The sequence below is a fragment of the Nannobrachium achirus genome (genome assembly GCF_963921795.1).
Source record: "Nannobrachium achirus genome assembly, chromosome: 8".
In the NCBI taxonomy this organism is placed as follows: domain Eukaryota; kingdom Metazoa; phylum Chordata; class Actinopteri; order Myctophiformes; family Myctophidae; genus Nannobrachium; species Nannobrachium achirus.
This window is the reverse complement of record NC_137817.1, coordinates 3,838,335-3,895,184: the sequence shown is the minus strand read 5'-3', so window position 1 is coordinate 3,895,184 and position 56,850 is coordinate 3,838,335. Positions and strand designations below refer to the sequence as shown.

Below are 56,850 nucleotides of genomic sequence, written 5' to 3'. Positions count from 1 at the left end.
TCAACACGTTTTTGAGCGGTGGTTACACCGTCTCCTATACGTGGCCGTGTGTGTAAGCGTGTGTGTGTGTGTGCGTGTCTGTATGTAGCCTGAAGTACCTTTTTTAACCACACATGTTAAGGGAGGGGCGCTGTTGTTCAGGCCAGGCCAGACACACACACACACACACACACACACACACACACACACACACGCACACACACACACACACACACACACACACCCCACACACACAGGCACCCCTCCCCCCCCCCCCCCCCCCACGGCCACCGCTCAGTTCACACGGGTGTGATTTTTATCTATTTATTTAGACTACTGCTATCGAGACGCGTGAATGCGAGATCAAAGATTTACAGATTTATTTTCATGGATTTAATTGTGTTGTCTTTTGACGGACACAGTTAAACGTGTTCAGTACATTGATAAATGGATCATTCACATTGTTAATTAGAACAGTGGTTCTCAACCTTTTCAGGCCGTGATCCCTAAAATAATCTTAACACCGGTCCCCCACCCTGAGGAGCACTAAGAGTTGAGGCATTACATTTTGTATAACACGGTTCTATTGTGAAAATAGCAGATTGTTGCGAGGCGTTGTGAGCCTGTTGATCTGCTATTTTCACAATGTCTGCCTCTAATATTTGACAATTTGGCCAATGTTTCATTTGTCATTTTAATCCTATAGATTGTCACTTTAGAAATGTGCAGATACCCTCTATACACTTAAACTGTAAGTTGGTTTGTTTACTGTTGAGAGAGAGAAAACAATGTTGCACATTAAGTTAATAATCTGGGGGCCCCCCCCAAAATAATGTGGGGACCCCCCTGGGGGTCGCGACCCACAGGTTGAGAACCGCTGAATCAGAATGTAACGGTATCTATGTTGGAGAGCATGATGTATGACCCTGTCTGTCTATGACGGTCGGGGTCTTCTTTACTGAGAAAGAAATGAAGTCCCCTGAGCGTCATCTCACTCCCAGATGAACAAGTCTGTCCTTTTAATTTAATGTTGAAACCTGAAATAAAAGGGTTTGAAATACTTTTCCGTGTGTGTGTGTGTGTGTGTGTGTGTGTGTGTGTGTGTGTGTGTGTGTGTGTGTGTGTGTGTGTGTGTGTGTGTGTGTGTGTGTGTGTGTGTGTGTGTGTGTGTGTGTGTGTGTGTGTGTGTGTGTGTGTGTGTGTGTGTGTGTGTGTGTGTGTGTGTGTGTGAGAGATGGCCCATTACATGGAGGCATTAACTTGCCTGGTTAATAAACCAGACCGAACACAACAACACCCCCTGTCGGTAGTGGTGTTGTAGTACGGTCTGGCACCGATCCATTGAGATTCTATTTCCTCAAACAGCTTAAAGGGTTGGCCAATCAGGGTTGTATGCTTGGGTCTGTATTTCCAACGGACCTGTAAGGGTGCATTAGCTCAGTGTTTCTCAACCTTTTTTCTGCATGGGCACACTTTTCATGTCCCAAGAATCCATGGGCACACCAACATAATACGGGGGTGTAAATATCGTCACTGTCGGGAAGAAAACTTGTATCTCCAAGTTTCAAATGTGTAGGTCTACGTTTCTTCGCAAGGTCTGCTTCATCATACAAGGCCGTCGCACAACAGTAGTGAAAACAGCAGATCTACAAGCACACAACTCCTCGCACCACAAGGCGTTGTGAGCTTGTAGATCGGCTGTTTTCACTAGTTTAAATCATTTTTAAAAATGATAAATACAATACTGGCTTTCAAGCAGTTTCAATTACTCACCCCATGGAGACTTGAGTTCAATAATAGGCCTATATGTTTTAGTTTTTGAAGCATTCCTTAGACAATAATTTGATTTTAATAAATGTACCCCCATTGATTCTGGATGTAGATATAATGCATTTGTGTCTACATGCCTAACATTAGAGCATGCCCTGGGCTACATCTATGCAAAATGTGGTGCTTTTAGACTGATTAGCATGAAAAAAGGCCTCAGACTAGTAGGCATTGCCTACTAGTCTGAGGCCTTTTTTCGTGCTAATCAGTCTAAAAGCACCACATTTTGCATAGATGTAGCCCAGGGCATGCTCTAATGTTTTAGCTAGGGTGCCCGAGTCGGCGGCCTTCTGGGTCACCACAGCAGCCAAATGAAGTTGGGCTCCCAACAAAGAGGAGAGGAGAGGAGAGGAGAGGAGAGGAGACTAGGTCGATGGGAGCCCAACTTGATTTGGCTGCTGTTTCGACCCCGAAGGTCGCAAACTCGGGCTGCCTAGCTAAATCATTAGAGCATGCCCTGGGCTACATCTGTGCAAAATGTGGTGCTTTTAGACTGATTAGCGCAAAATTACCATTCTATCTCCCTAAGCCCGTATCATAGTCGGGTCCGCAGTGGAAGGCTTTACACCGCGGTGTAGTCTTTTCGAGTCTTTTTGAGTCATGAAACTACAACATTACATCATTCCACGCGGTGGAGAGCTTTCCACCGTGAGTCCCAACACATCTCTCTGTTTTTACTATCAGACAGACAGGCTCTACACCCCGTTCACTGATTGGTCGACCTGAACCAGTCTAGACGGAGTAAAGGACTTCACCGTGGGCCGTGTCGCCGTGACTATGATGGCCTGCACTTATTTTCTGATTTGAGGTGGAAAGCTTTCCACCTCAAATTTGCGGTGGATAGGTCTCCACCGTACACTCTGATACGGGCTTAAGGCCCCCGACTATACAGTATACCCTATACAGGCCAAGGAGAGAGAGAGAGAGAGGGGGATGAGATTGCCATTTCTTCTCCAAGGGAGTCCTGGCCAAGAAAGCAATCAAGCAGGGATTACATTACAACATTAAAAATAAACACACACACACACACACACACACACACACAGCAAAATGCATGAATACCAGACTGATAATAGGTCTGCATTAATATTAGAGGTTTGCAGTTAATTCTGTTGAAGGGTTAAAATAACGTGGTTTAGACCTATTATATTTGATAATTATATTTGATAATAATATAAAAATAAAATAAATATTATATTTGATTAATATCTGATTCTGAGCTCTTTGTGCGCAAGCGTTCATTTTATTATCACTTTCTCTCTCTCTCTCTCTCTCTCTCTCTCTCTCTCTCTCACACACACACACACACACACACACACACACACACACACACACACACACACAGCTGTTTGCCTCCTCCGTCAACGTGCGCAACACTGAGCAACGGAGCTAGGGCATTTTCATTTCCGGTAAGGCGGAACCACTCCTCCAAAATAAAAGCTTTTTAGCTTCTCCAAACCACCGACATCATTTTAATATTATGATCATCATATCAACTGTAGTATCAACCTATACAAGTTCACCTCAGCGTTAGGAGAATGTACAACGAATGAACCGAGCATTCAGCCACATGAAATAGCAACGAATGAACTCCAAGCTGATTCGGACATAAATAAATAAATAACTAAACAAACGGCTCCAGTCCTGAAACATGATCGACGGTCGCTGATAACATGACTACGACCGTCACGGTCACGGATGAGGATGCACCTGCGTTCATAGAGGCGAATTCAAAAGCCCATACAAACTACACAAACATTCATTTTTCACAAACAAAGTGCTTTATAAAGTTTCAAACCTGTTTAGATACTGGCCGGCATTCTATAATGACCCGTATCCTCCGTGTTCTTTAATAAGAAGCCTTTTTATCAGATATCTTTCTGTTTTCCCATGTATTTCCGGACCCATTTTTGCAAGGCCACGCCCACATCTCAGTGGTCAATAGACGGGGTTGGTGCGCATGCGGAACACCAGGAAATACATGGGAAAACAGAAAACAATCAGATAAAAAGGCTTCTTATTAAAGAACACGGAGGATACGGGTAATTATAGAATGCCGGCCAGTATTTAGACCGATGTGAGACTTTATTAAGCACTTTGTTTGTGAAATCTGAATGCTTGTGTAGTTTGTGTAGGCTTTTGAAGTTGCTTGTACCAACGCAGGTGAATCCTGACCCATGACCGTTGCACATCATGTTATCAGTGACCGTCATGTTATCAGGGCTAATAGGAGGAGAATGGTGAGTTTCTATGACGCTACGGTGAGTCACTTGACGCGCCGCTGGATCCTCCATCCTCCATCAGACACAAAACAACGGAGAGACGCGAAGATGATGATGATGATGATGATGCGTGTGACTGACCAGAGGAATAGCATACAACATGGATGTGCTGCTGCTGATGCTGCTGCTGCTTTAGGATGCCGTTGGATTTGGATTGGAAATGTGAGCTCTAAGAAATAGGCTAACGAGTCGTCGACGCTAATCTCTGCCTGACGAGAGGAGAGGAGAGGAGAGGAGAGGACTGAGGAGGTGAGAGGAGGAGATAAGGAGAGGAGAGAAGGAGAGAGGAGAGGTAGCTGCAGAAGATCACAGGAGAGGGGCATCATCCTATAGACTCATCCTCCTCCGGTATCAGTGCTGCCAGACACTGGGTTATCTTATCTTATAGACTGAGTGGTATCACTGGGGTAAGGGGTATCTTATAGTGGTATCTTATAGACTGGGTACCAGACACTGGGGTTAGGATATATTATAGGGGTATCTTATAGGGTTAGGGTTATCTTATAGGGGTATCTTATAGACTGAGTTGTATCAGTGGTATCAGACACTGGGGTTAGGGGTATCTTATAGTAGTATATTATAGACTGGGTACCAGACACTGGGGTTAGAGGGGTATCTTATAGACTGGGTACCAGACACTGGGGTTGGAGGTATCTTATAGGGGTATATATAGTGGTATCTTATAGACTGACACTGGGGCGTCTGGATGAGCGGCCATGGGGGAGACAAAGATCATCTACCACCTTGACGAGCAGGACACCCCCTACCTGATCAAGGTCCCTGTCCCACCGGAGGCCGTCACCCTGGGGGCCTTCAAGCAGCTCCTCAACAAGCCCAGCTACAAGTTCTTCTTCAAGTCCATCGATGAAGACGTCGGGTAAGAGAACAAGACATTATGAATATGACTTAAACCCAGCATCCATATGCTAGGTGGGTGGGACTGGGGACATTAGTCAAAAGATAAAAGATATTAGTTCAAGTAGGCCTACACAGAGGTCAGGTCCAGTCTGTTTAAGTGTTAAGTTAATTTGACACCTGTAAGGGTCCATTCACTTAGACAAACACACACTGAGCACTATGACTGTAATTGCATGACTGTGATCTTCTATCATGTTATGATTTGTTTTTGTTTTTCTTTAATATTGGGAATCGTGATAGTTGTGCCATTCCTCATGTGAAATAAACTAAATAGGGCAAAAGGCCAGATTTTATACTTCAGATTGCTATCCCTGCAGTGGCAGTGGTTTAACATCTAGAATTCCCCCCTTGGGATAATAAAGGTATCTATCTATCTATCAATATCGAAAATAAGGTCTTTTGATTTTGTGATTTATATTTCTCTGTCGTAGTCCTTATGAATCATAAGTGGTTTCTCATGTTGTCTTTTTGTCTATTTATATATAGAAACACAAACATGGACATCTTTATGAGCACAACCTTGATTCCAGTGTGTTATAGATTTTATAACAACGGTTTTACAAGCATCATTTATTAGTTAACACAATATTAAGGTGATTTTGTTTATTTATCATTTATTTGACAACACAGTATGTTCCACAACTGGACAGGGACTAGACATTTCACCACCATGGTAACAGCCACATGCTGAAACATCACAGACGGGTATTGCACAACTGGACATCAATGGTGACTGTTCTGCCCAACGGGCACCGATCTGTGTTCTCCAACGTTACTTCTGAAACTCCTACATTCAACCCCTCATATACTGTGCACCCCCCCGGGCACAGGACTAGTGAGTATAAATCAATGTTCATATAGCATTGACGAAGGTGCCAGGATCGAAACACAGAGCACTTTATGAGCAACTAAAAGAAAAGAAAACGATTTTCTTAAGTCGCTGTCTAAGGCGTTTTCTTAATAATATATGCAGCCCAACGTCCTTTATGTTTTTGAGACCACCGCACCTGCAGTCATCCTGGAGCTAAGGACCGTTTACCCCGTACTTTAGTATCCATTAGGTTTCCATTTATTGTCACTTACTTACTGCCCTTCATGTAGGGCAGCGACAAAGGATTTCCACTCCAGTCTGTTCTGGGCCAGTGTTTTTGTGTCAGGTGTGATGCAGGTTCTTCAGCTCTCCCTCCACTGTCCCCCGCCAGGCGTTCTTGGGTCGGCCTGTTTTACCTTTACCATCTGGTGTCCAGTCAGTGAGGGGCAGTTCAGTTCAGGTGATGTTGTCCTGCGCTCTACGGATGCATAAGGATTGCATAAGGATGGTAGCCATGTTTTCCTTTTTACACAGGATAAGAAGCAGGGGTCATCACCATGCTGGCTTGTGCCTTGTTTTTTTGCCACAGACATACACAATGAGTGGACACTGGACACTAATATTACCAGAAACACAATGACCATAACAGGGTTGTAACTCTCAGAGTTAAGGGGGTCCTTGGCTGCAAATAAATCATTTGAGAACCACTAGTGTTAGTGGACTCCATAGTGCCATAGTGTCAGTGTATCAGTGTATTCTGAAGAAAACCTGAAGACTTGACATCAAGTAATTGGGTCTTATGGACAAAATAAGACATTATATTACATTATATGGTGTGTAAAAACAAAAACAACATCTAGTATTTGCCACAGACAAGGACATGTCTTGCCAAGGACATTATTTGTCCGCGTACGGACATATTGATGACCCCTGATAAGAAGATGTTGTTTGGAGATAGAAGGTTTTGAGCCTGAGTATTTTTTGTATTTTCTGTTGGTTTTCTGTGTGGAAAGTTCGACAGAAATTTTGGAGATCATTTTCTGTCGTTCTCCAGCATTGTGAACCGTATAGCAGGGTAGACATTTAGACACCCAGAGAAATAAAGAGTCTGATGACTTTCAGACCTTTGTTTGTATATTTATTTTTATTTTCCATCACTCATTAGAATTCACAACATCTAATTCATTATGTGAATTGTATGTTATAAAGCAGTAGTTCGGAAACGCTTTTATTTTACTTGAAGGACCCCTAGTTTGGTATGCATTAAACCAGGGACCAGGGTATTGAAAAAAGGTATTGAACACACCAAGAAAAAGCTGTATACCGGCGGCGACAATTACATTCTCAGTATTTCTATCTCTTTTGTGCACATCAGCATCAGATGGTTTATTGCAAATTGAAAAACATCTCATGATGGGTAAAATCAAAGAGCTCTCTCAAGACATTCACAACCTGAGAGGCAATGCACTCCACCTTGGCAGTGGAGTGCATTGCCTATTGACTATTGTTTTCTCTGCCGCGCATCTTTTTGGAGCTATTTCTGAGAAGGTCTTTCAGAGTGGTCCATGGCTTAATGGAACATTCACTATTCAATATTGATGTTTCACAACATGTCTGTAACCAGGTCCATGTTGATGCTCAGCAACAATCCGGTTGGGAATATGTGGAGAGATAGAGCTCTTACTTTTACTCATCATGAGCGGTTTCTTCTGTGACAGCTTGGTAAAAAGAAAACTAATATAAAATATATATATTTTCTCTAACCCAGCTGATGTTGATTTGCACAGATAGGAGGTAGAACTACTTGTAAATGGATACAGAACCACTGGGCACCTCAACGTTCCAAGAACACCCGCACACCCCCATGACCTCTGAAGTTCATGTTTGAGATTTTGGGGATAATGAACACAGACAAAAAAACAAAGTCATTTTAATGCTACCGTGTTTACCGAAGTACCAACTGAAACTACATATCTGCTAGGTTCTATTAATTCATTGTGACAATAGCAATGCATTGATTTAAATGTACTACTTATAGATACCTTTACTTGTGCTTTAATTGGTTTTAAAAGCATGTACTTTTGAATGCTTTAGTACATTTAAAAGCAAGGACTTTTGAACTTTCACAGGAGTAACATTTTGACGGAGCTACTTTTACTTGCAGTGGAGTAAAGTTGACCGGGAGTAGGCTATCTGTACTTTTACTCTAATACTGGGGTTGAGTACTTGGTCCACTGCTGTACATCGGCTGTATGGTCATAGCCAGAGTGGTCTAATCAGAGAGTTCTATCATTGCGGGGTCAGAAACAGCGCTGGTCACATGGTTCATTGTCACTTTACCCCTCATAGACTTCAGTGCATTCTGTAAACTTCCGGTTCGTGGTTTGTCAAAATACGCCAATAGATGTGTGTGTAGAAGACCTGGCCCCATGACGTGAACAGGAGTGATGCAACTCTCTATAGGTAGAAGGCTCTGGTCAGAAAGGTCCCCTGTTTGCCCTGCCCAGTCTGAGCTATAGTCACTTTACCACACTTTAAAGAGTGGGGTCCCCCAGGGGTCTATACTTTTCCTCACCTCTACACCAAATATCTTTTTCACAATGTGTCACAACACAACACACTGTGAGCTGATATTCGCTGAATGCTTGCATAATTACGATATGTCCACAACATGGGACGGTAGATTTCATGTGGTTAACTGCTCCCCGGACGCTGTTTTTATTTGCACTTCCCCACTGCTCATACTGTGAGGAATACGTTCACATTATGTGCAAATGTGGCCGACTGTTGAAAACAAACTAAACACAACTACAACTAACAACTAAATTCAGACAGTATGTCCACTAAACTGCCATGATGGCCAGTGTGTGTTGGGGCATTCACGAATAGTGATTTTTAGTGTTGGAATTATTCGACCTCAAAGTATTCGAATAGTCGAATATTCGACAGGACTGGCCAAACTATCAAATATTAAGTAAGCAAAAGGCGAACATTTGTGAAAATAGCCGATCTCTGTGGAACCTAGTCACATTAAATGTAATACCTACAATTCCAAGTGCTTGTCAGGGTGGGGGTCCCCAGTTCAAATATGTTTATTTTGGGGGTCACGACCTAACAAGGTTTGAGAACCCCTGGTATAGAGCATTAATAAATGCGTCCACCAGGGGCATTGACCACTCGTTCTTATGACTTCCTATCTAGCCAAGCTTTATAAACTATATATTTTTAAAGATTTCTAAGAGAAAACAATAAAAAAAAAAAAAAAGCGAATATTCGACTTTGGTGAACAGCGTTGAATAGTGACTTTGATATTCGAATATTCAAATATTTGGTGAATGCCCTAGTAGTGTGTGTATGCATGGCTGTGGTTAGCGTGTCCCTCCTCTTATGCACAGTCCTGGGTAACATCTGTGACAGCAGGTTTACTGCTTCCCAGGGGAGCAGTGCTCTATGAAGCTGTCTGTCCATCGCAGATGCTGCTGCTGCTGCTGCTGGCCTTCTGGCCTGCAGATAGAGATGCTGCTCCTCCTCTCTCCCTCGCTCTCCCTCGCTGCTCCTCTTTCCCTGTCTCTCCCCTCTCCTCCTCTCTTTCTCTCTCTCTCCCCCACCAGGGGGGGGGCTGGCCTTCTGGCATATAGGGCAAAAAAGAAAAAAAATCTGTAAAAATATCGGTCAAAATTTGCCAAAGTTCTGACACATTTTGGCACTAATCATGTTCATACTCCGCTTGTTGGTGGTGAGAACTGTACGCTAACTTATACAATTTATGGATTGTGTAGTTATCATTTATGTTGTCTGTAAAAGTTGTGGTATTAAAAGCTTGTGTATTTATATGTGCCGCCCTCGACCCGACGAGTCGGTAGAGTATCTGCGCGCGTGCTGGTTGTGGGGGCTGGTCTGGCCAAGATGCCAGGGCAGAATTTTAGTCCCAGTCCGTCCCTGTCCCCCACTCTCCCCCTTTTGTCCCCCTCTCCCCTACTCTGGGGTGGTTTTCCTCCCTCCTCCAACACAGCAGCCCTCTGAATTTCTCGGTCTCTCTCTCTCTCTCTCTCTCTCTCTCTCTCTCTCTCTCTCTCTCTCTCTCTCTCTCTCTCTCTCTCCCTCCAATGGGTCTTTGTGATTTTTCTAGTTTATTCGTTGAATGCCTGACGAGATGCTCTGTTCTGGTCCTGTTTTGGGATGATGAGTGAGTCGGGTTTGTGAGGACGATTGCCCTCTTTTCCCCTGCGTCCAAAGTGCAACTGCATATCGTACTCCTTGTTCACTCCTTGTTCACTAAGATTAAGGATTGTCTGGATATCCTAACCTAGCCTGGTTAATAAACCAGACCGCACAACACCACCCCCTGGTAGTAAGTGTGTGATAGAGGCTGGCACCGCCAGGCAAATCGTAACCACTTAAACCCTGTATACTTTAGTTGACAAGGGTCCCCCAGGGCTCTATGTTTGGTCTACTCCTCTTTTCCCCCTCTACACCAAATCACTTTGCCGAAAATAGCCAGTCTAACAGGTTCGATGCAACGCATTGTGATCCTGTAGAACAGCTATTTCCGCTGAATGTTTGCGGGGAAATATAGGGACGCTATGGTTCATGTGGTTAAAACGTGCTGCTCTTCAGGTGAAATCAGGGCGGTAGTTTGTGGGTTTTTATCTTTCCCTGCCCTTTAAAGACTCGAATAGCTGATATGGTGACTCCAACCCCCAGTTCTCTCTTCAGACTCCACCACACCCCCAGCACTTCTCTCTCCTTGCATCCCTTCATGTTCCATAGACCAGGGGTTCCCACATTTTTTCGTCTCAGGGCACCCCATGAATATGTTTTTAATCCAAGGCACCCCTACATTATAATTTTCACTCGCAGCACCTTATATTTATAGCATATCGATATCGTCGTTGTCGGGTGGAAACCTTGTATGTCCAAAACCGTTTGTTTTCTATTTATCATCTATAAAATGTACTAAATGTACTAAACTAGTGAAAACAGCTGATCTACAAGCACACAATGCCTCGCATCACGAGGCGTTGTGTGCTTGTAGATCGGCTGTTTTCACTAGTTTTGTGCGACAGTCTTGTATGATGAAGCAGGGCTTTGCTTTACCAAAAGACGTACACATTTGAAACTTGGAGATACGAGGTTTCTGCCCGACAGTGACAAAATTTTAGTGATTATGTTGCAAGGAAAACGTTGAGATAACAGCCATTTTGGTTAGAACTGATTGAAAATAACTTTGTACTTCAAGTTTAAAATGATACTAAATATTTTTTCAAGTGTCCAAATAAATTCCAAATATTATCAAATGATCTCGCGGCACCCCTGGACTGCCGTCGTGGCACCCCAGGGTGCCCCGTCACCCACTTTGAAAACCCCTGCCATAGACTATAGCTTATTATGCAGATATAAAGTATCTTGGTGAATTGTTGTGGAACATGCGTGTACTGTTTCTCTCATTGCTTTGATTAGGTTTTTTTTCTGACCACAAATGTACATAAGGTTATTTAGACAGCATGCTGTTCAGACAGATGTTAGATTTGATGCTTACCTGGTATCCAAGTTTATTTGAGGCAAAAAAGACATTGTTACTTACTTACTTGTGTCAGCAGAGCGCGCAAGTACTGCGTTTGGCTGTGTATGTACTGTAGGTATGTCGTCCAGGGGGCGTCACACCAAATTCTGGGCCCTGGGTAGTGGGTACAAGGATTCACTGCGGGCCCCCCATGAATGTTAACCATTGGAAAAATAGCAGATATACAAGCTCACAGCGCGGCACTGAGTGCCACGCTGCGAGCTTGTAGATCTGCTTTTTTTTTTGAAAAACTGTGAAAATGTGTGCAAGAAACCTATGTTTCCATGTCAGTGATGCTCAAACTTTTTCATGTCAAGGACCCCCAAAATTATATGTATTTGGCCACGGACAGCGTCGGACACCCATCTCAAAATATTTCGTTCCAGGGACCCTAAGGGCTTTTAAAAAATCACACCCGTGTGAACTGAGCGGTGGTTCTCCCCCCCCCACCCCCCCCCCGTGTGTGTGTGTGTGTGTGTGTGTGTGTGTGTGTGTGTGTGTGTGTGTGGCCTGGACAACAGCGCCCCTCCCTTAACATGTGTGGTCAGAAAAGGTACTACACAGGCTTGAGGCTACATACAGACCCACCCACATACAAACAAACATACCTACACACACGGCCACGCTATGGAGACGGTGTGACCACCGCTCAAAAATAGCAGATCTACAAGCTTGCAGTGTGGCACTCGGTGCCGTGCTGTGATCTTGTAGATCTGCTATTTTTCAATAGCTAAAGTTACTAGGGCCCCTCCACCTTGGGCCCTAGTAACTCAGTGCCCCCCCCCCCCCCCCCCCCTTGTGACGCCCCTGTCGTTGTCTGTCTGTGTTTAAGCCCGTAGCCCAAACAGGGACCAGCATTTCTGGCAACATCATCATTAACAGTTGTGCACAAGGCAAAGTTGGCACCTCGACAGAGTGCAGTTCTAGTTCTCTCTGCAACTGAACTCTATTTACAGCATGTGACTGTCACTGTTTTTACCTTTGTTGTTTGTTGACTGTAGGGTTCATCCTTACTGTGCTTAATCCATAAATATTAATTCTGGCTCCTGCTACATTAAATTCCATGAACGCCTGGCTGCTATAACGCTATATGAACCTAGCCTGAAGCTCCAGGTAGCTGCTGATGCACTAGAGCTGCACTTAAAGGTCTTATGACATCAAATTTACATTTGTTTTATTCTTAGACTTTTTTCATGTTTCCTGACCTGAATAATTAGGCTCAGAAAGGTGAGTTCATTTGTCTCTGGACGTACGCATCATCATCCAGGGGAGGGTGTGGTTGTAGGGGAGGGTGTATCACTTTTGATGTTACTTTACATTGTGTTTGCATCGGTCCAATGCACCATTTACCATTTACCACTTTGGTTGTTGAGTTCACCTTCCCCCCTAGTAATTCAAAAAACTATACATTACAGAAAAAACACTGAATGTTGAAAGTTCTGTGTTTTTGGTGTAATTGAGGTCAGGAAACTCCGGAAAAAAAACCTCAAAATAAAAAAATAATGACATTTCATGTCTTAAGACCTTTAAGTTGTCCAGATGATGGATTCATCAAACTCCCTCAAGCTGTCTGTTCTCAGCTGCTATCATGTTAGCATGCATGCTGTGATTACATCGCCCATGCAGCAGCAACATCAGAATATAACGTGGAAACCTCATCATGTCCAAAACTGACTGTTACTTTTCAGGATTCAAAAATAGGCTATCAAAAGTAGCAGATCTACAAGCTCAAAACGTGTCGCTTCGCACAGCATTTCGAGCTTGTATAGAATGTATACCGTATCTGCTACTTCTGATACTTTTGTGTGACTCTATGATCAAGTAGAGCATTTATTTACCCCCAAAACACACAAAGTTAGGATATGGAGATATAGGAGGTTTCTGCCCCGAGAGCATGGATATACTGTATCTGACCCTGACAGACCTGTGACGAACACTGATAAATATATTATTTATAAACAACAACACCTTCTTATTCCCCTATGAGATACATTAATCCATCACACAGAAATAAGACAGGAGAGTGATCAGAGTGAGAATGGAATGTTTTACTATGGAGAGAGAGTATTCAAGACAAAGGTAACAGAGTAATCAATGGTTCGTGCTCTCTCTGTCAAATTATGTTTTGACATGAGTATATGTATGGTCATTTGGTCAGTCAGTGGATGACGTTTCAACAGTTCATAGGATATGTTTCTTGTCCACAAATCACAAGACAAAGAGTCCATATACAGTAGGTTACTGGGGGGAAGAGGTGTCCTTGCTGGTGTCTGGATGACACCAGATGTCCCAAGCTGAGCCTTATAAACCAAAACAATTCTCATTGTTTAGGTACAGGCTCCAGGCAGTTGATAAGGCCTCAGTTCTATCAGACAGAGACCTTGGCACAGTCACGGGCTTTGCCTTAGGGTCTGGTGGTCCTCAATATGTATTGATAAAAAGATGATATGAACCATAACAAAATACCTATCAAACACTGATGCTGTTTTTAAGTTTTTAGCTTTATTTATTTATTTACAGTATCATCATCATCCTTGGACCCCTTCTGGTTCCGCAGGCCGTCAGTTTAGCACCCCTGTGTTCTAGGCACCAACACCCATTCAGACATTTAGCTCATTCTACCACTGAGCAACACAGGGAATTGAACCATCAACAACACCACTGGTAGTATGAGTTCAGGTTAATCTGTAGTGGGATTAGACTGGATTATGATGATGTTTAAGGATTAGTGGCCCTGAGCAGAGAATGAAAAAAAAAAAAAAAAAAAAGATTCCTGTGATTTGACTGGGATGACATACTGTGATGGATGGCTCCTATATTTAGTTCAGTGAGTGTAGAGCAGTGAAGTCATGACGTGACTCGCTCATCCCCCGGTTCACGGAAGTAATGTCTCTATGAAGAATAACATTGAGTCATCTTAAAATTGTCTCATACAAGCATTGTGGTCCAAAAATAAACAAACGGTCTCCACAATATTGTCGGGAGGTGGCTCTGTATGGTTTATGATAGTCAGTCACTCATATTTGATAAAGCCTGTTTCTAGCGAAAATGTAACTCATTGGGTGACAGTAACATTAGCGTTTTTTCACCATCAGTTGATTCTTCAATCTTCATATCCATATGAGTCAAACTGCTGAGATCATTTGTTTATGTTTGGAACACAGTTCTTATATGACGCAATATGAAAAAAAGTCTATGGGGATTCAGAATGGGGAGAAAAAAACATGAACCAGGTAGTAAGGGTAAATGACATTCACTGCTCTATAGGGCAGGGGTCTTCAACCCCTAGGGGGTCCTCAGAGTTACTACAGGGGGTCCTCCAAAAATTATGTGTGATAGGATCATGTTTTTTACATTAACCATTTGAACCTTAGCATCCCTAAGGTTCAAAACACAAACCTTGTTGTTTACACAAAGCTCGCAGCACGAGGCGTTGTACGCTTGTAGATCTGCTATTTTTGGCAAAGAGGTTTGTAGAGGGAAAAGAAGAGCAGACAAAAGTATTTGATGGTTCAAGTGGTTAAATGTCTGAAAATACACATTACTCTAACATGATGACAGTGCTGTCAAACAAGTCTAAGCTGTCTAAGAAATCTACTGTTTTAATCTGCAACACAATGTTATACAATATGTAGTTGGGGGTCCCTGACTCCCTGATTCATCTCTCTCTCAGCAAAGTCTCGGGAGTTTGCTGGAGGCGACTGGAGATTATTTGGACCACACTTCCGGTTTAACAGCAGACATACAAGCTCACGTCGCGTCGCAGATGCAACGTGTTGTGAGCTTGTAAATCACACTCGGCTGCGGCGCCGGAAGCTCGGTACAGCGTCTGCGCAATGCACTATGGGGCGTTGGAAACTCGTGGATAGGGCAAAAGAATGGTCAATAAGATGTGGCCACGGTCACTTCTTCATTGGAATTTATCCACCTGTTTCTGCGATAATTTACTGTAGCATTATTTGCGGGATACTTCCGGTTAACAGCAGACATAGAAGCTCACGTCACGTCGCAGATGCAACCGTTGTGAGCTTGTAGATCACTCTCGGCTGCGGCGCCGGAAGCTGCTTGCACATTCTGCGCAATGCACGATGGGATGTTGGAAAGTTGTGGATAGTCTCACAACATGCTTTCACCTCCTGAATGGGTGGTGGGGCACCCATGGGATACAGCTATAGCTCCACAGGAGATCAATCAATGTTTCTGTGTCTTGCTTTTTGGAGTATTTTGATTGTGTTGGTCTCAACCCTCAGCCTGAGGTCTTGTCAGTCAAACACAGTACAGAAAAATAAAGTGTGTGCGTTTGTGTGTGCGTGTGCGTGTGTGTGTGTGCGTGTGCGTGTGCGCGTGCGCGTGCGTGCGTGCGTGCGTGCGTGCGTGCGTGCGTGCGTGCGTGCGTGCGTGCGTGCGTGCGTGCGTGCGTGCGTGCGTGCGTGTGTGTGTGTGTGTGTGTGTTTAGGGTGGTTAAGGAGGAGATTTCTGATGACAACGCCAGACTGCCATGTGTCAACGGACGAGTGGTCTGCTGGGTGAGTCTGTCTGTCTGTCTGTCTATGAGTCTATCTATATGCATGTGTGCGTCATGGACGGATTAACCCCCGCGAGGGCCCCTGGCCTATAATTCTTTAGGGGCCCCCCACCCCCCACAATAACCCCCCCCCCCCCCCCCCCCCCCCCCCCTCACTCCCGACACGCACTACCCAGCTCGGATTTTAAGCCATGATGATCACCTGCGGGCCAAGAAAGCACCTGTATATAACAGAGGAGTGGCCGACACATTTGATTTTGAATTAACATATACATTTAATTTTAGTAAGTTGTCAATGACCACGCAGTCCAGTTCCCCCAAGGGCCCCTGGCAACGGCCCTACCAGCCCTGGTGTGCGTGCCTGCATGTGTGTGTGTGTGTGTGTGTGTGTGTGTGTGTGTGTGTGTGCGTGCCTGCCTGCCTGCCTGCCTGCCTGCCTGCCTGCCTGCCTGCCTGCCTGCCTGCGTGCGTGCGTGCGTGCGTGTGTGTATATAACATAAGGACTGATCTTGCCCCCCCCCCCCCTCTAGTTGGTTTCAGAGAGCTGTCAATCAGATGGCGGGGGATCGGACTGTCAGTCTGAAGCTCCGCCCCCGGACCAGGCCCCGCCCATTCCCCCGCCCCCTCTAGAGAGGACAGGAGGGATAGGAGACTCCAGACCGCCCTCTTTCCAGTAAGTCCCGCCCACTCTGTGTGTGTGTGTGTCAAGTTATCTTTTATATAATCTTCACTGGTATGTTTTCCACAATATCCTTTCCACTTAAGTGTTATTTTTGCTCATAATGCCGCTGACAATCTGCAAAATGACAGAGACATCGGAATTAACCTGTCAATTCACCCTTCTGATTGGTCCCTGACTGACCAACCGGCAGGCTCTTTCTGCTTTGTCCCGCCCTGGTTCCGCCTTTTTTATGTTGAATTAGCTAACACATCATTTTTGAAGAAATAAAAACATGTGTCTGTGTGTGTGCGTGTGTGTGCGTGTGCCTGTGCGTGCCTGTGCCTGTGTGCTCGTGTGTGTGCGTGTGTTTCAGTGCTAACACACTAGCAGCTCAGGAGGATTCAGAGAATGAACGGAGGGAGAGGAGAGCAGAGCAGACAGACGGTAAGACATTCACATCACAGATATCTGGTGACGGTGGACTTCAACTGTCTAGAACATACATGGGCAACTGGCGGCCCGGGGGCCACATGCGGCCCCACCTTCACTTAATGCGGCCCGGCGCGTTGATATTGGAATAGTGATATAGTATTGATTTCATCTGTTCCAATTCAAAACATGGAAAAATGAACCGCTTTAATTACTTCAGTCTATATTTGTAGCTTAATGACCAGTATTACAATTTTATTGTATTCTTTATGCCCAATGTATTTATATTTAAGTTAATCATGTTAACATAAGAACATAAAAATGCATTCGAATAAGGTCCCACTCCCTGCTTCATCTCTCGCTCAGCTAAAGGTTCCTTGGCCTGAAAACGTTGCAGACCCCTGCTTTGTTGAGCTCTATAAGATGGTGAGACACTCTTTGAGCAGCTCAGACCAAACCCTAACGTTCCTCTCTGCTGCCCCCTGGCAGGTGGCAGGCTGAATGGACACTCCTCTCGACCAATGGAGCAGAGGGGGGTGGAGCAGAGGGCGGAGCTAGCGGGGTACGACAGCGCCTCGACGCTGCTGAGCAGCGAATTGGACATCAGCAGCTTCTACGAGTCAGAGGAGGACGGCACGGGGAGCAGGTGAGGCACGCATGCACGCACATACACACACACACAAATACAATATTGCCAGCCAATCTGCCCTACAGTCACTAACCCTTGAAAGCCTTGGCACACTGGTGCACACACACACACACACACACACACACACACACACACACACACACACACACACACACACACACACACACACACACACACACACACACACACACACATAACACACTCCTCTATACAATATATAAGTAGCTCACACATACACACATGCATATATGCACGCACACATACACACATGCATGCACACACACACATAACACACTCCTCTATACAATATATAAGTAGCTCAAATCTCACGCTCTAGTTAAGCGACACACACACACACACACACACACACACACACACACACACACACACACACACACACACACACACACACACACACACACACACACACACTTCAGCTATTATCTATCTACTATGCAACCTTCCTCATGATTGGCTTAGAGAGGTCATGTGACTTGTATAGCCATCCGTACTAAAGCTGAGAGAGAGACAGTGTAGGAGAGACAGACAGTAGGACAGCTGAGAGACCGACAGTGTAGGAGAGACAGACAGTAGGACAGCTGAGAGGGAGACAGTGTAGGAGAGACAGACAGTAGGACAGCTGAGAGAGAGACAGTGTAGGAGAGACAGACAGTAGGACAGCTGAGAGGGAGACAGTGTAGGAGAGACAGACAGTAGGACAGCTGAGAGGGAGACAGTGTAGGAGAGACAGACAGTAGGACAGCTGAGAGAGAGACAGTGTAGGAGAGACAGACAGTAGGACAGCTGAGAGAGAGACAGTGTAGGAGAGACAGACAGTAGGACAGCTGAGAGAGAGACAGTGTAGGAGAGACAGACAGTAGGACAGCTGAGAGAGAGACAGCGTAGGAGAGACAGACAGTAGGACAGCTGAGAGAGAGACAGCGTAGGAGAGACAGACAGTAGGACAGCTGAGAGAGAGACAGTGTAGGAGAGACATACAGTAGGACAGCTGAGAGAGACAGTGTAGGAGAGACAGACAGTAGGACAGCTGAGAGAGAGACAGCGTAGGAGATACAGACAGTAGGACAGCTGAGAGAGACAGTGTAGGAGAGACAGACAGTAGGACAGCTGAGAGAGAGACAGTGTAGGAGAGACAGACAGTAGGACAGCTGAGAGGGAGACAGTGTAGGAGAGACAGACAGTAGGACAGCTGAGAGGGAGACAGTGTAGGAGAGACAGACAGTAGGACAGCTGAGAGGGAGACAGTGTAGGAGAGACAGACAGTAGGACAGCTGAGAGAGAGACAGTGTAGGAGAGACAGACAGTAGGACAGCTGAGAGAGAGACAGTGTAGGAGAGACAGACAGACAGACAGAAGGACAGTGTAGTAAATCTAAAGTAACAATGTGTTTGCTGATGTCATTGTCCTTCCTGTGATGTCACGGCAGGCTTAGCGAATCAGAGCAGAGCAGCTCGTCGCATCTCATCAGACGGCATCGCAGACGCCGACGGAAACCAAAACCACAACGCATGGAGAAGGTATGCACGCACACACACACGCACACACACACACACACACGCGCACACACACACACGCACACGCACGCACGCAAACGCACACGCATTTTGTAAAATAGTTGAAGTTATGTTTTATGACTTCTGTGTGTATATATATATGTCTTCACTATGAATGATCTGTCCTTCATTCTCCTCCCCTCCCCTCCCCTCTCCTCTCTCTCTCTCTCTCTCTCTCTCTCTCTGTTTCTCTCTCTCTCTCTCTCTCTCTCTCTCTCTCTCTCTCTCTCTCTCTCTCTCTCTCTCTCTCTCTCTCTCTCTCTGGGTGTAGTCTTCATCGTTCAGCAGTGTAACTGACTCCACAATGTCTCTCAACATCATCACTGTCACTTTAAATATGGGTGAGTACTGTGACCCGGCCTACCAATGGCTGTGTCCCATTTCATGTTAATTGACCACTAAAAAGACCAGCATATCCCTCATCGTGTTGTGAAAAAAACAAGTCTACCGGGCGCTTCTGTTCCAATGAACGAGGCTGAAGTTTGTCCCTCGGTTGCACCAGTTGTAGAGCATAGAAATGGAGAAACTAGATCCAGCCATAGAAATGGAGGAGAAAAGTGATCCATTGTTGTTTATGTGCGCTTCAGATTTGAGACTATAGTGTTACGGGAGCTGCTGCTACTGTACACACCCGCGCCCCCCCTCATCTGCTCACAGTGCTCAGACAGGGAAAAGAACGAACGCTCGTTATGGCATGGAGGATTAAAGAACGAGAGTGAACAATGACATTCATGAACATCTCAGTACTCGACACGGATTGAAACTCGAGTTAAAAGTTGTGAGATCGGTTATTTTCACAAGGATATATTGTATGTCATACATTGAAAATAACTACTCAAAAAAAGCTTTTCATGCTATCTTTAAATATTGCACCTGCATTAATTTACACAGCCATGTTTTGTACAATGCAATTTTAATGAAGGTGAGGCTCAAACCAGGGAACTTTGGAGTCAAAGGCACTTTACCATCTGAGCCGTTTGTCCGCCGTCAGTGAACCTTGAGAAAGGTCTACAGAGTGTTTCATGTCAATCACTAAAAAATCCCAGGAGAAAAATGGGTTTAAGTGTTTTTCAAACTGCTCAATCATTGGTTCCCAAACATTTTAGCTCGAGAGAAATTTGTGGGTGTGGGGTCAAGATCTAGTGAAAATATCTATGTCGATCTTCAAGCTCACGACGCGTTGCTATCCAAAAAGTTGTGAGATTGTAGATCGGTTATTTTCACAAGGAAATATGTCTCACATTGAAAATAACTAAAAACTCAAAAAAGCATTTCATGCTATCATTAAGTATTGCACGTATGAAATCAGCACTGTTTACAATGTAAGTAAACAGCAAGAAACAGAAAGTACAGAGAAACGGCTTCTTCCGGCCAAAAAAAAATGCACTTCCGGTTCCGGGTTAGCGGCCTAACAGGGAAGTATGACAAACTGGGCACTACTGGGCCACGGATAAGCGATCCGATTTTGGATTACTTTTTATAAATTTAATTTAATTCTCTAGTTTCTTGGGCGCAGCGGCCTGGACCAACGAAAAAGAAAATATATACACTATATGGAGATAACAGGTTTCTGCCCGACAGGGATGATATAAAGTCTGGTTTATACTCTGTCTGTATGTACAGTATACTGTTGCTGTTCATATTAAATGTATCATACAATCCAACGTTTCTTTCTTTGTACAGTGGATTCTGAAAACACTATCTCTCTCCCTCGTTCTTTCTCTCTGTGTGTGTGTGTGTGTGTGTGTGTGTGTGTGTGTGTGTGTGTGTGTGTGTGTGTGTGTGTGTGTGTGTGTGTGTGTCCACAGAGAGGTACAACTTCCTGGGCATCAGTATCGTAGGCCAGAGCAACGACAGAGGAGATGGAGGGATCTACATCGGATCCATCATGAAAGGAGGAGCCGTGGCCTCGGACGGACGGATAGAACCGGGGGACATGCTGCTGCAGGTGTGTGTGTGTGTGTGTGTGTGTGTGTGTGTGTGTGTGTGTGTGTGTGTGTGTGTGTGTGTGTGTGTGTGTGTGTGTGTGCGCGCGCGCGCGCGCGCGTGCGTGCGTGCGTGCGTGCGTGCGTGCGTGCGTTGCGTGACCAAGGTCATTAAATACCAACCACTTCTACATACCATCTCAGAGCTGGACTATAACAGGTGCAGACTATTTGTCTTTATATTTGGCAGCATAGGACATTACACCCACAGGCTGGTTGTTAGAGGGTTTCAACAACTTGGGATGCCCAAGGCAAAAAGGCTGGCAGAGTATTGTGCCGTCTCCGCTATAATCGGCAGCCGCCACATATGGCGGAGACGCTGCTACTTATACCCGTAGACTGCCTAGAGTACCAAGTGACTTGCTATTGTATCATGATTCATGAGGACATATGCCATGATTTTGTAAATGTAACTCTACTGCACCTATATTATTTGTGTCCTTATGCATCTCCTTTGTGTGGACATAAATAAATGGTTAAAATGTGTGTGTACAGCAGGGGTTCCCAAACTTTTGGGGCTCAAGGCACCCCTAGAAATGTATCTTTCATTCAAGGCACCCCTACATTACATTCATAGTTTTTACTCACAGCACCTTATATTTATAGCATATTTTAGTGATTATGTTGCAAGGAAAACATTGAGATAATACTTAGATATTTTGGTTAGAACTGACTGAAAATAACGTACTTCAAGTTTAAAATGATACTAGATATATTTTTTAAGTGTCCATATAAATTCTAACTATTATCAAATGATGTCGCGGCACCCCTGGACTGCTGTCACAGCACCCCAGGGTGCCCCGTCACCCACTTTGAAAACCCCTGGTGTACAGTATGTTTCATTGTGTGTGTGTCTGCAGGTCAATGACATCAACTTTGAGAACATGAGTAATGATGATGCTGTCAGAGTGCTCAGGGAAATCGTCCACAAACCAGGGTGAGTCATGAACACTGTTCACTGGAACCTTTTCACTGTGGACCAGAACCCCTTTCCTGTGCATTAAAATTCAGGCCGGGAACACATTTTAGTGAATGGGAGGGGCTTACAGTAAATGTACAGTATGTAACAACATATTTGTTTTTGTAGGCTAATTTCTGATTTAGGCCTAACTATAGGTTAGACCTAAATGGGTTAAGACACAAGGCCGATTCTAGAAATGCCTTTTAAAGTCCTAACAGCTATCTGAATAACTTAATTGCTATATCAGTGGTGCTCAAACCTTTCCTTGTCAAACTATATGTATTTGGTTTTGTATTATATTCTCAAAATATGTTGTTTCAAGGACCCCCAGAAGCAAAGATATGAGTTAGAAATGTTCGCTTTAAAAAAATGTATATATTCAAAGATTTGCACAAATCTATTTTGGAATAGCCATTAGCCAAGGTATAAAATAATGGTTAAAATGAATGTGAAGATGGTTTCCATGGTTTTAAGGGGTTAAAATCTGTGCGTGTGCGTACGTTTGTGTGTGTGTTGTAGTCCAGTGACGCTGACGGTGGCTAAGTGTTGGGATCCGAGCCCGCGAGGCTGCTTCACGTTGCCCAGGAGTGAGTATTCTGCATTCACAAACACCTTTCACATTCATTGTATTTAATTATTTAGCATGGCTTTAAAATCTAACAACCAATAAAAGTTACCTGTCTTCACCTGAGGAAGACTAGCTGTGTTTGACCGTTGGCTGTTGCTGTGCTGAACTGCACAGTAGGAAATGTCGTTTTGTGCGATCTCGTTCTTTTCTTTGATGTCTTTGATGTGTTTTTGTCCTGCACCAACGAATACAGGGATGTGCTTAACACTAGCGGTGTTGAATCCCTCCTATATGAGCCTGTTCACCTTCAAACTCCATGTTAACAGTGGTGTACATTTACTTAAAGTAGGACTGTCATCTAAAGGGGTACTGTCACCTTAAGAAGTCATCTTAAAATATTAGTTAATATTTATATGATGTCATTGTGAGATTGCGCAATTGAAGTGTGTGAAAGAGGCTGCAGTTCACACAGTTTCAGAGCGTTTTCAGAGAGACCACGTGACCTACTCTATCATACTATGATAATTTCGGGTAGTAATGTACTTGAGTACAATTTTGAGGTATTTGTAGTTTACTTGAGTATTTCCAATTTCCAATAGGCTACTTCTAATCCAAATATTGTACTTTTACTCCACTACATTTATTTGAAAACTTTAGTTACTGGATACTTTGCAGATATAAATTATAATATTATAAAATGTACATGAATCCACTTTAGACCTATTTTATATTTGAAAATAGCCGATCTACAAGCTCACAATGCACGTTGTGAGCTTGTAGATCTGCCATTTAAAAAAATTGGCACATTTTGATGCCAATACTTTCGTTCTTTTACTCAAGTACATTTTGAATTCCAGACTTTTACTTGTAACAGAGTATTTCTACATTGCAGTATTGATACTTTTACTTAAGTCAAACATTTGAGTACCACTTTTTCCAGGTCTTCTGGTTGCCTTTGGCCGTGGGTGCTCGGCTGACAAGATTTACTCAAGAGGATGAAAGCCACCGAAGTGGATGGAAGAATTGGCACTCCAAAATAAAAGTATGCGAGACACAAGCCAGTCAGTTACTGTACCTGACTCACAGTGTCTTGCAAACCTTTATTTTGGAGTTCCGCTTCCTTCCACCTGGGTGGATTTCATCCATGTTAACCACGTTAAGGTCTTCCTTTCTCTTGACTGATTTTGCCCTTTTATTGTGCACTCTACAGAGTGATGTGTGTTTTAAAGTGAAATTCCACTTTAACTCTTTTACTGCCATTCAGGTTGTTTATAGTCTGCTCACAGCCATCAAAGTACCTTAAAAAAATAGCCATCCATTATTTCCAATCGCAGTCTTGTGTAAAATACAGCTGCACCGCTTAACGAGTCGCCAGTTTTCAGACATAGAAATAGAGGAAGCAGATCCAGGCTGAGAAACCCACCAGAGAAGTGATCCCACGGCCATTATTGTTTATGTGGGTTGAAGATAACAGACTAGCGTTAACTGGTGCGGCTTCTGCTGCAGACACCCGCACCACCCCTCATCTGCTCAGACAGGCTCTGGCGGGGGAAAGATCGAACGCTCGTTATGGCGCAGAGGACACGTGAAAACAAAAACAAGCGCTCGTTCGGCTGCAAAAGAGTTAAGTGGTTAATTTAGAAAGGTGTTAAAGTGTAGGTATCAAAACGAGTCGCTTTGTGCCGTCCTTCGCACCGTCTTTTGAGCTTGTGGATCTGCTACCTGTGTTACTTTGGTGTGACGCTGTAGTACAGTATAGGCGTCTCTCCACTGTAGGGCTGAACCAGAACTAGAATCTGAACTTTCCAGAACCAAGAACTTTTATTTCAAGAACCTGTGAAGTTCCGGGACCAAGTTCTGCTTACGTTTCTATTTAACCATAACTAAAAGGTCCCAAAAAAGAGCAGCAGCGCTGCTGGCCCCGCCCATAGGTTCCCAGAACTCTGGTTTAGTTCTACCTCAGGAGCAGGATCTAAAAAAGGTTCCAGGGACCTTGTCTGGAACCGGGCCGTTTGGAATGGAAACAAAACCAGAACCAAAAAAAATAGGTTCAGGTTCCTGAAAGTTCTGGTTCCACCTTGCGGTGGAAAGGGGGCTTAAGATGATGTAGGGCAGGAAAAAAGAAACACAAACAGTTAGAACATGGAGATAAGAGCTCTCTGGCCGACAGTAACAATATAAATGTTTCAATGTGTAAATGGTGTCTTATTTACACATGTCTTATAATATCGATGTTTAAAGGGATATTCCACTTTCAACAGGGAAACACCTTATGGGATTTTCTCCCCTCACACACCCATTGTAACTTCAAACTCCATTTTAACCATGATAGATTCATTAAAAACACCCATTATTTTTCTGGTGACTCATACTACCCTCCTAATACGTGAGCAGGCCGTGTTTTTTCAATAACTTTTTTCATTTATTTTTTAATAATTATTTGGGAAAATGGAAAAAAATGAAATACAAAAAATTATTATTAAAAATAAATGAAAAAAGTTATCGAGTTATATGAGTCACCAGAAAAAATAATGGGTGTTTTTAATGAATCTATCATGGTTAAAATGGAGTTTGAAGTTACAATGGGTGTGTATGTGGAGAGGCCCTGGGCCTGGAGGGCCTGGTAACATTTACATCAAATATCTAAATATTCAATCATGCAAATTAAAAACTGTTCAGGGTGTTTTTTTTTTAAAGTGAACTATCCCTTTAAATGTGTAAATGGTGTCTTGTTGTTGTGACAGGTGAGCCCGTCCGGCCCATAGATCCCGCTGCCTGGGTGTCCCACACTGTCGCCATGACAACAGGACTCCAACCTCACTATGGTAACCAATCACTATCATCTAAACATCTCCATGACAACCTCACTATGGTAACCAATCACTATCATCTAACATCTCTATCACCACAACAACCTCACTATGGTAACCAATCACTATCATCTAACATCTCCATCACTATGACAACCTCACTATGGCAACCAATCACTATCATCTAAACATCTCTATCACTATGACAACCTCACTATGGTAACCAATCACTATCATCTAAACATCTCCATGACAACCATGTGGGGAGGGGGCACGGTGGCGCAGTCGTTAGCGCTTCTCCTCACAGCTAGAAGGTCCTGGGTTCGATTCCCACCGGGGGACGCTGTGGGCGCTGGGGGCGTGTTCTCTCCTCCACGTCATCAGTGCCCACACCCTATAGGTGGGGTTGGCGATAGGGCCTTTCTGTGTGGAGTTTGCATGTTCTCCCCCTGTCCCCTAGGGTAGGTACCCTTACAAAAAACATGCAGTAATCCTGGTCTCTATACTGCCTCAACTTGTTGGAATAACGTGTTCCTTCCACGTGCTATGTCTAACCGGGGAAACTCCCAGGTGAAAAGAAGCGACTTGGACTCCTCATGCATAGAAGGAAGCATGGGTTCAGTCCGTTGCTCTCCCCAGGATGGCAGAGGGAGTGTAGCGCCCAGGATTACATTAGATAATTGACACCGGGTTACAAAATCATGGGATAAAAATGTATGATTAAAAACAAAATAATAATAATAAAACATTTGGCAACCAATCACTATCATCAAAACACCATGATCACTATGACAACAAAATGTATACGGCTTAAGTGATTATAGCAATATTGTTCGTCTGTCTGTCTGTCTGTGTGTGTGTGTGTGTGTGTGTGTGTGTGTGTGTGTGTGTGTGTGTCTGTGTGTGTGTGTGTGCGTGTCTGTGTGTGCGTGTGTGTGTGTGTGTGTGTGTGTGTGCGTGTGCGTGTGCGTGTCTGTGTGTGTGTGTGTGTGTCTGTGTGCGTGTGTGTGTGTGTGTGTGTGTGTGTGTGTGTGTGTGTGTGTGTGTGTGTGTGTGTCTCAGCTCTGCAGGAGGACTGTCAGCTGTCCATCCACAGTGACATGGCCATGGTTGCCAAGGCGATGGCCAACCCAGAGTCAGGGCTGGAGGTTCGAGACAGGATGTGGCTGAAGATCACCATCCCCAACGCTTTCATTGGTCAGAATTTGATTGGTTTTATTTATTAGATCCCCATTAGTTTAGCATACAGTTACAGCAGATGCTCTTCTTGGGGTCTCGACCCATATCGTCAATAACATATTCTCATACTCATAACACAACAGTACAACACAAACACTCCTAACCGGTCTGATACTTTCGATAGCTCCTTAGTCAAATGTAATCTTCAATGTAATTGATGTCAAAATAAATATTGTAGTGGGATGATATAGCTCAGTGTTTCTTTAACTTTTACATTTCAAGGTCTCCCCTTAACTCTGACAGTGTACAAATGGAACCAAATGGACCCATCAGGGTCACTTCTATGGGTCAATTTAGACCCCCCTAAAGTAGTCTTGCGTGGCCAGACTGTTGCCTCCGCGATTTGGTCAAATGCTCCTGGCATACAGTCTGGCAAACCGGAATAGAAATGATGAGTGCGAGATGAAGCGGAAGTGAAGCCTCCTTGTCACTTCCGTTTCCGTCTCACATCGCACACATTTATCATTATATAAATAATAAGCATGTTTAGCTTGCTGCTTAGCAGAAATGACATTTTAAAATATATTTTCTTGAACGGTAATGCCCGTTTCCATTACTCGCCGTTAGGGAGCTGCTGTTCCAGTCTCTATATAGCATTCAGAGATTGTGGAATAGTTGTCTGGCTACGCGAGACTACCCCTGAAGCAACCAACAGAGTCTCTGGAATGCACTTTGAGAACCACTGATATCTTGGTAGCTCATGTCCCTTTTTTTTTACTTTCTTGTACCCGTATCCTCTGTGTTCTTTAATAAGAAGCCGATCGCTTTCTGTTTTCCCATGTATTTCCGGACCCATTTATGCAAGGCCACGGCCACATCTCAGTGTTCAATAGATGGGGTTGGTGCGCAGAAACACAGAAAACGATAGGATAAAAAGGCTTCTTATTAAAGAACACAGAGGATACGGTTAATTATAGAATGCTGTACCGTATTTAGACAGGTGTGAGACTTTATTAAGCACTTTATTTGTGAAATCTGAATGTTGGTGTAGTTGTAGGGAGATAAATAAGTTGCTCTGCCCGTATAAACACATATAAACACAGGAACATGACGATCGGGGCTTGGTCTCTACGACCATGCGTGAGCTACGATGGGCTAAAATCGCTTTGGGAAACCCGGCCATTGTCCTACTAATGCGTTTCTTTTTTTGATTGAACAAAATGGTCTCTCCTCCCTCCTGCAGGCTCAGACTAGTGGACTGGTTGTAAAATGTCTCTCCTCGTCTCTCCTGCAGGCTCAGACGTAGTGGACTGGCTGTACCGTAACGTGGAAGGGTTCACCGACCGGCGGGAGGCTCGCCGATACTCCAACAACCTCCTGAAGGCCGGATACATCAGACACACCGTCAACAAGATCACCTTCTCTGAACAGTGCTACTACATCTTTGGAGATCTGTGTGGCAGTGAGTCCTCTCTGTCCGTCCGTCTGTATCCCACTGTCTGTCTGTCTGTCTGTCTGTCTGTCTGTATCCCACTGTCTGTCTGTCTGTCTGTCTGTCTGTCTGTCTGTCTGTATCCCACTGTCTGTCTGTCTGTCTGTCTGTCTCTGTTGCTTATTGTTCTGAGATGCACTAATCAGATCCTCCAGGAAGATGCCATTATGCCATCGCATCATTTCCCGCATAATCAGCCAAATGCCGCAGATTATGCAGGGGTCACATATTTTCCAAAAGTCTGCATTAATTGCATTTTTCCGCCCGCATGTTTCGGAACTACCCACATATTTCACAGCATAAAATCACATAAACCCCCGCATATTTCACGTAATTCACAACTTTTAGCATATTTTGCAACTTTCTGCATATTTTGCATGTCACATATTTCACAACGTTTCGCATATTCCGGAACTTTTCCGCAATTTCACCGAAAAATTAACATAAAAACCCTGCATATTTCATCGCATAATCAAGGATTTTTTGCCCTTTCTGGAGTCTAACTCAGTGTTTCTCAACCACTGTGCCTGGGGACCTTTGGTGTGCCTCTGAGAAGGGTCAAGTGTGCCCCTTGAAACAGCTTGAAAGCCAACATTGTATTTATCATTTTAGAAATGATTTAAACTAGTGAAAACAGCCGATATACAACGCCTCGTGGTGCGAGGCGTTGTGTGCTTGTAGATCTGCTGTTTTCACTACTGTTGTGCGACAGCCTTGTATGATGAAGCAGTGCTTTACTTTGTGAAGAAACTTACACATTTGAAACTTGGAGATACAAGGTTTCTTCCCGACAGTGATGATATTTACACCCCCTTATTATGTTGGTGTGACCATGGATTCTTGGGACATGAAAAGTGTGCCCATGCAGAAAAAAGGTTGAGAAACACTGGTCTAACTAATGTATTTCTCTGTCCTCAGGCATGGGGGTTCTGTCTCTGGTAGATCTAATGTATTTCTCTGTCCTCAGGCATGGGCGTTCTGTCTCTGGTAGATCCGTGTGGTGTTTCCAGTCGTGGCGGGGGTGGCTCTGACCAGGACACCTTGGCCTCCCTGCGCCCCCCTCACTGTCCCCCCCACCCCTACAGCAGCACCGCCCCCCACCCCCTCCTCCAACACCTCCCACTCTGGAGAGGAGCTGAGGAGACCCTAACCCACCACAGTGATGGTGAGACCTGTCTGTCTGTCTGTCTGTCTGTCTATGTATCTACACCAGGGGTTTTCAAAGTGGGTGACGGGGCACCCTGGGGTGCCGTGATGGCAGTCCAGGGGTGCCGCGAGATAATTTGATAATATTTGGAATTTATTTGGACACTTGAAAATATATGTAGTATCATTTTAAACTTGAAGTACAAAGTTATTTTCAGTCAGTTCTAACCAAAATGGCTGTTATCTCAACGTTTTCCTCACAATATAAACATTAAAATATCGTCACTGTCGGGCGGCGTTGTGTGCTTGTAGATCTGCTGTTTTCACTAGTTTAGTACATTTTATAGATGATAAATACAAAAGGAACGGTTTTGGACATATAAGGTTTCCACCCGACAACGACGATATGCTATAAATATAATGTACTGGGAGTGAAAATTATAATGTAGGGGTGCCTCGGATTAAAACAATATTTATGGAGTGCCCTGAGACAAAAAAGGTTTGAGAACCCCTGATCTACACTACAGCAGGGGTGGGCAGCTTTGATGATGGAGAGGGCCACTATATTATATCTGGCCCTCACCCATCAATCTCACAATCACAATCTCACAACACGTCACTTCCCGCAGCGTTGTGAGATTGTTCAGCTACTTCTTAAAAAAAACAAATCTTCTAATTTATGGAATGTCTTAGATTTGTCTTTTATTTATTCATGACATTACTTAGAAACATCATTGATTTTTTTTCTTTAATCATGAAAAACTTGTTTTTTTAATTATTTTTGAAATAATTAAAAACAAAATGTAGGAAACCAAAATTTCATGGACCCATAAAAATTTGTCGGCGACCCACAAATGGGTCCCGACCCAGTGTTTGGGCACCAGTGAGCTAACATACATACTGATTAGGTGTGTAACGATATAGTAACTGTATCAAAATATCGTTTTTAACTTAAAAAATCGAAGTATATTGAAATGAAAACAGCTAAAATCGAATCATATCGTTTTATTTTGTATTACCCAGGGGGCAAACCAGCCTTTTTTTAGGAAACCTGCATTTGCCCCGACATAAAAAGTTGTCCACCAGAAATATTATCTATGACCCAGTAGGATCACAACCTATATGGACAACCCGGTCAATAAACCCTTTTGTAAATCCCGCCCCATTCTGCCCTGTTACTATGATGGGACATTAACCCTGGGCAGATTGTTTTTATAGTGGAAGTGGATGGGATTTTTTTCCCCTTCATAGCCTCATTACAGCTATATAAAGTACCAAAGGAAAAACACCTAGGTGATATTAATAAAAAGGGAAGACAAAGGTACAGTAGTTACATTGCAAAACAGGGGGTTTACCCGAAAATATATGTTTTAATGTGTTTAATCCCAGTGGGACAGAATCCTCTTTGCAGATTCTTTTATAGTGGAAGTGGATGGGATTTTTTTCCCCTTCATAGCCTCATTACAGCTATATAAAGTACCACAAAAAACACATCTACGTGATATTAATAAAAAGGGAAGAAAAAGGTACAGTAATTACATAGCAAAACAGTAGTTTTCCCCCGAAAAATAAATGTTTTAATTAGTTTAATCCTCTGGATCAGAGATAGAAAGAGAAGCGCATTGCATCTTGGGTACTAGGAAGAGGACAGAGAGAATGTTTCTCCTCACATAATAGGCTGGCTTTTCGTAATTCTGCCCATTTAAATTATATGTACCCAATCGTGACTCTTAGACCATTGATAAGGTACATGTGAACTAGTTTGTTGAAGCTTATTCGTTATGATGAGCGAGATCGCTTGACGCTTGCCGTCGCTATCACCGTACCGGCCGATCTCCGTGTCGCGCACTGCGGACAGTTTTTGAAAGCCTGAAGCAACATTCTCCACTGCACAAACTCCACCCCCGATAGCAAAAAGTGAATGTTTTTTTCTGGTTGGCCAGTCAGGGAGTCTCAGGGACCAATCAGAAGGCTGACAAACGGTCTATTTGTACAACAAAGTCCAATATGGCCGCCTCAATATTAGCCCCTATTAGTTTTAATGGGGGGTGAATAGAGCAAAATTTTAAACTGAGGGATATTTCCACGAAACTTCACAGGTTGATCAATGGTATACATATGAACATTTTTTGTATTGCAAGTTTCCATGAAATCCAATATGGCCGCCACAATATGGCCGCCATAATGTAAGGACCCAGAAAATAGGTTTTGCCTCTAACTTCTGAACCAGATGAGCTAGAAACGCAAACTTGGTGTCTATTTCATGGTGTCTGACCATGGGAGACTCAATGGAATAGCTAGTTTTATTATTGGGTGTGTCTGGACCTTTATTGTGCATATTTGCAAGATGGTGGATTCCCAAAATAGAGCTTTAACATAATTTCTACCATGATTGTTGACTGCTTTTGCAAATACAAGCAATATGAATCCATTTGCTAAGATTTATGGCACAGAAGGGACTTATACCTGTATTATTCTTGAGTTTGCATGTTGTCAAAATGGCTGTAAATGAGATATTATATTTCCTGTCCGATTCTACTGTATGTAGTTGTAGCAAAGACTTCAGATAAAATCAGAGACCAAAACAATGTAATGTAAAAAAAAAAAAAAAAAAGAGAGAGATTATCTCAATGAAATGAATGCAACTGCCTTTTTGGGTCTTTCACACATAGACTTTCCAACAACTTCAGCTTCAGGGAAATTATAATGAACACATGATTAAAACAGGCTGCATTATAATGCAAATAATTGCTAGTCACTATCACTGTCATGTGTACCTATCCTGCTGCATCTTGTCTCCAGTCCTTGGCAACGACACCCCAAGTAGCATGCAATTCCCTTCTTCGCACATGAACAGTTTTTCTGGCAGCCTTTGATACAGCTACATGATATTGCCTTGTCCATTGATATAGGCCAGGCTGGCTCTGTAGATGGACAGGGGACTGCCTTCCCATGGCGGCAGCATGATATAGGCATCTATATCATGCTGCCACCCACCTCCTAGACCTTCCAGAGCTGTGGGTGAGAACAGAGCAGGATGCATATCTTCCTATCCATCACATGGTCTCAGCCCTTGGACTCGCACAGTGTCGTGCCCTGCCCTTTATTCACAGCCTGAGTGGCAGAGATACCACCAGCTATCCCTTTTTCACTGGAAAGAAGGCATGGTTCAAGACCAGCATGGGTCTAGATCTCCCTGCACTTCAGGAGTTTGGTGAAAATTCCTCTTATTCCCTCTCAGAGGATGTCAAGATTCAGGCTAGAGACCTCACAATAGCTGTATATGCATCAAAAGCTGACGATTCGGAGGACTTTGACCTGGCAAAGCTGAGAGTGTACAAGTTCCTAAATAACCGATCAACCCTGTTGAAGCTGCTGCCACCTACAGAAAATGCCTTTGGCCTGCACCTGAAAAGAGCTGCTCTTGCAGCCATAATAGATAAAACTGCACACATCGCGAAGCCAGACATCCCTTGCTTCACTGAATATGGATGGTCTCTCAGTGATGGGAAGGCAGTCCCCTGTCCATCTACAGAGCCAGCCTGGCCTATATCAATGGACAAGGCAATATCATGTAGCTGTATCAAAGGCTGCCAGAAAAACTGTTCATGTGCCATCCATCCATCCATCCATCTTCAACCGCTTATCCGGAATCGGGTCGCGGGGGTAACAGTTCCAACTGAGACTTCCAGATTTCCTTATCCTGCGCAACTTCCTCCACTCCCTCTGGGAGTATACCGAGGCGTTCCCAGGCCAGTCTGGATATATAATCCTTCCATCTGGTCTTAGGTCTGCCACGGGGTCTCCTCCCAGTGGGACGTGCATCGAGGACCTTCCTAGGAAGGCGCTCGGGGGGCATCCGTACTAGATGCCCGAACCACCTAAGCTGACTCCTTACCAAGTGAAGGAGCAGCGGTTCTACTCCAAGTCTCTCTCGGGTGATTGAACTTCATGTGCGAAGAAGGGAATTGCATGCTACTTGGGGTGTCGTTGCCAAGGACTGGAGACAAGATGCAGCAGGATAGGTACACATGACAGTGATAGTGACTAGCAATTATTTGCATTATAATGCAGCCTGTTTTAATCATGTGTTCATTATAATTTCCCTGAAGCTGAAGTTGTTGGAAAGCATGTGCATGTCTATGTGTGAAAGACCCAAAAAGGCAGTTGCATTCATTTCATTGAGATAATCTCTCTCTTTTTTATTTTATTTTTTAAATAAAAAAATAATTTCTAAGATACATTGTTTTGGTCTCTGATTTTATCTGAAGTCTTTGCTACAACTACATACAGTAGAATCGGACAGGAAATATAATATCTCGTTTACAGCCATTTTGACAACATGCAAACTCAAGAATAATACAGGTATAAGTCCCTTCTGTGCCATAAATCTTAGCAAATGGATTCATATTGCTTGTATTTGCAAAAGCAGTCAACAATAATGGTAGAAATTATGTTAAAGCTCTATTTTGGGAGTCCACCATCTTGCAAATATGCACAATAAAGGTCCAGACACACCCAATAATAAAACTAGACCAGGTCAACCTGGTTGTGCCAGACCCCCTGTCTGTCATCATCATTTATGACATCATGCCTTTTGTAGGCATGTCATCATCATGTCATCATCATATATACCCTTTATATAGAAAACCCGGACAGACCGACATTTGCTTATGTAGGCCTACCCATTTCATGGGTCTGGCAATTAGCTATTCCATTGAGTCTCCCATGGTCAGACACCATGAAATAGACACCAAGTTTGCGTTTCTAGCTCATCTGGTTCAGAAGTTAGAGGCAAAACCTATTTTCTGGGTCCTGACATTATGGCGGCCATATTGTGGCGGCCATATTGGATTTCATGGAAACTTGCAATACAAAAAAAATTCATATGTATACCATTGATCAACCTGTGAAGTTTCGTGGAAATATCCCTCAGTTTTTTTGCCCTATTCACCCCCCATTAAAACTAATAGGGGCTAATATTGAGGCGGCCATATTGGACTTTGTTGTACAAATTGACCGGGTTGTCCATATAGGTTGTGATCCTACTGGGTCATAGATAATATTTCTGGTGGACAACTTTTTATGTCGGGGCAAATGCAGCACACCTTCCTTTGCCCCCTGGGTATATCTATTAAATCGGCAGTGCAAAGAATCGATTGTATCGATACTACCTACTTGTGCATTGCATTTAGCATTTTTAAGAAGAAAAAAAAATAAAAGGAGGGGTTTAATTACTTTTCCTTTCCATATACCGGTAGCTACACTGGTCTATCAATAAATGAGTGTAATCTCTGGGTTCATGTCAAGGTGCGGGTTTGTCAATATACAATGTCCATGTATTTGGCAGATAATCACTGTTTACTTATTTATATCCATAATAATACATGTTTCCCTTCCCACTATCCACACCTTTCACACAGATTTAATTTCTTTGCTAAATAGTTACTATATCGATTATAAATCATTGAATAGAATCGTATCTTATCGCCATGAATGAACTGATATCGTCTTTGTATCGTATCGTCAACCATGTATCGTGATGCGTATCGAATCGCTATTAAAGTGTATCGTTACACCCCTAATACTGATCATGTCTGTCTGTCCTCTCAGGGAGTCACAGCAGTGGATCAAACCGCAGTCAGAAGGAGGTGAAAGGAGGCGCAGCAGCAGCAGCAGGAGTCAGCGAGGCAGAGCTCCTCCTCCTCAACTCCACCTCCTCAGACAAGGCCCCGCCTCCTCCTCCTCCTGCGTCCTCCTCCTCCCCCCCACCCCCGGCCCCGCCCCCTGACCAGGGCCAGGCTCAGGAGGGGAGGGGCCAGGAAGGAGGCGACGCCTCCTCCTCGTCCCCCCCGGGGCTGTCGGGGGGCTCCAGGCAGTCCTTCCGTCTCGCCATGGGAAACCCCAGCGAGTTCTTTGTGGACGTCATGTGACTGCACCCAGGAAGTAGCGCTGATGAGGATGTCGCGATGAGGTCACGATCACGGATATAAAAAGCTAGATGCCTCGTTCGCAAAACTAGCACCGGAAGTTCGGTGAATAACATTGGAGTCTATGAGCGCCGGCTGGGACAGCGCATGAACAAAAAATAATTCTGAACGATAGAGACCTTTATAAAATACTCGGCTCAGGAATATAAAAGAAAACATGTCACACATTGTTTTGTGCTGTGTTGCTTTTCGGTGAGTACGCTGTATAACATTATAGAGGCATCTAAAGAGCACAAATTATGTTTCTGAACTAGCTAGTATCGCGAGACTCTCCACCATTCCCTGTCTGGAAACCAACTCTCGCGATAGCTCAGAGACAGAAACTATACCTGCCTCTGTTTAGCTGCCTCAATAACATTATGTACCATGCACATTGAAAAGCATGTGATTGTAAAAATACCTGTGATATGTCTTCTTTTATATTCCTGGAGCGATTATACAACAACGGTCTCTATCGTTCAGAATTATTTTTTGTTCATGAGCTGTCCCAGCCGGCGCTCATAGACGCCAATGTTATTCATCGAGCTTCCGGTGCAGGTTTTGCCACCGAAAGTGTCATGGCGGATAGGCGTGGTGTGGGCGTGACTTCTCCTTCTCTGAGTCTTCTTGGGAAAACCAAGGGAACGCTGCCAGTCAAAGTGACTACTGGCCAATCACAGCGCGTCTTTTCCGTGACTTATCAATCCACCCATTTGCTAATGTTGTGCGGCTGCGCGGCTCAGATGTTCTTACAGGCTGCGTACATAAAGACCCGCCCCCACCTGCCTCTGATTGGCCTAGCGACTTCCGTATGTGTGACGCACGTGGAAGCGATGCACACGGATTCCCTTGGTCCCTCGATGCACATGAACCAGAGCCGAAGGAGGCGTCTACCTTTCTATGTCTATGGTGTCCTTGAATTAACACTGGCCCACTAAAAGGCACACTTCCCCCAAAAAGCTTTTTTCTTTTTCCTTCTTTTGGATTGCTCAAATTCTGGAGGATCAATCTGGCCTACATGTGTAACGGAGGTGATCCGAACCTCCCCACCCGGCTTCGAACCCGGGTGTCCCGCGTGAAAGTCCAATATCTTAACCTATGGAATGAGGGCAGATACTAGACTTTCGAGGCTTCAGGCTGGGGCTGCGACTCTCTCCGCCACACTTGCATAATTCATAGGATATGAAAGGCTAAATGAAGGCAAAGATAGAGAAATGAAAAATGTCATGCAAAGCTCCTGTATTGACATAAAACTAATTGACGTGAACATTTGTTGAACCGAGATGATTTTTCCGCGGCTTTCGACCGCGCCATGGGACATACAGTATGTGGACTGGGACTTTAAACAGGACTTTTAATGTGAAGTCCACATACTGAGAGGCAGCCCAACAGAGCGCTTGTGAGAAGGGACTTTGATATCCATTTCCGAGCTCTTTTCCAGTTCCACACAAAGTCCAGAGTTTGGTTCATTTCCATCAGGTGTCGTCATGGTAATAAACTGACCAGGCGATGCATGCACGCACTCGCGTGTGCAATCTCACACACACACACACACACACACACACACACACACACACACACACACACACACACACACACGCGCGCACACACACACACGTGCGCGCGCACACACACACTAGGGCTGTCACGATTATGACATTTTACATGACGCTTAATTGACACTCAAATAATTGCGATTAACGATTTAATTGTTTTTCTCGTTGACAATTCCACTTCTGTTTGGCTTGTAGGCTTTGAAGTTGCGCATGGCCGATATGACACGTAACCTAAATATACAAAGAAATTACTGACATATTTTATGACTTTAGACTTAAAATAGAACATTGATGCGACGCATGGTGAGCTTGTAGATCGGCTATTTCCACTATTTTTTTAAATATACCCTATGAACATTTTTCTACATGGAAACGATTGACGATTATGACAAATAATTGCCATTTTGTCAAATAATTGCCATTTGACGATTATGTAATAATTGTGACAGGCCTAACACACACACACACACACACACACACACACACACACACACACACACACACACACACACACACACACACACACACACACACACACACTCTCGCACACAATTTAAAATGTGGTCAAGGTGACAGCCTTCGTTCATTCAACTAAAAGATGTTCCATTCAGTATTACTAAACCAGGGGTCTTCAACAGGGGGTCGGGGACCCCTAGGGGGTCCTCAGAGTTACTACAGGGGGTCCTCCAAATCTTTGAGTGATAGAAATGTATTTTTCTTTTTTTTTATATATTAACCACTTGAACCCTATTGTCCATATTCTGAGAACTTTAGCCAAAAATTGCAGATCTATTTTTGGCAAAGAGGTTTGGTGTAGAGAGGAAAAGGGCAGACAAAGTACAGACGGTTCAAGTGGTTAAATATCTGAAAACACAAATTGACATGAATCCAAAATACACTGATGATTGTGCTGTCAAACAATGAAACTATATGAAATCTATGAACAGGTTGTGGGGGTCCCTGCTTCATCTCTCTCTCAACCAAGTGGTCCTTGGCCTGAAAACATTGAAGACCCCTGTACTAAACATACCCAATTACCCATACTTTGGATGGGCTCAATGCAGATGACACATTTCACTGTGTGCACATAATACAGCCACAAATACCCCAGCTAATTCTTACTACTAGATATTATTATTATTATTTACATGATAAAAAAAAACATTTGCACAGAAACATGGGTGATATCTACTGTACAACAGGCTGAAAGGTAGCCTACTCTACAAGCAACTACTGACATATCAGATGTAATGTGTGTGTGTGTGTGTGTGTGTGTGTGTGTGTGTGTGTGTGTGTGTGTGTGTGTGTGTGTGTGTGTGTGTGTGTGTGTGTGTGAGAGAGAGAGAGAGAGAGAGAGAGAGAGAGAGAGAGAGAGATGACATGTTTCGGAAAAGTGAATGATAAAAATTAATCACTGTATGCCGTTTTATCAGGAAACAAGCAAAGTTTTATTTATAAACATAGATCTATTGCCTAGAGATGATTCTTTTGTCTGTCTCTTAATTTCATCCAAAGGGGACACACAACTTAATTTATTTTACAATTTTTATTTTACAAATTTTACAATCTCTGAATGCTATATAGTCTGGAACGACAGCTCCCGAACGGTGAGTATCCAAAGTAGTCACTGCTGCACGGAACTGTAGTCCCATTGGAAACATAACAGAAACACACTAGCACAGACAGAGTCATTCTAATGAACTGTAGTCCCATTGGAAACATGACAGAAACACACTAGCACAGACAGTCATTCTAATGAACTGTAGTCCCATTGGAAACATAACAGAAACACACTAGCACAGACAGAGTCATTCTAATGAACTGTAGTCCCATTGGAAACATAACAGAAACACACTAGCACAGACAGAGTCATTCTAATGAACTGTAGTCCCATTGGAAACATAACAGAAACACACTAGCACAGACAGAGTCATTCTAATGAACTGTAGTCCCATTGGAAACATAACAGAAACACACTAGCACAGACAGAGTCATTATAATGAACTGTAGTCCCATTGGAAACATAACAGAAACACACTAGCACAGAGTCATTATAATGAACTGTAGTCCCATTGGAAACATAACAGAAACACACTAGCACAGACAGTCATTATAATGAACTGTAGTCCCATTGGAAACATAACAGAAACACACTAGCACAGAGTCATTATAATGAACTGTAGTCCCATTGGAAACATAACAGAAACACACTAGCACAGAGTCATTATAATGAACTGTAGTCCCATTGGAAACATAACAGAAACACACTAGCACAGAGTCATTATAATGAACTGTAGTCCCATTGGAAACATAACAGAAACACACTAGCACAGAGTCATTATAATGAACTGTAGTCCCAGTCTAGAGCAGGTGGAGGAAGGAATTTTATGTTAGGGTTGAGAGGTGAAGCCTAGAGCAGGTGGAGGAAGGAATGTTCCAGGAATTGAACGTGGCCCAGATCTTAGGCAGGACCACTGTTGCCAGGTCTTGCAAGAGAAACAAGCAACCAGGAAATGAGCATCGGCTTGTGAGCTTCTGCTATTTAAAAAGTATCTTGACAAAAGTGTAAAAGGGTGTGGAACATTTTTCAAACTATTTGATAAAATGGGGGTGCTGGTGGCTTATAGTAGTAAAAACACATGAGTCACAGCCCCAGCCTTGAAGCCTCAAAAGTCTACTATCTCCCTCAAAAGTCTAGTATCTCCCTTGTTCCATGGGGATAACCCTTCGGAGTGGTGGTTAAGATATTGGACTTTGACGCGGGAGGCCGGGTTCAAACTCTGGGTGAGGAGGTTCGGATCACGTCCGTCACACACATACCACATATAAACTCTAATGCAGCCTGACAGCAAGTCGCAGGTTCGATTCCTGAGCCTGACGATCTTTGTTTTAATGATTTATTTATTCTCAAGATTACAATGAGTCGTTAAACACATGTGCAGTGTCGTTGAGTAATACAATTCAATGCAATTCAACAACATAAAAGCCATGGGCCTACAAGTAGAAACCAAGACACATTTAGAACAACATTCTAAAAACAATTGCACATTGTGGTGACCTGTTTGGTCACCAGAGTGGTTAAGTTAACCATTAACTTCAATGTAGTCAGCAGGTCATTCCATGTGGCAGGGACATGACATTTTCTTTATTGTGAACTACTGATTTTAACTACTACTAATTTTAGGAACCAAGCCCAAATAAGCAACTACACCATAGATAAAAGGCCCCATACAGAATGGGGGGCTCTCTCCATTCCAACATGTTGCCACTCCGACAGTGACTGTCGTGATTGTCGGAGTGGCAACACTTCCATAGAGGTTAAGGTTAGGGTTAGGGTAAGAGATGGGGTTAGTGTCTGTCGGAATTCGGAAAGGAGACATGCAACGCAACCCGCAAACCACCAATATTTAACAAGCGACTTAAATGCATTTAGAACAAACTACCCCAATGGAAACAACAAGCATAGCGCTTTCTTGGGTTGAAAGTTAACCTTCTTAGCACACCTCGTATTGTGCTGTACTTTGCGGTGCTTTTCTTTCCCTGCGAATTGCTAATAAAGTATTCAATCAATCAAATACTGATACTGATCCTACAGGAAAAAGAAGCCCAATGTCGCTTATAACCATCAGACTTGGCAACACTGGGCAGGGCGTGGCAACGACACAACGGCTGGGTTGCGTGCAGAGGTCTATAGAACCCATAGCCGGGAGGAACGACGACGTCACGCCACGATTGGCTATTGGCCGCCGTCCCTTTAACGTCCCGCGTAGAGATGGGATTTATGGTTCTTTGAAGTGAGCCGGATCTCTGGGATCCGTTCCTTTCAAAGAGCCGTTCAAAAGCCTGGCTCATTTTATACATTACTATAGTTACTATAGTTACTTTGTAGATTTTGATTATAATTACAAATTAGCTTACTTAAACCCTATATACATTTCGGCCATTTATACATTTCTGCCATTTGAAAACAGACGATCTACAAGCTCACAATGTGTCTGTCGCGTTGCGATGCATTGTGAGCTTGTAGATCTGCTATTTTCAAATGATTTTTCTACATTTTATTCTTTGGAAAACCTGTGAAATGGGACATTCTGCACAATGAGTACTTTGTACTATTGGTATTTTAAGTACATCTTGATACCAATACTTTTGTAGCCTACTTTTATTCAACTTACATTTTGAATTCCAAACTTCTACTTGTGGCAGAGTATTTCTACATTGCAGTATTGATATTTTTAATTTAAGTAAATGATTTGAGTATCTTTTCCACCACTGCAAAAAGAACGAACGTCTCCCTGCTGCGAACCGGATCACATCGTTCATTCCAAAGAGCCGTTCAAAAGACTCGATTCGTTCGCGAACGTCCCACGTCTACCCGCGAGCCAATCAGAGCGCGCTAACGTCATCGTCACGGTGACGGCATCCCTCCCGGCGATGGGAAGGTCTGTCTGGTCGACATCTTGATCCATGAAGAACAGCAGAGCCGAGGTCAGTTTAATATCAATAATATAAAATATATAAACATGTATAATACACTTTATAATGTAATAGAGCTTTATGAACACTGTGTGTGTGTGTGTGTGTGTGTGTGTGTGTGTGTGTGTGTGTGTGTGTGTGTGTGTGTGTGTGTGTGTGTGTGTGTGTGTGTGTGTGTGTGCGCTTGCTTGCGTGCGTGCGTGTGCGTGAACTGCGGTAGAGATTGAATGCGGCAGTCTGTCTGTTTTTCCTCTTTCTGTCTGTCACGCGACGCATGATGGGTTTGGAGATCTGTTCTGAACAGATCTACACAAGCTTTATTGTATTGTTGTTGTAGTAGTAGGCTTGGAGATCTGTTGGGGAGGGGAGGGCGCGCGACACCGTCGTACCGCGGACAGTGCAGAGTATATTCATGCTTTTTGGGGTTTAATACCAAAACAATATTATGTTGGTGTTTTTCACTGTTTTTGGTAGATGTTTTTTGGGCTGCCAAAACAAATCGGCAGTGTGCTTTTCATCCTATGTTGGGCATGTCTTGGCAAAAATGTTCAGAAATTGTAAAAAAAAAAAAAAAAAAACAGCAGATCTACAATATTATGAGCCTGTAAAGTATATAAGTGGTTGATTTATACTTGTGTGGCTTGTCAAAAAGAACAGATCTACAAGCTGACAACATTGTGATGTTACTCTAGTTGGCATCTTATCATACATGGAAGCTATAGTGTGTAATGTGTATAGCTTAAAGGAGTAGTTCACCCCCAAAAAGACTTTTTTTCTATTGATTACTCATGCCATGGAGAGTAGAGTTCAATAATATTTTTTGGTTTTTGTCACATTTCTAAGACAAAAATGTGATAACAATAAATTTACCCCCATTCATTCCGGATGGTGACCCGTTTCGAAACGGGTCACCATCCGGAATCAATGGGGGTAAATTTACTCTAATTAAATTTTTGTCTTAGGAATGCGACAAAAACCAAAAAATATTATTGAACTCTACTCTCCATGGCATGAGTAATCAATAGAAAAAAAGTCATTTTGGGGGTGAACTACTCCTTTAAGGCTGGGCGATATTAGAAAACCTTCGATATCGATAGCCTATTGCTCACGATATTAGTCAAAACGATTGCATTATATAGAATTAATGTGTTTCTGCTTTAGGTCCACTGCCTGCCTAACCCAGATAATGAATAGCATATCCATGCATGCACACTACACAGTACACATAGAAAAAATAAATTAAACGCCTTATTTCCATTTTCCAACAATGGTTTTATTGAAATAACCACACCTGGTTACAGATGGACAGCTTTTTTTGCATGTGTGCATGCATAGTGTGTCTGTTAATTAATTTGACACATACACCAAATACCTCATTTCAGGCCGTCATTTTCGATCGCCCGGCCTTAGATTACTTAGTACAGATTATTGATGTTTTGATTTTGTTGAATAGGTTCTTGGTTCACCTACGTTTTTATTTGACTACTTCTATGCATTTGATGTACGGCTAGGGCTGTCACGATATGACATTTTACATGACGATTAATTGTCACTCAAATAATTGGCGATTAACGATTTAATTGTGTTTTTGTCGTTGATAATTACATTTCTGTTTGGCTTTTAGGCTTTGAAGTTGCACATGGTAGATATGACACATAACCTAAATATACAAAGAAATGACTGACATATTTGACAACTTACTATTTAAAAAATAACTTTGATAGTGGAAATAGCCGATCTACAAGCTCACAACGCGTCGCGTTGTGAGCTTGTAGATCTGCTATTTCCACAATTTTTGACCTTTTTTTAAATATATGAACATTTTTCAACATGGAAACGATTATGATGATTATGAAAAATAATCACGATTATGTCAAAAAAAAGAATTAGACGATTATGTAATAATTGTGACAGCCCTATGTACGGCATCACCTTGTGTCCTTACTTATTGTAAATCGCCTTGGATTATAAAGCGTCTGCTAAATGGCTAAACTGTAAATAGTTGTGTTGTACTGTACTGTACTGTACTGTACTGTACTGTACTGTACTGTACTGTAGAGCAGGGATCGTTTTCAGGCCAAGGACCCCTTAGTTGAGTTGAGAGATTAAGCAAAGACCCCCACAACCTGTTCATAGATACCCTAACCCTAACCCTACATCAGCATATTTTTGGATTCATGTCAATTTGTATTTTCAGATCTTTAACCACTTGAACTGTCAATACTTGATAAACTTGACCTTTCACTCTGTACTTAATCAGCTATTTTCCCCCTCTAAAATAGCTGATCTACAAGCTACAACGGCGTTAGGGTCCAAGTTGTTCATATTAAAAAAAAAAAAAAGTTTCTATCACACAAAGATTTGGAGGACGCCCTGTAGTAACTCTGGGGACCCCCTAGGGATCCCAGACCCCCTGTTGAAGACCCCTGCTGTAGAGGAATGTGTTTCATTGTTACTCTCTCTTCAGGTCACCTGACCCATCCGTCTGACACTGACAGCTGTCAATCATGAGAGGGCTGGTTATCCTCCTCAACCACAAGGGAAAGCTGTCCAGGTTCTGCTGTGATGACCCAGGGTGGGTGTCCAACCCTGCTTTCTTTTTACACATTGATTGATTGATTGAAGAGTTTATTAGCAGTTTGCAATAGATAAAAGTACAGTTTCATGACAGTACAAATCACTGGTACAAGGTCAACTAAAAGGAGTTCCTAGAAAGGCTTATTTACACAGGAACCACTTTATGTATCTCATAAGACAGACGGATAGAACAGTACTTTATCTAGGTTAACATCAATTTCAAAAGCAGAAAAAGGATAACATCAATGACAAAAGCAGAAAGGGGGGGGGGGGGGGTGGAAGCATGGGGGCTTAGTCTATTTACAAGTCTTGAGTAGCAGCCGCCTGAAGGTGACTTTTCATACCAATTTTGAAGGAGGCTAGGGGTTTGCTCTCCTTTAAGGCTTGTGGAAGGGCGTTCCACATGTTGGTGGTATAACAACGAATTAGAGCCTTGTTTAGTGTTAAATCTACGTTGAACATGATTAGTGGAGCTGCCTCTGGTGTTGTGATCGTGGACATCCTTGACCTTTAGGAAGTAGTTTGTCAGGTACACATTGGGTATCTTGGAGGTGTAGTGTCTCTTGTAGGCTACACCAGGCCCATTGCAAGATGCTGTACATGAACTCTGGAAAAACCTCCGGGACAGATTAATAGCATTGTGAGCTTGTAGGTCTGCTATTTTCACACAGACAAAACATTGTTCATTAATCGTAATCAAGGAACAAAGTTGGTGATTTTGATTTGATTTGAAGTCATATGGCCACATGTTTTGGCAGAGTTTTTCAAACCTTTTGTGTCTTTGACACAGCAAAGGAAGAGTCAAAATATCAAGACACTCCTGTATTCATGTCTGTGTGAAATAGTCTTCATAAAAGCTTTTATTTTTATTTACCTTCACAACATAAGTAGTGAAAATAGCCGATCCATTGTGACACTTTGTGCGTGTTTTTTTTTTTTTTACAATAAAAAAAAAAAAACAATTGTAAAAACTAAATAATGACAATAATAATTGCAACTGAAGGTCACAGTTTAGTATGTGAAACGGCACATGTTGACTCTGTCTGTCTGGACGTGTACACTTTTTTACGGTCTATGGGTTTGCCGCTCTGACATCACTGTGATGTCAGGGGAACCACACTAACAGAATCCCTTTTATGCCCATATGGAGTTCCCTGATAATATATATATTAATCTAACATTAATAAATTAAATAAGCAGAAAAGATTACTAGGATCCTTTTAGTTGACCTTGTACCAGTGAATTGTACTGTCATGAAACATTACTTTTTCCTATGCAAACTTCTAATAAAGTCTTCAATCAATCACTCAATCTCTCTTGAAGAAGTTGCACATGAACTATGCTGCCGGACTGAGGCGCTCCAACAAGACCACTCTGACAAGCTAAATGCTGTGTGCAGTAAATGTATTTGTCTGCATATAGCCTAATGAGCCGATAATATTACAGCTACATGTTTATTTACAGTATACTCAATCCAATGTCCCGTTTTTTTGCGGTGGTCAGAAAGTGAAGGCATGTTTTTTTACAGTGTAGGCAAGCAGAAGCACTGTCTTCTATCAATGGATTTACACTTTTCTTTCTTGCACAGTTGCACACGTGATTTATAGGGGCATGCAGCTCGTTTTGTGTGATAACGGCACTGATCACACAACAGCCTATAGCACGACAGTGCATGCGTGGACTCTCTCTCTCTCTCTCTGTTTTGGGATGGTGTTTTCCTCTGGTGTTTCAGTCCGAGTGTATCAAAGGGTGCGTTCGGAAATGCGCACCGGGTGGACTGCGCGGGCGTTTATCATAACATTATTAATCTAACAGGACTTCATATGGGAATGCCCATATATGGAGGCCACATCGGCCACATACCACACTAACAGAATACATAATATATGGCCAAGACAGGCGGCCAAGACAGCCCACATCTGTGTGGCTGTCTTGGCTAGGGATGGAAATCGGAATCGACCAATATCAAAAATAGGCAGGTATGATATCAAACCGGCCGAATCGGTGACCGGCAGGTCACCAACATAAATACCGGTTTTATGCCAATTGTGTGACACTGCACAGCATGATGCTCTGGTCCTGTGACTAAAGTAAACATTAGCAAGTAGCAGCCAGTCTACTTAGTGGCAGCCTACCGAATACAGATGGTGCTGATTACCTTTGCAATGTAAGGATATATTCCATAATCCTGTGTCAATGTCGTCCCCAAAAAGAAGGGGAAAAAAACATGCGTCACCTGTTTTCCTCCTGCCTAGTCCAGACGGTCATATTAGACTGGATATTGTCTGTGATTTTGGATATTGTACTATTGTGATTGATTTGGCATTAGTGTTCGTCTAGCTTATTGGTACTCAAATTGAAGTATGTCTTGTAGGCCTACTTGGCCTGAAAAAAAGGGTATTAGAGCAACCCTATTGTCTAGTTCTTAGCTAAAGAAATCGGTATCGGAAAAATCGGTTTTGGCAGGTCAGACCATCATAAAACCAGTGGATCGGTATTGGCCAAGAATTTTGCAATCGGCCCAGCTCTATTTTGTACTGTATGCATTGTAATAATTTAGTGTTCTCCCTACAAACAAAATCCCATGGCACAGCTGAGTTGTCAACACACCATGTGGGATCCACCGATCTACAAGATGTCTGATCTACAAGATGTCTGATCTACAAGATGTCTGACACACACCGTATGGGACCCACGGATCTCCAAGAGGTTTGAGCCGCCCGTGGACCTGTCATGCATGACGGGAGAACACGAACAGCTGCTGTGTGGTCTGGTAGGTCAGTGTTCATATCATGTGTCATCATCATCATCATCATCATCACACTCAAACATGAAACATGAATATTCTTGTGCCGCAATTATCAGCCTGCTGCTGTTACTTGTGGAGAGCTCATTAAAATCACATCACATTTCAAATGATTACTAGGGGTGTAACGATACATTTTAACAACGATACGCATCATTCACGATACATGGTTGACGATACGATACATGGACGATAATGGTTTGTTCATGGTGATACGATTCGATTCAAAATGATTTAAAATCGATATAGTAACTATTTAGCAAAGAAATGTAATCTGTGTGAAACGTGTCAGTAGTGCATGTTTTTAAGGGAAACATCGATTATTATGGTTATAAATAAGGCAGGGGTTGACACTAAGGTCTCAGAGGCACTTGCCCATCGGGCAAGTACAGGTCATGTTCTACTTGCCCGAAGGTAATGCCCGAAAAGTAAATCGTCCTTCATAAAATGATAGGTACGGTTTTTATTACCGCTCAATTTAACACTTATTTCTTTATTTTCTGGGCCTGTGCGATAAAATGTCATACCTCAATACCTCCAAATCAAATACCAAATACTTTAGCTATGATTGAATATGTCTATGGGTTCACACTTGTTATTTTTTATTTTTAAATGTAGCAACAGTAAAAACAGCACATTATAGGTAAATAGTGCTCTTATTTTACATTCCACAGACCAGAAGACAGAGCGCTCTGGCCACGTTCAGCTGTTTAGACAGATATATCGTGTTGTGTTTATAGACATTTGTGTCCCCTCTCAAATGAGCACTTGCCCTGTCGGGCAACCTGAAAGCCAACTTCACCTGCCCTGACGTTTTATTTACCTGCCGGGGGCAGGTGGGCAAGCCTTAGTGTCAATGCCTGTAAGGTAACACTGTGATTCTCTGGAAAATACATGGACATTATTTTTCAACACATATGGACAAACCCGCACCTTGACATGAACACAGAGATTACACACATTTATCGATAGACCAAGAGTAGCAATATGGAATGGAAAGGTAATTAAACCCCTTTTTTTAATTTTCCTTCTTAAAATTGCCAAATACAAGGCACAAATACTTAGTTTCCATACAATCAATTATTTGCACTACAAAACAATTTGATACGATTATCTGCCTTGTAAAACGATACAGATACGATACAAAGCCAAAACGGTACGATACATGCTTTTGCATATCGATATAGCAGATCATTGCATATTAAAATCTATTCTTCGATTCAGTTACTATATCCTTACATCCCTAATGACTACGCATAAATTGGTCATATGACAGTTAAATGTACACTTTGTATATACTGTAAACTTAATGAATAGTCTGTCATAATATGCACATGTGAGCTGCTCTATAGACTGTACATACATAACATGGATCCTTTACTATGATTCTTTTCTTTTCATTTAGTCTTTGCGTGTCAGTTAAAGTTGTGGAATTGTTTAAAACAATCAAACAGCATTCATCTGTTAAATATCAGCTCAACCGACACTCCTCCAGAGAGTCTACCAGCATTCCTGCCTGTCTGCGGCGCTGTTGTTTTTTTAGGTTTTGATTTTTGTAAACGTTGGATGAGAAAATCAGAACCTAAAGAAAATACAGCGCCAGACAAACACACTGCGCCGTCCTGTTAGGAGGAAGCTTCCAGCTAGCGCCGCTCCAACACATGATACAGCTAGTAGGAATTACAAAGTACAGTGGTTCCCTAACATATTCATGGCAGGGACATGAAAAATGATATGTATTTGTATTTTGAATTATGCTAAATGAACTCATGTTGCTGTGTTAGGACCGGGGGATGGAAGTCTGTGTCTGGAACGTTATGTACCCCCATTGTTTCCGGATGGCATTTGGGTCCCCATCCGGAATCAATGGGGGTAAATGTACTATTATTATTAATTACTGTATACAGTTAGCTAAATGGAATTAAAAAGTAATGGTGTCACGAGTGGAGAAAGGTGCAGTTTCTTCATACTGTGTTGACTGTACTTATATTGGCCTATGAATGTACATTGTTAATGTCTTGCTTTCAAACCCAGAGTTATTGGCAATGCTTTGGTAGTATTTAAAACCTGATGATATAAGTGTCCCTGTATTGAAACGTTCAGGGCGTATCTAGCTGTTCAAACACGATTTCCAAAATGTTTATAACATCATTGTTTATGAGCAAATTATAACAAATTTAGGTACTTTCCACATTACTTGAATTTTCATTTTAAATAATGTGTGTGTGTGTGTGTGTGTGTGTGTGTGTGTGTGTGTGTGCGTGTGCGTGCGTGCGTGCGTGCGTGCGTGCGTGCGTGCGTGCGTGCGTGCGTGCGTGCGTGCGTGCGTGCGTGCGTGTTAACCTTCTAGGTTGGTTCATCTCCATGAAGATGAACGCTGAGTGCCTGACCAGTGAGAGCGCCATCATTTGGACGTAAGAAGTCATTCCACCTTGTGCATTATACTCACTAGTCCTGTGGGACTAGGTGCCCCTTGGGCAGAACAGTCACCATTGATGTCCAGTTGTGCAATACCCGTTGTATCTGTCTGTGATGTCACTACTATGATGTCAGCATGCAGACAGACTGCAGACATCATCTCCAAATTCGGGCATTGTTTCAGCATGCGGTTGTTACCCTAGTGGCTATACTGTTTAGTATCAGTGATGTCGGTATGCAGACAGACGGTCTGACGGCGGACGGACGGACATTCGCTACATTTTTAGTTAGATTAGATCAGGGGTTTTCCAAAGTGGGTGACGGGGCACCCTGGGGTGCCGCGATGGCAGTCCAGGGGTGCCGTGAGATAAGTTATTTTCAGTCAGTTCTAACCAAAATGGCTGTTATCTCAACGTTTTCCTCGCAACATAATCACTAAAATATCGTCATTGTCGGGCAGAAACCTCGTATCTCCAAGTTTCAAATGTGTACGTCTTTTGGTAAAGCAAAGCCCTGCTTCACCATACAAGACTGTCGCACAAAACTAGTGAAAACAGCCGATCTACAAGCACACAACGCCTCGCATCGTGAGGCGTTGTGTGGTTTTAGATCTGCTGTTTTCACTAGTTTAGTATACATTTTATAGATGATAAATACAAAACGAACGGTTTTGGACATACAAGGACAAAATGATAATGTAGGGGTCCCTCTGATTAAAAATAATATTCATGGGGTGCCCTGAGACAAAAGAAATTGGGAACCCCTGGATTAGATATTCACACTGACATCACTTCATATGATGTATTGATGCATTTTGAATCATGACGTTTTCAATTCAATGTACAATGTAGGCAGTTATCTAGCCTGGGTAGTGGGTACCAGCCTGCTACGCTCAGTGGATTGGTTTTGTCCCTAATCCTACTTTCAACTATGCTAGCACCTCATGGTTCACTAAGTTACACTAACATCTCAAGATCCCTAAAAACAAAACTCAGGCCTCTCAAAACCAACCCACAGGCATCTCCCCCAGGACTCACCTTCTCCCAGGTTGGCTCAAGCTAGAAGGCATCTCTCATGGGTCTTGTCTTTAACTCATTCGCTGCTTTTAAAAAATATATCTTTGAAGTTCCAGGATGCCCCAGTCTTCATAGACTTCCATGTAATTCATAGTGCACAGATCATGCACGCCCATGCCTAGATCATGCACCACGTTCGTGTGTGCACGCTGTTCACAGCTTTCAAACAAAAAGATCCTCTTGGAAATCCGTTCAGGCATTGATGAGAATGCATCCATTATGTTTGAAAGATGGGGTTGATATGGGGATTTAACATGCAAGGAGGTCCAAAAGTACATATATATATATAAAAAAAAGAAAACGGCACAAAACTCGAGAAACTTGGCGGCCTGGACATATGGGATAACTCTGGAAAGTCGTGGTAAAGCAGTCAATGATTTAAGATACTAAGAGGATCAGTGACAGATACCTGTTGAACTGTCCCACTGGCCCATGGACATAACACCAGAAGGAGATCATCCCAAATCATTCCCCCAGAATTTGGCTCAAACATGGGTAAAGATGCATTCTGCTATGCTGCCACAAATATACTTTATGATTCTACTAAACGTTATTAGGATACGTTAGCATATTGTATTATCCTTTTAGCCTTGATGTCTTACTGTACAACGGGCTGTTTACATTTCTGACTAATAAAGCATTCAATCAATCAATCAATCAATTTGTATTGTATTGTATGTGTATTATAATTATGTATTACTGAGGAATTGTGTACAGTGGACCTCAATGGGAACAAGCCCCTGGGGTGTTTTGTGTTATCCTTGTTAACATCCCTCATAATGCTTACACCATGAATCAATGACCGCTGCTTTTCCTGTTTCTCTGTCTTGTCTTCACTGAGGAGTCTGCATAATTATCACCATTACTAATTTAAGTTGTCGATTAATTGTCACATTGTCACTGTCAGTGTAACGATTTAATTGTGTTTTTGGCATTGAACATTGGAACATATGAACACACAAACATTTTTTGTTGCGCAGGGCAGATACGACAAATAAATACAAAGACGTGTATAATAATAATACAAATAATATAATTTGAATAAAGTGTCTAAATAGCAGTAATAGCTGCTATTTTGCAATTAGAAAAGGTTTGAAAATGTGGAAACGATTATGGCAATTATGCAAAATCTCAAATAGGAGATTATTTAATATTTGTGACAGGCCCATGGAGGATGTCAGGTGGTGTTTAAATTCCAGAGGGTCCTTAAGTTGCCAATGTCTTGTTTAGAGCGGTGGCTTTTGTTGGTCCTGGTTTTAATATTCATTCAAATGTGCATAATGAAACATACTTCATTTAGAGATGTCTTCTTGTAATGTTGTCAGCTGATGCCTGTTGGGCTGACATCAACCCTCTCTTCTTCCTTGTTCTGTTAAAGGACAACTTTGTTTTTTTACAACAAGGGTTCATATTCTAGATTGTAATTGGAGAAAAGAAAAAGTGAGTGTTAAAATATTTTCATTTGCTTCGTTCTAATGTTTTATATGGGGCATGCATACGCATGGGGGCATGTGTACAAGTGGCTAAATAGGTCTTTTTAGTCACAATAAGCCAGCAGTTTCTTTATTGCTATTTACAGTAACACTTCTAGCCCCCATAAGTCACATCCAACCATGAAAGGTTGGGAATGGGCTTATTCTGTGTAAAATTACATATTTAGCCACTTGTATGCATGCCCCCAACCACTGAAATAAGAATCTCTAAATTTTAACACTCATCTTTTATATTCTTTAATTACAATCTAAAATATGAACCCTTGTTGTAAAAAAACTAAAGTTGTCCTTTAAATGTCCACAGAGTTTAAAGTTGTCACATGAATAACCCAGTGTATGATCACTATATTATGCACCTTTCAAATGAGTTTCTCACTGTGGATAAGTTCACATCTCAAAGCATGTCTTTTTAATGGTGCTTTATATATCACAAACTTGACAAATAATCATAATAGCATAATAATAACTAAGAATAACAATTTGTTAAATATACAACTTGGCTATACATTGAGTGAATTATATTTACCTACTCACCACAACCGTTCATGTTTACAAACATCAAGGAGTGAATAGGAAAGAAGGCAAGAAGATTCTTAATTAATACTTTGTAGTATACTCTATAATAATCTATTCCAGGTGTATCCTGGAGAAACTATTGTCTTTTTAGAATTCTTGTTGACAGTAGTTTGAATAGAAATCCCAACAGTCTGTATTCCGAGACCTCGAGCATCAAAATGCTGCACCTACTACAAACTTCTAATCTAGTGTCCATGATCATCTGTGGAGACTTTGGTAAGAAAAGTTAATACACTTTGATGCATCCCCATGAAATGTCAGGTGTTTTTTTGAAAAATGATCATACTAGCGTGAGCGTCTTGTAGAATTTCCAAGATATATATTCCAGTAGGAAAGGTTTTTTGTCTTTAAGCTTTGGATTGTTATTGTGCCCTGGCAAAGAGGATGAAATGGCCAAGGTCAAGATAGTAGGCTACTTTATTTGTGTGCAGGTACATACAGGCTACGAGTAAAACATATTTTTGTTTGGCTTTATGCAGACAATGCAGCAGTATAGGCATATATAATAACAGCAGAATAATAATCATAGAAAGATTTTATTTTTTCTTTAAGATTTAAGGAAAAGAGAGTGCAAAAAAACAAGAGAGCAAAGACAATAAAAAGCCAAAGAATAGAAAAATATAAATGTGTTTCTCACAGTGTGTAGCCTAATATGGCTGGATATTCAGGTGTTTAATAAATAATAAGGGTTATTTGTCCCCTGTGCATACAGGTAAATGGTGCATATTGCTACATTGCATTATTGATTAATACAAAATGTGAGTACTTTCCCCCCTACTGGCGTTGCCCAAACATACTAAAAGCCACTCGGACCACGCTGAATGTTGCGAAAGTGCTCCATCTTGTGGCGAAGCAGAGGTATTACACGTACATGTTGCAGTTCATCTCTTTGTAGCCTACAGCAGTTTACCGTTGCTAATGTTAGTATCAGTTTAAACAAATAACTACATTCTAGACGTGTTTAATACATTGAGTTAATAAGTTAAAGAGCTTCATTGTTTAACAGAAGAGTAGGCCTATTGACGTTAGAGGTTTGTGTGCATTGTGGGATGAACACAGGTGGTTTCAAGTATTCACATATTGTTTAAAAATATCAATAGCACAATGTAGATATACTCTGTTACAAGTCCGGAATTCAAAATGTTCTTATGAGTAAAGTACAAAATTATTGGCATCAGAATGTAGGCCTACTTAAACTTAAAGTACCAAAAGTAAAAGATAAAAGAGATACACGTGTAGTTTGTTTACGTTCGATGTCGGCCTCTAAACAGCTGTTAGGTCTCGCGTCGTGCGTTGCTACACGGCACGGTTGCTAGGTTGCGCGTGTCACCACACCATATATGGTCATCATCAACAAATCAGAACGTCTTTGTGACGCATCACAAACACATCAGAACTCGTCACAAATTGTGACGTGTCCTGACCTGGTGGTGACGTGGCAGAATTGATGGCCCTATAAATGGAGAGGAATGTCACAGCAGCCACCACACAGAATTGATAACAGTGACCAGTGATCATTAGTGACTCACTATTTTGTCCTTGAGAATTTCATAGGAACACATTCAAGATGGGTAGACTTAGAGCAAGAAAGGCTTCACGCAGGGACTCAGGAAATGATTCCAACTGTACAGCAGATGAACATGACTCCATGGCTCCAACCGGAGACAGCAGCAGCAAGAGGAGGATGAGAGTTGGACTGAAACGCGAGGCAGGTCAGAAGATAAAGAAGGAGGAGGAATCCATTCCACTGCAAAAACCCAAGATGAAGAAGTCACGTGGCCGCGTGAAAATAGACATCGAATTCATCGAGGACACGCTAAGGCGACGCAAAAGCTTCAGCAAGCGTAAGAACGGTGCAATAAGCAAGGTCAAAGAGCTGGCCAGGCTGACAGGAACCCAGGTTCTCCTGCTGGTGGCCAGCGAGACGGGACGCGTCCACAAGTTTGCCACCGACAAACTGCAGCCCATGTTCACTAGTAAGGATGGGAAAGACTTGATTGAACAGTGCCTCGACTCACCACTGGACTCAACACCACCACCGAAGAAGACCAGAAGACCCGCCAGAAAACACACTCGCCGTGGGCGCCCAAAAAACTTCTCAGCGACTAAACCGGTTACAACACCACCACCACCACCCCACGATGAAGCTGCACCCATGGACGTGAACATCTCTCCACATGTTGACGATGACGTGGCCCCGGATGTGAACGTCTCTCCACATGCTGACGATGACGTGGCCCCGGATGTGAACATCTCTCCACATGTTGACGATGCCGTGGCCCCGGATGTGAAAGCCACAGGCTTCCAGCAGAAGACAGACCTCAGCTGTCCTCAAGGGTCTGAGTCGGAGAGCCTGAGGAACACCAATGAAGATCTGAAACCGTCTGTCAGCAACCTGGTCAGCCTACCGGGCACCACCAGCACCACCAGCAGCAGCAGTGCCCAGTCCATGGTGCCCACGACCACCTCCACCAGCTCCACCGTGCAGGAGAGCAGCGAGCTGCAGGGACAACAGCAGAGTCAGGCCCTCATGTCCTCCCTGCCCATGGAAGGTCACACGGTGATGTGCCCCAGGCCCAGTCCTCCACTGGTGGACAACATCTCCCAGGTGCCCTGTGAGTTGCCATTGTCTTATGAGGAATTGATGGAACTTGCGCTTAGCTTCTGCGCTACTGATCCAAGCCTGATTCAAGCCTGATTGAAACCTGATTCAAGCCTGATTCAAGCCTGATGCAAGCCTGATTCAAGCCTGGTTCAAGCAGAAGTTCAGGGGTCACAGCCATATACAGTATGTTAGTGTGCAGGCGACAGAGAAAGGGGCGGGGCGGGTAGAAGCATCTCTCAACATGGAGATGAAAGAGAAGAAAATGGCTGGGCCCAAAGCTCAATATATGTGGACTTTGCTTTGGCCTGGCTGTTGGTGGAGATAAAAACAAAAAAAACAAGGTCCTGTTAAACATTATGTCCCTTTTAAGGGCCACCTCCTCTCATCTTGCTGTGACCTTGCTGTGGTGGAGAGGCTTGAGTGATTCAGTGATCCTGGGTCCTGATTTATACCAGTGGAGTTTAAACTCAGGACAGGGTTGTTGAACTACACCAGATTGGTCACAGGTGAAGAGTCCAGACAAACAGCAGCAAAGTGTCTAATAAGGGTAATAATAATAATAATCTATCTATAAATGCGAGAAGTCTCTGCGTGTGTGTCTGTCTGTCTGTCTGTCTGTCTGTAATCTGCGTATCTCGAGAACCGTTCGTCCCACCGGCTTCAGATTCGACATGCGCGTTCCCCGCCGCGGCACGGAGTGCAGTGCCGGGCCTCGACCCGACCCGACGCGCGGTTTTCCCGAACCGGCGCGAAACGTTCGGAATCTCCTTATGCGGGGTTGATTGTTGACATCAGGCTGTTCCGGAGGAAATCGGCGAAAGCTCTGACTCATTGTGACATCACTTCATAAAAGGCTCTGACATCACGTACGCCACATGAGTCAACAAAAAATCTCTGTGAGTGTGTATGTATGTATGTAATCCGCGTATCTCGAGAACCGTTCGTCCCACGGGCACGCGCGTTCTCCATATATGGGCATAAAATGAATGCCCCCATATATGGGCATAAAATGGATTGCAGACAGACAGATACAGATATCTCCATATATGGACATAAATGGACAGAGGCAAACAGATGGTCAAAGATCTCCATATATGGGCATAAAATGGACGCAGACAGACAGATACAGATATCTCCATATATGAGCATAAATGGACACAGTTCAAAACGGGTCCTATGACAACAGGTATAATGAGGTTTGCATTAAAGGGGGAACCGGCACTGTGTCTGCAACACAGTTGGAGGCACAGACAGATACTCCATATATGGGCATAAAATGGACGCAGATAGACAGATATCTCCATATATGGGCATAAAATGGACCCAGAACTATAACTGCAGTGATCTCCATATATGGACATAAAATGGACGCCGACAGACAGACAGACAGATACAGATATCTCCATATATGGGCATAAATGGACACAGGCAGACAGATGGTCAAAACAGGTCCTATGAAAACAGGTATAATGGGGTTTGCATTAAAGGGCGGGGCATTCATTCCCTATTTACATTGTTCCGAGTTGGCCAGGTCGCCGACTAGACGCTGCTTCTAGTAATAATAATAATAATAACCAGTAAGACGCCTAAGAGCGAGGTCGCGCCATGTCTTGGCCTTCTGGCCAGTGATGTATGTCGGACCAGTTACCCATATATGGAGACCCCTGGTACCCATATATGGAAATCTATGTACTGTATATGGAGATATGCTGTGAGAGCCCAAACATGCTTACTCAGTTATTCGTTATGTGAAAGTCCTATGACGTCTATGACATCTGACATCATATACATACAATCCCTTTTATGCCCATATATGCAGATCCCTGTCTGTAGAACCAGCCACACAGATATGGGCTGTCTTGGCCATATATGGATTCTGTTAGTGTGGTATGTGGCCGATGCGGCCTCCATATATGGGCATTCTCCAGTCCTGTTAGAT

General features: G+C 43.0%; 1 protein-coding gene and 1 long non-coding RNA gene across 2 annotated transcripts; both read left to right on the top strand.

The window, feature by feature from the left end:
- Window positions 1-4,804: 4,804 nt before the first annotated feature.
- On the top strand, window positions 4,805-35,292 carry dvl3b (dishevelled segment polarity protein 3b; the record flags this gene model as incomplete). Its single annotated transcript, XM_080731144.1, has 16 exons — window positions 4,805-4,965; window positions 15,837-15,906; window positions 16,436-16,578; window positions 16,940-17,010; window positions 17,485-17,641; window positions 19,092-19,182; window positions 19,490-19,559; window positions 21,027-21,166; window positions 22,064-22,140; window positions 22,684-22,751; window positions 25,477-25,557; window positions 26,605-26,739; window positions 28,016-28,183; window positions 29,181-29,378; window positions 34,973-35,040; window positions 35,155-35,292. The coding sequence occupies 16 exons, from the start codon at window positions 4,805-4,807 to the stop codon at window positions 35,290-35,292; spliced, it is 1,836 nt and encodes a 611-aa protein (XP_080587270.1).
- Window positions 35,293-41,337: 6,045 nt separating this feature from the next.
- On the top strand, window positions 41,338-49,623 carry LOC308290369. Its single transcript, XR_013962286.1, has 4 exons — window positions 41,338-41,372; window positions 43,828-43,935; window positions 46,531-46,710; window positions 49,094-49,623. It is a non-coding gene; the product is annotated as an uncharacterized lncRNA (long non-coding RNA).
- The last annotated feature ends 7,227 nt before the right edge of the window (window positions 49,624-56,850 follow it).